The 72089-nt window shown below is 38.0% G+C and overlaps 4 protein-coding genes across 5 annotated transcripts; 2 read left to right on the forward strand and 2 right to left on the reverse strand.

Moving 5' to 3' along the window:
- Window positions 1–218: 218 nt before the first annotated feature.
- On the reverse strand, window positions 219–5439 carry LOC118820571 (olfactory receptor 13H1-like). The gene is made up of 2 exons (XM_036588930.1): window positions 4505–5439; window positions 219–450 (listed from the first exon to the last, which is right to left on the reverse strand). The coding sequence occupies exons 1-2, from the start codon at window positions 5437–5439 to the stop codon at window positions 219–221; spliced, it is 1167 nt and encodes a 388-aa protein (XP_036444823.1).
- A 5789-nt stretch (window positions 5440–11228) lies between these two features.
- On the reverse strand, window positions 11229–12191 carry LOC118820099 (olfactory receptor 52D1-like). The gene has a single exon (XM_036588231.1). The coding sequence runs from the start codon at window positions 12165–12167 to the stop codon at window positions 11229–11231; it is 939 nt and encodes a 312-aa protein (XP_036444124.1). The 5' UTR covers window positions 12168–12191.
- Window positions 12192–18989: 6798 nt separating this feature from the next.
- On the forward strand, window positions 18990–23999 carry LOC118820572 (olfactory receptor 51E1-like). The gene is made up of 3 exons (XM_036588931.1): window positions 18990–19769; window positions 23016–23129; window positions 23871–23999. The coding sequence occupies exons 1-3, from the start codon at window positions 18990–18992 to the stop codon at window positions 23997–23999; spliced, it is 1023 nt and encodes a 340-aa protein (XP_036444824.1).
- Window positions 24000–31822: 7823 nt separating this feature from the next.
- slco2b1 (solute carrier organic anion transporter family, member 2B1) lies at window positions 31823–59625 on the forward strand. 2 transcript variants are annotated; one of them, XM_036587694.1, is made up of 16 exons: window positions 31823–31841; window positions 32105–32175; window positions 35078–35180; window positions 37156–37293; window positions 39054–39216; window positions 39385–39603; window positions 39688–39783; window positions 41287–41414; window positions 42884–42989; window positions 44073–44237; window positions 45464–45653; window positions 48540–48684; window positions 50713–50882; window positions 55431–55495; window positions 56353–56473; window positions 58266–59625. In XM_036587694.1, the coding sequence occupies exons 3-16, from the start codon at window positions 35112–35114 to the stop codon at window positions 58465–58467; spliced, it is 1977 nt and encodes a 658-aa protein (XP_036443587.1). In that variant the 5' UTR covers window positions 31823–31841; window positions 32105–32175; window positions 35078–35111; the 3' UTR covers window positions 58468–59625. The 2 variants fall into 2 exon arrangements, with proteins under 2 accessions (XP_036443587.1, XP_036443588.1); XM_036587695.1 differs by lacking the exon at window positions 31823–31841 and having other exon boundaries at window positions 32088–32175; window positions 35064–35180.
- The last annotated feature ends 12464 nt before the right edge of the window (window positions 59626–72089 follow it).

The raw sequence follows: 72089 nt of genomic DNA on the forward strand, positions 1-72089 counted from the left end.
TGATTAGTCTGTGAAACAGTAAAATGAAGCTATTTCTTGTTTTTCGACTGACAATAACAGAATCAAAAACGAGAATTTACCCATTTGCCGTTTTTCAATACTGGATTTTGAAATGAGAATCTAGTGAACAGAAGGTACACGGACTCAGCTTGGGAAACAGAGACTTCGCAAGGCTGTAGGCCGAACAGATGGGTATATATAGGAGAAGAAATCAATCCTTAAAACACAGGCAGAACCACCAACAGGGGCAGGAGTGACAGGAACCCAGTCAGGGTGAGTTTCAGTGATGGAGTTGGGTTAAGGAAAGGGCCAGTGATGCAGCCCAAGGGTGCTGGGTCAGCAACGGAGACCAGGAGCACTGGCTCAGCAGTGGGGACAGGCCAGGCGTGCACTGAGAAGCTGGCTGTGGAGTCTTCCATTGGACTGACACTGGTTGAGCAGCTTAGAGACCTAGCACAGGAGGAACATTCCATAAAACCGGCACTGGAGCAGCTCTAGGAGCAAACAGTGGAAGAACAGCTCTGGAAGCCAACACCAGAGCTGCACAGGAAGTTAGCACTGGAGGAGCAAATGCTCCAGCTAACTGTTTTTCCCAGTGAAAGCTCTGTTATTCAATAAAAATCACACTCCAACACTGCAACACTCAACTTGACAACGTCCTCTTGGTTGGCTGGAAAAAAAATGGCAGGAAATGGGTGCCTTGCGAGGGCCACGTTTTATTGGTGCAGAAGGGGGTGGCAGAGGGTCAGGGGATTTCACATAGTTGTAGTTTTTTATGCTGTGGGGGACCAGGGACATATGATCTGAGGCAATTGCAGTGAGGGACTTAAGGCCTACTCAGTGGACGGGGCATGTCATGAACATGATCCACCAAAGTCACAACATTTATAAGGGCTGTAGCTGAGATGCTGATCATAGCACTTTCACTGGTGTATTAAAAAAACCTTAGCTGATTCTTAGGCTTTCCTAAGCCATGCGTGAAGAGAAGTGGCATAAGAAGCCATAGAGGTAGCTTTCCCTGAGGAGACAGAATCCGTAGAATGTCCAATGTGAGGCTAAGCAGAAAGAAATAAATCCTATACTGACATGGATTGTTGTGTTGTAAGCCAGTACGACTTGTGAGTGATGATCATCCTGGTCACTGTGTGACAACTATTCCACCATCACAACACCTTGTTTGATGTCTGAGGTGATCGGCAGCAGTCTGAGTTGCAGTTGCAGCCACCGGTGGTACAGAGGTATGAAAGGGGAAACTACATCAAACAAGGTGTTGTGATGGTGGCACAACATGGCCCTAAATACCTCAGTGCCGTTGCTATCACAATGTATTATGGCCCAGTTGTGGAAGTCTCCAATGTTTGCATCTGCCAGTGGGATCCTGATCCACTTGAAGCTTTTAGATTACCCATCAATGGCTTGTGATCTGTGATGATGAGTAAACTTGGGCAAGTGTCAATAGCCAAGATGTTTCAAAAAATGACAAACATACCAAACATACTAAAGAATGAGCCAGGTGACACTTCAGTGGCTTTCATTTGAGGCCACATACACAATGATGTTGCTGAGATTAATTAAACATTCCTGTGAAGTTCCATTAAGTACTAGAAATCTGGAGGGGCATTAATGCTTGTGGTTCTACAATGCTTACATAAAACTTAATACAAGCCACACTTGTACTGCCACTGTCAATGGAAACAGGAATCACTATTTCAGACCGAGGGGGGGCAGTGACAAGGGATAGAGTGATAGCCGTACACAGCATTGGAACATGGTGTTGTGAGGTGAGAAATGCACAGTAATGTCCTACTGTTGGAAATGTGCATGAGTTACAAAGAAGTTTTTGTTGTATTATATGAGAAAGTCTTGTCCCAAAATCACAGGGTGACTGGAGGTGCACATATGAAAACCATGGGACTAGGTAATGTCACCAATATGTTGCATTCACCAGGGCCATAATAAAACTTATCATGTCTAATAAATGTCCAGTCACTGAGGAAATCAGTTTACTAATGGGTTAAGAGGCCAGGCAAGGAATAGTTTTACAGCACCCAACAAGTAATCAGTTAGAGACCAGAACTAGTGTCTGATGGTTAGAGTCTGAGAGAGTAATATGGAACTTAAGGCTGGAGGGATGGATCCAAACCAGTCACAAAACATTGATACATTGCATAGGTCTGTGACTCTGGGCCATATTGGTGAAAACTATCAGCCACTAACTCTAGAGTTACTCTGGAATACGCCTATGAGGGCAGGCATACAAGTGTGTTTAAAAGTAATTGAAAAGGGGGTTTCTCCTATATATATATATATATATATATATATATATATATATATATATATATGGGTATGGTAATATTCACTTGCTGAGGTAAAATTTGTCAGTATGCAAATTAAGGGTCTAGCTACTAGTAGCTTTGCTTTTTCAAACTGTGTGGATTAAATATCAAGATCAACATCACAACACAGAATCCTTAAACTAAATGGGTCTACTCCCTCGCAAACAAAGGGAGCAGTAAGTTCACTTTAAAATGGAATTGGTGAGTGCATTGTCGCTGTGTACGGTGCAAACAAAGGCACATCAAATTTAAATCCTTCATTATTTAACAGCAGCTTTAGAAATGAAAAACAATCCCAGCATACCACTTTGACAGTTACTAGTTATTGCCCTTCATCACTTATGCCTCAAATTTTGTAGACATCTGCTTATCTAACGTTTCCCTCTGGAATCAATTTTTTGAGTTTGGTGATTGTTATTTTTCTATCAAAGTTGTTTCTCCTAAGAGGTGATACTTGGGTTGCAACAACTGTTTGACATTAATATTGTCCGTAATAATGAAAAACTCTGGCATTGAATCTTTTTACTGATTACTTTGTTTGATGGCATCTGCATTCCCTATTTACATCACTTGATTGAAAAGAAAACACATATGACATAGACTACAGTACAGGGTTATGCATGACCCAAAAAGTTAAAAAAAAATATGAGAACATCAGCATCTGTAGAAAACACATACAAGCAGACAAGCTCAGCTTGGTGAATAAGTGCTAAAACCATACGAAACTGTGGAATGTAATGTAAAAGTATGCTATTTTTACTGTGTGTTTGGCCTCCTGCCCACATGGAAACAACACTTTAGGTCACTGATAATTTAGTTTTTGAAAAATTCCCTGCAGAGTGGAGCGTTAAAAAACATCATCTAGTGGACAGATGTTTTTAAAAATGCTGACATCATGGCTATTGTTGCTCCTCATGTGGTGACCATTCTTTAAGACACTGCATGTCTGACAGGGCTGTTTCTTTTTGCTCAGTAATCACCGATTTAACTGAAAGATGTTACCAACCACTCAAACTAATTCATTTATTTTCACTTAAGCATTACAGGGAAATTATTTGAATAGCAAACCAAAGTTCTTTTAGAATCAAACTACCTCCAGCCCTTTCTGCTTCACTTTTACTCCCATTTAGTTGGGGTAGTCCATAGTGGTTTCTTTTATTTTTTTCTTTCATTTTCTCATGTTACTAGTTTTTATATAGTTTCACCCCTTAAAACCCTATACTTATTGCATACTAATGCTTGTTATTCAGTAACTACAGGGACATCAGTGGTTATAGAAGTGTAATAAAACCTTTGGCCTACTGATGGGCCCTGGCCAGTTAACAAGTTAATAGTCCATCATGAGGCTGTACTCTTGGCATGCTTAACTGTTTTGGGATGTCCTTGTGAGTGTTTAGAGAGTAATTGGGAGTCCAGTGGTGTAGTTGGATTTGCAGATTTTATGATTTTTTTCAAAATATGCACTGTCAGAAGGAGTCGCCGGCCTCCTGTGTGAATATGCAAGGTGTGTTGACCGTCCATATTCATCATGGCTACATTATTTCCATAGTAGTCTATGAAGAGCACACATCAACTCATTTTTGTCTTTCAGTTTACTTATTTTTGGCAACAAGTGAGTTGATGTAGTATGTTTTATTTAAGCAGAAATTATGTACACATTTGAGTCAAGTAAATTCAATGCACTTTTTTCCGTGTACCTGTCAGTAAAGGCCTGGTCAGAAGCAAGACAGAATAATGGAGACTGGCATGATTCCAAATAAGATACACTACATATAGTACTGGTTTGTGTTTTTATATTTATTGGTTTGAGAAACTTGAAATGAATGAAAAATTTTTAATAACAGTATTACGAGTAAAGCAGTAGTGCTCCATACGCACATTCAGAATTGTTCAGAATTTACTTACATGATGACATATGCAAAGCAAAGGCTATGAATGTCAAATATCAACATTCACATGCAATGAGTTTAATTTATATCACAGTAGATAAATAGTACATCAGTGTTCTAGAGCACTGCTAGAAAAACCAAAGAATTGAATATGTAAAACAGAAATGCCTTCATCAAAACATGCTTCCAATTCAAAGCAATGATTATTATTTTGCTTCTGAATGTTACTCTTATTTGTTTTTTTGAGTTTATTTTCTTTCAGAAAAAAAAAACAATTACTTAACCCCTTTATTTCCTCTGAAAAGTTTAACTATCTTGTTTCTTATTTCTTTAGTTTGTACACCATATATAATAGGATTCAAAAATGGAGGCACAACATAAAACAGGATACTTGCCATTTTCCTGTTTTCTGACAAGTTAGGTAAGCGATGGAGAACAATTATAGAGAGTCCAGAGACCAACAAGATAGCATACACAGCCATATGAGTGCTGCAGGTTTTCAAGGCTTTGGTGTTGAGTTGTTTGTTTTTGCTTGTCACACACATTGTGGCTATCCGAATATATGTTATTAATATTGTTCCAATAGAGGAGGAAAGCAGTACTGCAGTGAAAAAAAGTCCATATATGTTATTGATTGATGTGTCCTCACAGGACAATTTGAACAGTGCTGCATTGTCACAGTAGGGATTAAAAATGGTGGAAGTACAGTGAGACAGACGTGCAGTGAGGCCTATCAGTATTCCCACCAGAACTACTGGCACTCCCCAGGCTGATGCAGTCAGTTTAATCACCATTTTGTTGGTCATGATGGTGGCGTATCGCAAAGGATTGCAAATGGCTACATACCTGTCATAAGCCATAATCATTAGTATAGTGTGCGAAGTTGTAGAAAAGAAATGACAAACATATGCTTGAGTGATGCACTCCAGATAACTGATATAGTGGTCTGAGGGTTCTTTGAAAATGTATCTCAGTAGTGTTGGCACAACAACAGTGGGACCTATTGTATCGTTCAGTGGCAGGTTACAAAAAATGATGTGCATGGGACTATGTAGGCTCTTTTCAAATAAGATCAAGATGACAATGGCAACATTAGACACCATTATCAAGACGTACATCATGAGCAACAAGATGAAAACAGGATAAGATGACTGAGGGGCCAGTTTCAGCCCCTCGATTGATAGAGTGTGGTATCTGAATGTTAGATTCTCCATTGCTGTTCTCTGATTTCTCAAAACCTGTAATAGACAGTTTTCATTAACAGTTATGGAAAATCCACAGTAATGGTCTTTCAGCACAATAAATTATTTGTGTCTGTGTATTATACAGTAGGAACATCTGATGTGTGAATATGTTTCAATATTACTGCAATAGGAAAGGCCATAGTAAAGTGTGAATTATTATTTATGTGGAAAGTATATGAAAAATTCATGAGAATATGGTTTGTTTGACTAATTTAGTCTCAACTTATATTGACATTCAAAAAATGCATATGAATAAAACTTAGTGTTGTGCTCACCCTTCCAACTGAGCTTTAAGTTCAAGATCCTGCTACTGAATTAACACAAGTAATTAGTGTCATTAATATCAGTGTCCACTTCAGCTTTGTCCTTCCAGCTTTCCTACTTAGATCTCTCTTTTTGCTTTCGCTTCAAAGTCTGAAATGCAGTGTGAGTGACGTTCTCTTCAAAACAAATATGAGACAACAAGAATGACTGTCATAGCCCAATGTCTAAAATGACTGTCATAGCACAGTGTCTAAAATGACTTACATGCTGATGAGTATACAAAGATGCACTTTCCAAGCTGCTTGGTCACTAATCATGTCTCATGACAGAGCTGAATGTAAACGCATGAAGTCTTGTACCACTGTACCTCATACCCTCCCCACTGTGATCGTCAGGACTGCCAACATGACTTTCCCTCCTCTAACAAAAAGTGCGTATCCCTTATCTTTTATCTAGTGGGTTTCAGTACTGCTGTCGAGTGAAAGCTGGCTCATAGCAACAGTCTCCATGTATGACAAGTGGCCCCTTGAGTGTGTTTCTTTTTTTAAACCTGCTTAGAATAAAACAATGTAAATGTGTCAAATATTCTAGAACGCTAATATACACCATTCAGAGTTCTTGTGTAACATGGATAAACCACTGTGCACCAACTCCTGATGCTCTTGTTCAGGTCACCTTCTCTAAGGTCCCCTGGTCATTTTCTTGTCACAGCAGTGGTGTGTTTTTTGCCTCTCTTTCAGCAGTGCAAACCAGCCATGGCCTAGACCACTGGACAAGCTCAACCCAGCACACCACTGTCTTACTCATGTTCCTGTTAACTTCCTAAGCACAGCAGACCTCCAGCCATTACCCCCTTTCTTCTGTATCAACTTCACAGTACCCTGGCTAGACCACTGGGGCTGGAACTTGGTCAAAGCACTGTCAAAGAGCTTCTTTTAACACTGTTAGCTGCAAGAGTGATGGGTTTTCAGTGATGCTGTTAAGTGAAAGCTGGCTTATGGAAACAAACTCCATTAATGGCAAATGACCCCTTGAGTCTGTGAGTGTTTTAACAATTCTGATGTATCAGATGTTCTATACTTTAAGCTAGTATACACTATTCAGAGTCCTTGTTTGTAACATGGATATGATTGGCTTTTCATGTTTAAAACTTCAATACATTACCGTACTTTCATTCATTTTCCAGGAAGATCTGTCAGCATAATAAAATCATTTCACTTGATAGAAATGTCTTAGAACAAGTATAAAATGTCTGAAAGTAAGTAAAATAATCTTATAATATTCTTATCTTCACAATAGTGGGGAATGGGGAATATCACATGTATTGACTAGATTTAAGGTAATTTCACTTGTCAAGATATATTTTTTGAAGTGCAAACAGGGTCATTAATATGGATTACATTGTTAATTTAATATTGACTGGCTGTTGTCTAGAACACACTTTTAAAAAAGGTATGTTGCGTAGTAGTAGTTACTACCAAGGCTTTTGCACCAGTTGTAAGAGCCTGTCTGTGTGTTATTTGTAAACGTTATGGGCCATGTGCATAGAAAAATGCAAATGCACTTATCTTGTTTGTGCATATGCAACTAGGCAAAGGCACAAGCCACTAACACATTAACAAAATGTTTCTCATCAGAAAAACACTGTTTAAATTCTCAGGACCAGATGTATGTATATAAGAAAAAAACAATGCAGCTGCAACATAATGTGCTACTGTTTTATTATTGTACCCTACAATAGACTGGTGACCTGTGGATTTCTTGGATTTATTCAAAATTTGAAATATATAACATAATGTTATCAGCAGAGAGAGATATTGCATGTTTATGTGTTTGATTGTAATGTATCAGATTTTATTCTGTCTAACATTCTGTGCCAGAGGTTCTAGCGAAAGGGCAAACTATATTGGTGACCCTTGTGTACTTCCTCTAGAGATGTCAAACGGTTGAGAGTGTAGGCCATTGGTTACTACAGCTACTGAAGGATTTGAAAAGATTACACCTATCATGTTAATGAAGTTTCCACCAAGCCCAAATTTCTCCAGCACCTTCTACAGATAACTCCAGTCTAATCAATCATAAGCTTCTGCATCTGTATCATTCTGTATCTAAGGACGGTATTGCACTGGTCTTCCTGATGTTTGGTCTCGTTTATAATGTGGAATAAACAGAGCATATTATCTGCAGACTCTTGCATATACTTTTCGATCTATAATTTGAGCATCATGTGTGATCTTTCCTTTTTTTTGCTCCTAGGATGATTAGGGCAATGTTCAAGTTTTTCAAAATATCCCTTATCAGCTGTTGACTTTATGGCTTCATGTAGCACTGGCCCAAGAACATCCCAAAAACAGAGAAGTAATTCTGGTGGAATGCCATCAATCTCTTTTTTCTTTTTTGAGGTCTTTAGTGCTACATGGAATTCGTCATGTGTCAGTTGACCAAGTTGTTCTGATTTACTAGCTGTTAACTATGGAAGATGCAGCTCTTGAAGAAACACTTGACAAGCATCTGTACCTAAATTATCTAAAGAAGTATCACATGATTGATGATACTCATACTGTTATTTGTATGGTGGGTTTGTAAGTGAAAATATACACAATTTCCCCACAGCTTTTTAACAGTATGTTGTGTATGTTTTTGGTTGTCAAATGTGGCCAATAAATATATTCAGTATATATTCAGTCCTGGCCAGAAATACTGGCACCCTTGCAGTTTTATTTTTCCAAAGAACTCACAAGTTGACATTAAATAATTTGATTCACCCTAAAATCTCAAAAAAGTGGTATGGGCAAAATTATTGGCACCCTCCACTTAATATTTGGTACCAAACCCTTTGGAAAGAATAACTAAAATCAAGTGCTTACCTAAGCCATGAATGAGTTTCTACAGCTCTTTTCAGACCACTCTTCTTTTGCAGTCAGCTCCAGGTCTCCCAGATTTGAAGGGTGCCTTCTCCCAACTCATCTCATTACTGGTGTTCTATGGGGTTGAGATCTCACTCATGGCCACTTCAGAACAGTCCAGTGCTTTGTCTTAAAACTATTTCTGGATGTTTTTTGCTGCGTTCTTTGGGTCTATCATGCTGACAGGCCCGTGACCATGACAGAGTTAGCTGACAGTAAACTGACATTGGGTACTATGTTGCTTTGGTAGAGTTTAGATGTCATGCACGCATTCAAGGAACCCAGTGCAAAATGAAGTAACCCCAACACATCTGTGAACCTCCTCCATGTTTGATCATAGGAACTGTGTTCTTTTCTATGTTCAGAGAATTCTTTCCTCTTCTTTGGCTTCTCTATGCTCAGTGTGGTACACACAGCACCAAGGTTGACTCACAATTTTCCTATTTAAACTGATTAAAACTGTGATTTCTATACGGCCTACAACTGTTACTTGTCAAAGTTTGTGGATTGCCGTATCATTTGGAAAAACTGCAGGGGTGCCAATATTTCCAGCCATGAGTTAATTACTTACTTACTTACTTACTCACTTACCTACTTACTTATTTACTTTACTTATTATTTATTTATTGTATCAGGCCAAGATTTAGCTATGGTTCAGACAAAAAAATTCCAAAAGCGATTCACCATCGGCACATTAGAGCCTTAAAAACTAGGAGCAGAATTTTAAAATCAATCATGAAAGAAAGAGGTAGCCAGTGCAGTTCTTTCAAAGAATAAGTGGTATGATCTCTTTTTTGTTTCTGTTAGGATCTGTTTTGCTGCATTTTGTATGAGTTGTAGAGGATGGATTGTTTTCTTAGGGAGCCCAGTAAGAAGAGCAATAATCACCTCTGCTTGTAAAAAATTCAAGTTTCTCTGTGTCACTCTGAGATAGAAAAGGCCAAACTTTAGCAATATTTCTCAAATGATAAAAAGCTACTTTAGTGACTCTGTTTACATGTGGGTTAAAGAGACCTTGGAATCTAAGATCACAGCCAGGTTTCGTACTTCATGTTTGATATATGAAGCTAAAGGGCTGAGCTTCTCACAGAATACAGAGAGTTCTCAGTATTTTAGTTTTTTCATTAAAAATATCTGATGCACAGCTAGTTAGCCTGTCAAGAGGGTCTTGATCATCAAACAGAATTGAAATACATAATTGAATGTCACTAGCTATGAAAATTCATATTTATTTACAGTAATTTCTGAAATCTCCAAACGGTTTGCTGCTCTTTTTGACCTGCTAGCTGATCAGTGGTTTATGATGGTGATGTAGAAACAAGCCTGATAGTTCATTACATTAAGCAATCACACAAATAGCGATATGATGTCTGCTATCTTTGTGGTTGTCCACACCACCAATGACCAGCACTTATTTCAGTAATTTCTGCCAAAACAAGTGTTTTGATTATCTTTATGCTAATAACCTTTGTGTCTTACTAACATCACCAATGACCAGGACATAATTCACTTATTGCTGCCAAGAACTGGGCCATGGTACTGATATATAGTCAGAGAGTGGATAATGGGCCTTAGGAGACATTTATATTCTTCCTGTCTGTTCCTTTCTTTTTCAGACACAAACACACACAAATGTGTATCTGTGTGTGTGTATATATATGTGTTTGTGTGTGTTTGTGTGTGTGTGTGTGTGTGTGTGTGTCATTTTTTTTAAATTTGACCCTAAAAAGTATTCCAAAGTAGTTTTTCCAAAGGTTCCTCCAACCTTTGCCATAAATCATCAGATGGGTTTGTCTAGTCTTTGAACTGAAAAAAATGAAAACTTTAGTAAATATAAATTTAAATGTCAACTTTCACCATCGCATTCACAGTCGCATTCACAAATCCTCTTTCTCTTTATTCTGGAATATTGACAGCTTTTATAAGCAGTGGTTACATTTCTGACGAGAGAGAGTACAGTTTAAAATTCAATAACACATTTTTATATTAACTAAAATTGCTTGCCTTGTACACTGTAAAAAATTGGGGTTTTTAAAAAAAAAAAGTGGAGTTATTTGAACTTCAACAATAAGTTGACAGAACATTAAACATATTCTTTTTCGGTTAATTTACAATTCAAAATTCAATTAACTTAAAATTTAAAGCAGAGCAAACTTTTTGAAGTTATATTTTTTAAACAACTTTTTTCTTTTTTTACAGTGTGAGCATGAACCACGACTTTGCATTATTTGTCAGCATGGGGTGCAAAACTATATATGACTCTATAAGTGAGGACTTAACCAAAGTCTAGGTTGAAGACAAAAACTAAAGAAAAAGGAAAAAGGAAATTGCATTTTGCATAGGAAATATCTTATATGAACTTAGTATTTTAATTTTGCTGTATGGTGCTCCAAGGCCATTCATGAAGCAATATTGAACCATTTTTCAGTTATATTACAATATCAGAAAATATTGCTATATGTGAGCAGCATAGACAACATAGAAACAAGCAAATACCACAGTTTAAAGACAAGAACTAGTGTGATTGTCATCATAACAATGTCAAGTCAAACTGGAAAAAGATTCTTCAGTGATGCATGAAAGTCTGTCTCATGGCATCACCTTCTTTGTGTGCAGTATTTTGATCATAACATGTCTGATCTCAGTAGACTGCACTGCATATATGACTGGATTCAGAAGGCCTGGGATGATGTGGAAGAGCAGAGCAGACAGTTTCCTGTAATCTGCATAACCAGGGAAACGGTGCAGTATGATGATGAGAAGCCCAGACAGCAACATGATCAAATAGACCGCCAAGTGTGTGCTGCAGGTTTTCAAAGCCTTGCTGTTCAGAGTTTTGTTTTTACTGGTTAGACACACAGCTGTTATTTTTAGATAAGTAAGCGCTATGCTTGCCATGGACGAGACAAGTAGAAAGACTGTGAACGCCAGACCATATATATTATTAATATAAGGATTCTCACATGACAGTTTGAACAGTGATGCATTATCACAGAACGGATTTGCAATCAGTGTTCCACAGCGATTCAGCCTTATTGTGAGACCTAACAAAATACCCACAAGGAATATTGCCACACCCCAGGCTGATGCAGTCAGTTTAACCACCATTTTAGTCGTCATAATAGTTGTATAGTGCAGTGGATTACATATGGCAATAAACCTGTCAAAGGCCATGATCATCAGTACAGTGTGAGAAGTAGTTGCGTACATGTGAGTACAGAAGGCCTGAACAACACATTCAGTGTAACTGATGGTGCGTTCAGACGCTGGTCTTAAAAGGTCCACCAGCAACCGAGGGATTGTGATAGAGTTTCCAATCACATCATTAAAAGGAAGATTACAGAAGAGAATGTACATAGGTTCATGTAAATTCCGTTCCATGGATATGATCAGGATGATTCCAATGTTGGTAACCATAATGAGCACATAGAAAATAAAGAAGAATAAAAAAGTAGGATACAGAAACTGGTCAGGGACAACAAGTCCCTCCAACTGCAGAATAAGACTGTTGAATGTCGTGTTTTCCATTGAGAAAGGAAAATAGAAAATGTTTGAAATAAGAAGAAAGCAGTTTTGTGCTAGAAAGATCCCTTGGTTTATTAGCACAAACATAAACCAGGGATCTTTGAATATTTGGTGTTTTTTTTTAAATCTCAGTTTCTTTAATTGTTACTTTTAGTGTATATCTCATCTTTTTGCTTCAAGATTTAAAACATATTTTGCTTAGCATTCCTTTGTTGCCTTAATATCTTTGCATATAATGTAATGATAACATAGGTTTATCTCTACAGAAACGGAATTATTAAGAACAAAATGAAATCCTCAAAGTTTTCTCGTGGCACACCGAGTTAGACAATAATGGCACACTGAGTTAGACAATAAAAATATTAGTTGCATCAGTGTTATCAGTGTTATTTCAGTACAACTAACTACAATAAGCAAATCTCAGTTTAATGTCCTAGGGTAAAAAACGGTGTTGTACATGTTACAAAACAGCGAAACAGTGTTATTAGACCCTTGGCCATCCATCCATTTATTAAGATCCTGTTCTGCCCCCAAAGAGCTCAAGGGAGTCTTGATGCAGTGACATAACAACAGTTTGTTGTTCGAAGTTTTACCAGACTGAATATGTAATCAGTAGACCTTTTCAAACAAACACTGTGGCTAAAGTCATGTAAGATCTTCTGTTTCAGTTCCTTGGACCAAATATTCTATATTGTCAATATCACATTGTACATTACATGTATGTATCATCTTAAACATTTTACTTAATACAGACTACTTTTTTTCTACTTTTTTTTTTTTACATGTACAATAGTACATGTAAAAATTTCTAATAAAGTAATGAGTCATTTTATACTGAGCTCAACTTGTTTAGTGGCTCATGATGGGGATGACCTTAGTTCTGAGTTGACATCCTAAAAGTTGATGCAAAGCTCAGTGCATAATGGTGGGCACTATTGTACAGTGGATATAGTTCACTCTCTCACACATTTTGAACAAGCACATGACTGATGGTCATCATAATTTTATTGGTTTGTTTCCCTGTTATTCTTGTGCATGGTGGTTTTGAGTGTTTTTACTTGAGAAAATGTACATGATTCCAGCTTTTTAACAGTGTGTTGTAAATGCGTCTGGTTGTTAAATTTGGCCAATAACTGCATTTGCTCAATCCAAGTTTTAAACAACTATACTAAATGTATTTTCAGTCACATCTTTATGTCTTTGTGCAAGAAAACACAGTTGAGCCAGTACTGTAACAATTTTCATGTGCCTTTACTCCTGCACTTTTTGAATGCTCGAGAATGACAAGGATATTTGAAAGCAAGGTAAACTGTGCAGGCCAGCTCATCAGCTACTGCAAGCTGTAGTTCTTTCCTGGATTTAAAAAGTACTGCAGCGCAACACTATATAGTCTTGCTGTCAACTAATCACTTGAAACTACAAATGGTGTAGCTGAACATTAATATTGAAATGGAGCTGAACATTACCGTTTGTGAGAAGATGACTGACAACTAGGCCATTCAAGAGTAAAGGTCTGTGTGAGTGTTCTTGATGGTTGTAGTGAGCTTCATTTTTATTTTTTTTCATGATACTCACTGAAACTGCTATTTATCAGAAGTAGCTCATATTTTGTCAATATGAAATAAAGTGATGTTGTAGTATCCAAGCTCTAGGTGTAATCTGACGTTGCAGGATTGGAATGTTTAAGTGAGGGGGCCCCTCGTCCAAAGGTCCCTTTCCACTTTAGTTCCAGATGAATGAGACTATTCTAAGAAGGACTATATGTTCCGTCTCCTTTTTCCGTAACAACCACCCTATATAAGCAGTAGGTCATACTGCTCGGGAGGGGACACTTCAGAATTGGCACGGATCCCCTCTCAGGTACTTTATAGTGCTTGATATGATACTGTTTTACTTTGTAATAAACATCTTATACAAGCAAGGCGGTGTCAGCGGAGACTTCTTCATCATCTTCGCATCATCGCTATTTAATAAACAACAATGTTAAGGAAAGTTTCGGCAGTTCATACACGTCAGCATCACTGGGGACATACATTACAGAGTCTTATTTGCAATTGTTCCAGTTAAGTAGTTGTATTCATTTCTAAACTCTCAATACAAGTGGCTGTTCTTTGTGACCTGCAAGCAAATCAGTGGCTTGTGACTACAAGGCCAAAGCCCTGATAAATACATGTAAATAGTGCTGTGATTAACAGCAATTAACAGTCAGTTAGAGAAGCCAGCAGTGGCTCGTCTGTTACCTTTGTGGCTGCTCACGCCACCAATGACCAGCACTTATTTCATTAATTGCTGCCAACAGCAGGTGTTTTGGGACCAATGTTTAGTGTCACAGAGTAGATCCAAGGTGACACAACACATTTTGTCTGTTGATTATCTTTTTTGCTAATGACCTCTGTGAACTACTCACATCACCAATGACCCAAACATAATTCACTTATCGCTGCCAAGGACTGGGCTATGGGACTGATGTATAGTTGCAGACTGGATCATGTCTTATTATTAGTATTATTTGTAGTTATCATCCAGCACCTGGTTTGGCTGATCAGTACTTCATTATGTCAAATTAGGAGTGCTTGTGATGAAATGAAACAAAGCTATTTAACAGCTGAGGGTGTCCTAAAATCTAGAACCAAACTTTGTTCTTCAAACCACTTCCCATGATATCAACGAGAGTGCCATGGATTTCACTTTTTTCTCAGGTTTTTGAACCCCTGGTTTATTTCACTAATTGTGTTTTTAATGATTTATGGCCAGTTTCCCAGACCAAGATTTAGCCTAGGCCTAGACTAAACAGAATTTCCAATTTCCAAACTTGTTTGACCCAGACTACAGCTTGAATGTATTTATATAAACTCTTTAAATCTTTATGGATGTCAAATCTTTTAAGTAAAATGGCTCTTGGTTTGGGTATGGATCTAGGAAAAAAATGCCAAGAATGCAAATAATCTTGAGCTTATGTAGAAAGAGTTTTTGTGGTGGAAAATAGTTTATTTTTAATGGTTTTAAAAACACTTATTTATGTCACAAAGGTAGGTCACAAAGGTCATTAGCAAACAGGAAAATTAACAGATGTGTCTCCTAAGACCCCTGATCTCTCTGTCTGTGTGTGTGTGTCTGTGTGTTTATTTCAGCAGGTAATAAAGTCCACTCATCTCAGAGCCACCAAAAGAGAGACACAAAGGGTCTAAAATATCTTGGGACTTCATTATCAGCTTCCCTCATTAGTTAAAGGTTAAGTATATGATAAACACCAATTAAGTTGTGAATTAGCTCCAGGGGGATTAATTATTATTTGACATGTTAATGCAACACCTCATCTTAGAGCTCATTAACTGCAGTGCTACACTTACTCTTACTCTGTGGAAACAAATTGGCACAAGTGGCTCATTAGGAACTTATTATTGCTCTTTATGTTATTTGCTTGATCAGTATGGTTGGTTAATGAAAGCATTGGGACAAATGTGATGTAAGGATGTTCCTGAGAGTGCTCAGGCTGTGCCTTTGGTGTAGTAAACGTCCTTAATGTCCATGTGTCAGTATTCAATTGACCACATACATATCAACAGACAGAGAGATAGCAAAGGACTGTGCAATATGTTGCATATGTTCAAAAACATCAGAATTTACAAGTCTTTATCAAGACACTACTGATCAGTGTCTGCTGTTTAGAGAACTAACAGAGACAACGTCTCAAGGCCTAGTCCAATAAACTTTAAAATATCTCACTTAGTTTTCAAGCAAAGATGATGGCTTTATGTTATCAGGCTAACAGTTCTACTTATGATACTGTTGGTTTGGCTTTGGCTACTGCTTGCCCTTAATATTAGGTCTTTGGCTTAACAGGTTCTGGTTCCCACAAAAGCCTCTTGATCTATTAAATGACACTATATAGAGCACTGCATAGGGCTCTAGTACCAAGTCGCAAGTACCTTTAGTGATGCACTTTAGTTGCAAGGTGTAACCCTGAAACAGTGTATTTTAATTGATGTTTTGATTCCAATTTTTGGATAAGAATAAGAGAAAAACGTATTAAATACTTTCAGGCACGAGTTGAGCTATTTGTCGTTGCTGTTTGGAAAATTGTGCTTCAAAAGAATGTTCATTGAAATCTGGGATAAACCGTGCCACTTCTAAAGTGTTGAACTGAACCCCATTGAACTTTATTCTTCAGATAATATTAGAGTCATTGTTAATAAAAAATGTTTTTACTGTAGAATACAGCTTGACTGTATTTATGCACAATCATAAAAATAACAGTTTCTGAATGACTCGTGTCTTGGGTGCATGGTTTTTTGAAAAACCCTTTAATTGGTGTTAAATTATGAGATTATGCAGAAGGACCTTTGTCATGGAAAAGAGGTTTTTAATACTTTCAATATGTTTTTTATATTCACATATCTCATTTACATCATGTACAGCTCTTCTAAACATCTGTGAAGTGCAGTAAGATCAAATAGCACTTGATCTCTAGGCACAAGGCCTAGTTCAATAATCTTTCTCTCCTTGTAAGGCAGCAGGATAATGATAATTATGTGAGTAACCTATATTTTGGAATAGGTCCAATATGCATAACCAAACCATTTTAAAACAGCTTTCTTATTTTTTTTAAATTATTAATCACTTCATATGATGATGTCATTAAATCAGACATTGTATGTCTATCAATTTGTTTTACTTGCATTACTGTGAATTCAGAGCTTAAAAGAAACATACATTGTTGGAGCTGGATGGTGCTGTAGGGATTTAGATAAGGTGTATACTGAGCAATACCTGTCTGTTGTGGTCTTGATTGTGCGTGTAATACCTGGCTGTCCAGAGCCTGCCTTGGAATGAGCCCAGGTCATCAGATGATCCATCAGCTCTGTAGGCACACAGCTTTTGTGTGCAGGACAAAAGGAGGGAGTCACTTAATTTTCTTCAGTTCAGCTTATATTTTCATCCATTTTTCTGAGGGAATTAATAGGGTCCAGTTCCCCAGGACAAGTTTCCATCATATACATGTGAGAGAGTATCTGCTTTGATATTTGTGATTCTGAGATCCTGAGATTATAAGTAATCTTGAAATCAAAGCACATAAATAGGGTCGTCCTTGCTTGCTTGGAGTTCACTTTCTTGGTGGTTCTCATATAGTTCACAATGTGATGGTCAGTTAAGACCAAAAATTTTCCTTGAGCACCCTCCAGCCAGTGTCTCCACTCTTCACTGCTTAAAGTTTTCAGTTCCCCACGTTGTAGTTCTGCTCTGCTTGTGGAAGTTGGAGAAGTAGCACTTGAATAAGGTTTATGTCAATTTTCTTAATTTTGGGATAACACCTCAGAAGCATTCATCTCCCCTTCAGACTATGGACTCGGATCAGGATGCTTGGGGGTGGGGTGAAATGCTCCTTGTGTGAGATGGAAGATGGCAGCAGCAAACTTTGAACAGTTCAGTTTGTGAGGTTCACCTTTCAGGAGTGAGCTGAGGGAGGCTGTAATGAAGCTAAATCCACAAATTAATCCACAGTAAAAGTTGAGTAAAAAATCCAATAAAACATAAGAGGGCTTTCATTGTTTTGAGAATCAACAGAGATTTTTCTCATTCATGCTTTCCACTTTGGAGCAGTTATGTACCTGGGGTTAGGAGATGGCTGTTTGAAAGAACTGACTTTTGTTAGCTAATATAGTGGACATGCCTAACATGTTCTGGAAGATGGATTTTTTAAGCCATATGACATCACCAGGTACTCATAATAGCTGTTGGTGGTACTGAAGGCCATCTTCCACATATCTCCTTCTGGGATATGGATGTGATTTTACATACTACAGTGATTCACACCTCTAGTAGTGCTCACCCCTGAGCTGCCTGATGACCACTGACCCAGGGAGGAGGGGGTTGAAATACAAAAAGAAAAACACTACAGAGGCAGGATTGGTCTTCGAGCCTCTTCTATGTATTCCTTACAGTTTTGATCTAATAAAAATTCAAAATCATTACACATGTCAGACATCTTTTAAAACTCATGCAAAAACTGTGTCGATCACTGGTGTAAAGCTCTATCATGGGTCACTGGTTATGATCTTGGAGGGCCAGGGTCCAGCACAGTTTGAAGATTTCCCTTTTCTAATACACCTGTTTCATCCTGGCAATTAACTGATGAGTTGAAACAGATGTGTTAAAACAGGAAAAGCATCAAGCCTCTGGACTCTGGGCCTCAAGACCCAGAAAGACTCTAAATGAGCCCACAGTCAAGATTGGATAAGGTGATAATCAGTTATTTGCCAAAGAAAACAGTTTTGAGACATAATTCACAAGAGACAAAACAACTCTGCATATTTGCCAGAATGCATTTCTTTTAAGAGTTAATTGTGTAAATGCACTCTTTATGTATGTTGCATGAAAATTCTATGAATCTGTTTTGTGAAGTCAGTGGATTATTCTGTTTGCAGGAAACATTTTGCCTTTTAAAGGCATTATCTTGTCATTTTGTAAGAAGGAGAAAATTGATTGATTGGCATGTATGCTGAGATGATGATATTTTTGCTGTTGTGCCCAGAGGATTTGTCCACAAGGGCTTGAATGAAAACAGACTCTCAGGGACTATGTCTTACTTGCAAGACAGAAATAAAAGCCAGTGTAGTGTGGAGGTGGGACAGAGAGTACTCAAGACTACTTGTGACACATATTATTTAGTTAGTGTACTTTTTTACCCTCATTTATTCACAAGGATGGCATTGAAATAGCATCCTTTAGGTTCAGCTCTTGAAACTTCACAATTTTTGTCTAATTCAAACTAGTTAATCATATCTCATGCACGCTAACTACTCTAGCATTTCATTGCTTTTGCGCATGGAGTCTCTCGACATCCCTCAGACTGGCATCTTGCCCACCTTCATCATGGGGGTTATTGCCTACTGCTTCATCCTCACCTGCAACCTCACCATTTTACTGACCATTGCTCTGGACCACAAACTCCACAAGCCCATGTATATTCTCCTTTTCAATCTTCCAGTCAATGATCTGATGGGAGCTACAGCTCTTTTTCCACAGCTTATTGCCAGCATTCACCTGCAGAACCGCAACATCTCCTTCCCAGCCTGTGTGTTCCAGGCACTGATGGTCCACCTCTACTGTGGCGGAGCTCTTATCATCCTTACTGTTATGGCTTATGACCGCTATGTGGCCATCTGCCAGCCACTACATTATCACACTGTCATGACCCCCCGCAACCTGAGGAGGATGACTGTAGGCATATGGGTTACTGATGTGGTCTTGATAGGGGTTTTGTTCATCATGCTGACCCCTTTTAGCTTCTGTCAGAATCTTATTGCTGATATGTACTGTAACAATCCCTCCATTATGAAACTGACTTGTGAGATCGCCGCTGTCAATAATGCCTATGGACTGTTCCTGTCTGTCTTTCTACAGGGAGTATCTACCATTGTGGTTATATTCACCTACATTCAGATTCTAAAGACCTGTCTGCTCAATAAGCAGGCCGACACTAAAAGCAAGGCTATTCGGACCTGTGCAACACACTTGGTAGTGTTTATTGTGTTTCAGGTCACCACAATCTTCTCCGTTCTGTCTCACAGATTCAGTCAAGTGTCCCCCTATCTGCGGAGATCTGTGGGCATGTCCATTTTAGTTTTTCCTCCAATCCTAAATCCACTTATATATGGCCTCAACACTAAAGAAATAAGAGAGAAAATAATGTTTCTTTTTATCAGAAACAAAATAACCTTCACCAAATGAATTGAAGAGAAGATGCATATATTTTTTTCCATCCTTTGTTTGAAATGTTAATGTTTATTATGTAATTCTAGTGTAGATCAATAATAGAACATTTATCAAAATAATAATGATGACTTTTAGTAAATGTTTGTATGCAAATATGCTATTCTGCTTAATGATATGCTAATTATTATTTCATATGTTGGAAGAAATAGAGACTTTAAATGTGACGCTCAGTTCATAAGAAGTTCAAGTTCACAAAATAGTAACTTTGAAGCACACAGTTACTTGACAAAGCTGAATGGGAGGCATGATATTGGCCTTCACTCAAATGTACAACCTTTTGGGCTTGTAAATTTTAATTAGAGATAAATTGTTGCATACTTCTAAAGTGTGGATTTGAATGTTATTTTTCAGCTGAGATAATCCTGCTTTTTTGCATCCACTGTTCATAACAATTCAGTAAAAAAAGTTCTTCCCACAAGTCCAGAATCACTGTTTTTAATAATATAAAACCATTTTGTTGAAGATACATATATAAAATTGTTCTCCTATAATACTAACACTCTATAAATCTAAAGGCTTCAGTTACATTAAAGGAAGCTGTGAAAAATAAAGAAGTGTTAGATGTTTGCAGAATGATGAACAGAACCGTGGATGTTTCTGTAAGGGCAATTACACCCTTTGTACATCTTTAAACAGTAGTATATGTGGGTATGCATTTATTTTAAGTTAACTTAAACTGTCATAAAGCAGCTGGTACAGAAACATTCAAGGAGGCTCTAAGTAAGCCCATTTGCAAGGATGGTTAAACTGATGCTCCTAAATGCGATGACTAAATTCTAATTGTTTTAATGAATGTATAAGATGTAGACAAAGAAATAGCTTCTGTGCATTTAAATCCAAATAAAAATAAATCCTATGGCATGCTCTTGCTTGTTTCAGGCATGCATTTTGCATTGGTTCTATTGTGACTATCAGTCTTTGCCTCAGCCACTCTATCCACACCAGTGTTAGGGGAAGCACGGAGCAAACTAACATTACAGTATTACAGTAATGTGATTATATTTCTCTAAAACACAGTAGTACACAATACAGTATGAATTATAAAATCACACTATAGTTATTGACTTAATAGGAATTGCATTACTAGCGTTACTCTTATGTCTCAGAGCAATCTCAGTTACACACAATGAATTTCATTTGTACAGTCACTTTATATTTGTTATCCGTGCTTGTTCCTGTATGTGCTTTGCAGACGCATGTTTACCATGCAACAGCTGACTGCAAAACTCTATTTGAGAACATGAGCAATACAAGTGTGGGAAGCACTGTAAACACAGCAAGCAATCTGTCGAAGCATCTAACCATACTAATATGAAACTGATAGATAAAAATCCCCATGCTGCAGAAAATAGAGACTCATCCTCAGCTACACAGGCCAGCCTTGATTTTCTTTCAAAAAAAAAGTTCTGTAAGCTTTATAAAGAATTTATTTTGTGTTATCTGGTGAGTAGATTCTGTTTTTATTGTTTATCTAGTATGACTGACTTTGTTTAGATTAAAGTACTTTCCTATTGGTCCAGATGTGTAGGGCTTTTAGAGAGTAATGTAGAAGTAACATAATGAGTAATTAGATTACATTTCCTGTTTTAATAATTAAAGTTATTACATTTTGAGAGAAGTAATTAGTAATTTATAATGGATTACTCTTTTGAGTAACTGCCCCAATGCTGGTCCAAACACAGGAACACAGTTTATCTGAAGTATGTATAAAATATGCTGCAATGGCTATAGCTTACAGGATTTTGTCAGTTACACTCTCACTAGGTATTCGCAATGAGGTGTATATACACACACACAGGTATGGGTAGCAAACTTTTATCAAGCAAAACGCTATCTAGGGACTATTCACCAGTCGCAAACAGTTGCCTACTCTACATACAATCACAATAATGAGCTTTTTTGTGTAGTTGCTGTTGGACTAAAAGAAAGTTTGTGAAGTTCATGACCACATTTTCAAAAGTTATTCAGTTTTTTTAAGCATTTAGTGGCAAGTTAACAAGATTTCACTGCATGTTTGCTGACAGGCATGCTACTGTCCTTCACATGAGTCTGTTTTTGTTACTGCACCATTCTAATATTTGCCTGCGCTGACATTTCACACAAGTTTTGCATGTCAGTCAAAAAAGCCCTTCCTTTCAAAGTAGATCATTCTAGGCCACATTGACTCATGAAACATAACAGACTTTCTGGCAATTGTCCAAATGCCTTGCAGTTTCAAGTATTCCCTCCATCCATGATCAAGCAAATCCTTCTGGGCAGGGTGGGTTGAGGCAAGCGATAGCTGAAATTGCACATGGTGGTGCAGGGGTTGGCAACCCAAATGTTAAGAAGAGCCATTTTGTCCTTTCAACAAAAATCAAACCAGCTTGGAAGTCACAACAGTTTATGTTCGTTTCACCATCATGGCTGTATGTATGTCTCAGCATGTGCTAGTGTCCTAGTATAGTCCTAGTATAAGACCATAGTATAAATGAAAATACAGACTTGCTCTGCTCTGCTTTAAGCTTTAGCTCAGCTGTAGCTGCTTTTCTCACATTTTTGGCAGAAACATTTTACGGAAAAGTGGAATAGTTTCTTGTAAAATGTCTCTTCACGTTCGTTTTTTTACGAGGCTGAAGTCAGCTTCTCATTTGCCAGCTTCTTGTTTGGTGTTTCCTGCACACCAATCTGTCCACAAAGCCATGGATGGAAATACTCTCTCAGGGTCAATGTCCTACCTGGATAACAACAATAAAAGCCTGTGTAGTATGGATGTGACATTGGATGGTGTAAACTGTCTGGGTACAATACTCATGCTAGATTTTATTTAGGATTAGTTAATGTACTTTTGGCAAGAAACTCTAATTTTGTAATGTGAAGACAGAATTTTTCTGAGACTCAAATGGCAAGAAAAATGGCACATGGGTTACTGATGTGGTCTTGATAGGGGTTTTGTTCCTCATGCTGACCCCTTTTAGCTTCTGTCAAGATCTTATTGCTGGTATGTACTGTAACAGTCCCTCCATTATGAAACTGACTTGTGAGATCGCCACTGTCAATAATGCCTATGGACTGTTCCTGTCTGTCTTTCTACAGGGAGTATCTACCATTGTGGTTATATTCACCTACATTCAGATTCTAAAGACCTGTCTGCTCAATAAGCAGGCCGACACTAAAAGCAAGGCTATTCGGACCTGTGCAACGCATTTGGTAGTGTTTATTGTGTTTCAGGTCACCACAATCTTCTCCGTTCTGTCTCACAGATTCAGTCAAGTGTCCCCCTATCTGCGGAGATCTGTGGGCATGTCCATTTTAGTTTTTCCTCCAATCCTAAATCCACTTATATATGGCCTCAACACTAAAGAAATAAGAGAGAAAATAATGTTTCTCTTTACCAGAAACAAAATTAGTTTCACAAAATGAAACATGCAAATATATTATTCTGTATATTCCCATGCAAAAGTACTAACCTTTATTTCACATGATACTGAATGAAAGTGTGCTTTGAGGACAATTGATGTTCTCTGAAGCAATGAAAGATTGGTCACCTTAAGCTATTTAAAAAAGCTACAGTCTCTTTCAAAGGTATTAGAATGGCAAGGTCAATTCTTTTGGTTTTGCAATACACTGAAAACACAGAATTTCAATATTCTTTTTCTGATATTTACGTGTTAAACAATTTAGAATATGGTACCTTTGGTGGCAGACCATGCAGTTTTGATGATGAAAGTAATGGAACAGATAGTCTCGAAGTGAATTAAATAACACTAAATTAAAGTAAAGAACACTAATATTTGGTTGCATATTTCATATTTGGTTGCATCAAGCCAGCGACCCACTGACATCACCAAACTGTTGCATTCTTCTGTGATGCTATTCCAGGCTTTTAATACATGACATGGGGCCCTGCATGTGGCCCCAGTTTCTTGACTGACTGGGGTCCCCCTTCAGGAAACCCACACTAAGCCCTCATATGAGGCCCCGCATGTGCCCCCAGTTTCATTACTGACTGGGGCCCCCCTTCGGGAAACCCAAACTAAGCCCTCATATGAGGTTGCCACCACAGGAGCCCTGACATGAGGCCCCGCATGTGCCCCCGGTTTCATGACTGACTGGGGCCCCACTTCAGGAAGCCCACACAAAGCCCTCTAATGGCATGTGCGGGTACCCAGGTTAGGGTCCTATGCTGGCGGCCTACACTAAGCTCTCATATCAGGGCTTATGGTGGGCTGCTAACATGGGGGCCCTAACATTGGGGCCTGCATGTGGCCCGGTTTTATGACTTGGTGGGCCAAATGTTTAGTCCACATGTGCCCATCATTTCACATTATATGTAGGTAACCCACTCTTAGTGCCCTGTATAATGGCTAAGTGTGGGTTTGGCTGCAGTGGGGCCATTACCATTGTCAATATATGTAAACATTACCTCAACGTTATGATGTAACTTAATATCTGTTCCAAACGTTGAATGTTAAATTTGCTCAAATATAAACATGACTACAAATAATTTTGTTTATTAAAAATCTTTATTCTGACAGCATCCTAATAACCAACTTAAAAATTCAGCAGTTACGTGTAAACTACAATCAGGATCCAAAGCTTCCATGTGAGTGTGAGGTACACAACTTCATGCTGCAGACGAATGCCCAGTGTCCAGAAACTTCTATCCTCAGACACTTTCTATCCACACAAACCTCAATCAAACACACACTCATAAACACTGTGGAGGACAGGGCCTGCTAATATGAAAAATAAATAAAATAATGAAAAAACATAAAAATAATCATACAAATAAGTGTAAAAACAAGTGCACATATAAATAAACAAATAATTAAAATTTGACATTAACGCCTTAATCATTATTTTCAGTATTTATTACTCAATTTGTTTATTTATGTTTTTCATTGTCATTATGATGATGAGGGGCTTTGCACACACTAATAATTTATTTATTATTTTATTTGCTTTCCATATTGGAGTCACATTTTGTCTCATTTTGGAGTCACATCTGGCAAATAAATTTCATATTAAAGTGACTTACAACAGTCGCTACTGTTTTTTTTCCACTAGACTATGACAAAGTGATGTGGTGGCATGCAGACTTGAGCGCAGGGAGGTATATGAAAATACAATTTTAGACAGATTTATTCTAATATTGTTGTATTTTTTACGCAGACCTGATTTTAACTATACAAATATAATGTATATTTAAGCCCATTTCTCTTGTTGCACGAACCAAGAATAGACTGAATCTAAAAATGTTCTACTAAATAATTACAGTGCGATGTAATGCAACTCTCAAACTGAAGACAATTATTTTTTAGCTAATCCATAAAATGTGTCATTATTATCATTGTTATTATTACTGTTATTATCCAGAAACGGACAACTATGCAGGCTACCTTCATCTTTTCCTTCTGGTTTTTGCAGCCAGCTTGTTAAAAGGGCAACTCGACTGTAACCATCAAAACTATCTCAATATCAAAACATCTCAATAATCCTAAAGATATATGACTTGGTCATCATTAATCAAATAAAATATTCAAATGGTGCCAAAAACTATGTAACAATAGTTTCTTTTCATTCTATTTTTTGTGGCAAAGGTCGCAATTTGAATCGATGTAAGAGATTGGATTGCTGAAGAAATTTGTTCAACCGGGAGTGACTTTAACCTCCCCATTCCACCTTAAATGATATAGCAATTACATTCTGTTTCCTATACATGTACCAGTATGAAACTGCTGCACTATTTAAGGTGTAAAACAAAATTCAAATAAGTAACATGGCAAATACAGCAAGCAGTAGGTGGTAAAAACAGGGAGTAAAATATAAACATAGCTAAAGTCATACTTTTCATTTTTACGACTACAAACTACATTTATCTTTTTCAGTTAAAGAACCAAGTTCATAAATTGTCAGTTAGCTTACTAACTAGCTAGCTAATTTAACCTAACGAGGCTATCCAAGGAATAAATTTAAACTTACCAAACTGTCTTTGTTAAAGTCTTCTCTAAATGCCATTTGCCTCTTTAAATCATCACAAGGAAAACACTTGTTTATAATAAAAATTCTATTTGGCTGTCTGAGTGTTTTTACACTTGCTCTCTTTTTCCCTCAGCTTCTATTTCCACAGTTTAGTGGTTACATCGCTATGCAGCTGCAACCTTCATTTAATCATTTATTTTGGCCACACAAGGTTCTTAAAGGAACAGGCTTTTAAAGGCTAACTGTTATCATGAGATTATTATCTTTCAGGTTTTTTTTATTATTTTTAATACAGAACACACAGGCAGAATGGGGCACATACAGCACACCAAACTCAAACAAATTATGTTTATATGTTGGATTATCTGTGCACTAGCTGCTGTGTACTGACCATTCAAATCCTGTAAGGGCACACCAGGGGCTAAATGATGTGGACTCAGTATGGAGTAACCCCCAGTGGGCCTATATTAGGTTATCTCTGGTGTACTGCGGTGCACCGCCCACTCAAATCCATTGAGGGCCCACATTAGGCAAAATAATGTTGCCCCAGTGTGGAGAGGCCCAAAGCGGGCCTGTGTCAGATTATCTGTGGAATAGCCCAGTGGTGTACTGCCCAAACAGAAACGCTTTAGGGCCCACTGTGGGTTCAGTCATACAGGGTTATCTGTTGGCTAGCCCTAGCCCACGTAACCCACAGATAGCCCTCAATGGGCCCACATGGGTATGTTTCCATGATTATCATACACCAATCAGGCATAATATTATGACCACCTCCTTCTTTCTAGGCTCTGTACTGGTCTGAGTGGATCAGACACAGCAGTGCTGCTGGAGTTTTTAAACAGTGTCCACTCTATTAGACACTCCTACCTTGTCAGTCCACCTTGTAGATGTAAAGTCAGAGACGATAGCTCATCTGCTGCTGCACAGTTTGTGTTGGTCATCCTCCAGTAAGTCATCCATCAGTGGTCACAGGACGCTGCTCACAGGACTCTGTTGGCTGGATATATTTGGTTGGTGGTCTATTCTCAGTCCAGCAGTGACACTGTGGTGTTTAAAAACTCCAGCAGCACTGCTGTGTCTGATCCACTCAGACCAGCGCAACACACACTAACACACCACCACCACATCAGTGTTACTGCAGTGCTGAAAATGATCCACCACCCAAATAGTACCTGCTCAGTGAGGGTCCATGGGGGTCCTGACCACTGAAGAACAGGGTAAAAGGGGGCTAACAAAGTATGCAGAGAAACAGATGGACCACAGTCTGTAATTGTAGAACTACAAAGTGCACCTATATAGTAAGTGGAGCTGATAAAATGGACAATGAGCATAGAAACAAGGACGTGGTCATAATGCTATGCCTGATTGGTGTTTAGCTGACTAAGAATAATGTGGTGATATGGGTGGAAAACACTACATGAATTAAAGCTGTACTGTTGCATAGGCTCAGCTACAACTTAAGTGTTAATTTGAACATCAATCTTTGGCTACGATTTTGCTTTTTTACATTGTTCATTGTAAAGAATTGTTTGTTTTACGTTACATTTCATATAAAGACTTACAACATCATTACAAACCTATGGAAGAGCATTAAACTTTCCACCAGAGGGCAGTGTCGTAAAACAAATTACCTCATATGCTCAGCCCACACAGAGCTACACTGACCATCTGATGTGCAAATGTATATAACACATTTCTGAATTTAGCAAAGGTGATCAAAGCACTTGTTGAGACCACAAGTGTGTGGATATGGTTTGTATCTTTGTAGGGTGGTTAGTCATTAATGTGCTCAAATCTTTTTTAATTTTCCCAGTATTTCTGAAACACTGTGTTACAACGTCACCAATGCATGAACTGTAGGATATGCACTTAGCTTAGTACTGTCCCCATGCAGTACAAAACTGCAAGTGTGAACTTTGGAACAGGATATATATTCCCTACCCAATCCATACCCCCTGCCCCCAGTTTGATCTGCATGTGCACCACTGGGGCATCACAGTCATTTTAAAAGTGAGGGTGACACAGTTTTCAGTATGGAGCCAATCACACACTCAATTAAAGGGATGTGCAATGTGCAAAAAAAAGTGGAGGACAGTATCAATTGTGCGTGAAAGTGCATGAGTCATGTTTCCCGCGTCCTTCTACAGGTCTGCTATACCCTTGCCACCATCACAAAGGCATACCATACCGTACACATGCCTATCTTTTTAAGTCATTGCATTGTATTAATTGATTTGATCAGGTAAACATACACATGTCCAAAAGTATGCGGACACCTGAACATCACATCCAAATGTCCTTGCTGAACATCTCACTCCAAAACTATCAACATTAATATGGTGTTTCTCCCCTTCTGCTTAATGTTGGAACCTAGCTGCCGGAATTTGCTTCCATTCAGCCACAAAGCATTAGTGAAATTAGGCACTGATGTTGGCAGTTCCAATTTATCCCAGATGTTCGTAGGGTTGAGGTCAGAGCTTTGTGCAGGCCAGTCAAGTTCTTCTAGGATGTTGGATTGGAAGGAAGAGGGGCGTCAGGCATGCTCCCCCATAATTCCATTTTGCAACTTCAGACGATGGCTTCACCCTGGTAATATGAGAAGAGACTGTATGACTGAAAGAGGGAAGAGAACTCTGAGAACTCTGAGGAGTTCTGGGCAGCTTCTGCATTGAGCTAGAAAGCTGGATCCCCAAGAACTCTGATTTAAATTCAGAACTGTTAATAGATTTGGATAATATTCAGCTGTATGAGGAGCAGAAGTCCCTGGCCTGCAAGAGGTAATTCTGATGGATTGTCATGAGAACTGTAACAGTTTAGTTAGATAACTTAGTATGATTATATGAGTCAGTGGAATATGGAGGAGCTACATTCAGAATGAAGGGTTGGTCAGATGAAGAGATGGACTGCTTGAGTTGGCCCTTCTTATGGTGCTTGGTAGTGAAAGCAGCAGAGGTGGTGAATTCAGGTCTAGAAAGTAAAAATCCTCTTTAGGACTTTGTTCCAACTGCCTGGACACCTCTGCTGGTGGTTTGATCTAACTAGAGAAGCCAGGCAGTTGGAACAAAATCCTGGGAAGGATTATTACTTTCTGGACCTGAAGTGGTATGTTGCTCTTGAGGGGTTCAAGATCAGAGAAGATGACAGGAAGAGTAGAACATTCTGTGAAATAACTTGTTTAGAAGATTCAGGACATCTAGTTCTAAACTCTAAATGTGCAGGCCAAGGGTGACAGTGGCAAGAAAAAACTCCCTGGGGCATGAAGAAGGAACCTAAACTTAACAGGGGAACCTATACACCTCTGATTGACAACAGATTAAGCAAGACTGTGTTAGATGAACACAAGACATTAGATATGGGAACATGGCAGGTAAAGTGTTAAATGAGTGTAAGGTAGATTATAACTTCTTGAAACTGGATGAACGTCATGTAGGAATTAGCTATTAAAAGGTAATGGCTGAGTATGAAAGTTGGTGATGGGTGTGGTGATTGCTCCGTTATCACAGTGGATGAGTTGCTTGTAATTCAAGAAAGCCAGAGATGACGAGGATGAGGCATCGAAGTCAGCAGTTTGAGGGGAGGCAAGTCAGCGATGGCAGAAGCACAGGCAAAATTACTAGTAGATCAGCAGGTTCGCATGGGCACAGATAGCCTCTTCACAAAACATACCAATGCCGGTCCAGTCAAAGGGGGAAAGAGTAAGACCAAAGGCCCACAACGCAGGCGTCACCAGCGGAGCAGATGGAGCAAAACTGAAAGATGTTCTGAAGGGGTGTTTCTGCAGTAATATTCAATTAGTGGTTGTGCTGGGGAAGTTTGACCGCAGATTTTTTTAACCAGCATGAGAGTAAGTGGGACAAACAGGGTCAACCCATCTGTTTCAGCTGTGGAGAGGCAGGCCATGTCTCCAGCTTAGAAAAATATCAGGTTTTTAGAACCCAGACAGACAGTGCCCTCAGTCCCACTACAACAAGCAGCTCTGATTGAAGAAACTGGTCCACAGGCAGTGAAAGCAGCAAATGAGCTGTGTATTCCAAAACTCTGCATGCCCTGGTTGACTTAACACCTAAAATGACATACTAAGGCTTATTATTCAGTAACTGCCCTGACTTGCAAACTGGCTAAGGCATTCTTAGGTTATAGAAGTGTGTAAAAAACATAGGGCCAATTAAGGGGGTTTAAAGGTGGGAGGAGTTCCATTTCAACACAAAGGCTTTATTATTGTAGCTCTTTTTATGCACCCAGGTTGTGCTATAACAGGCATGAATGTGATTTCACAATGCTGCAAACAGACTGCACAGGGAGTACATCAAGGGGACGCTGGTTTTAGGGTGCTAGCGTCTTCTTCAGTAGGCCCAGACCATTTGGTGGGTTTTATGGGCACTTGCCCAGGGGTCCAAAACCACTAGGCGGCCCAGGCCACTAAGGGGCAATTGTAAGAAAATCTACACGGCTGTTTTGACTCACGGTGGGAACTTTATTAGTGGCACAGCAGAAAAAAGAACTAATTTGTCATTATGTTATGGCCGATTATAATCCTGAGGCTCTCCACATCTTTCCTAAATGTCCACTTTGTTACACGGTCTGCCATTACCTGGGTCATGTTTTCAGTGTTCTGCTTGCAAACTTCATTCTGCTGAGGGGTGTCCTGCTTCTGACTGTATAGCATCTACAGCAACTTCCACAACTGCAGAGCCTCCTGTGTTAAGAAGCAATTCCTTGTGCATCTGCACGCCTTCATTCGACTTCAGCCAACACTCTGTTCACATGATGAAAACAGTGAATTATTGACTGAAGCCTATATTGTCTGCTCATACCCATGTATATTCTCCTCTTCAACCTACAGGTCAAAGATCTGGCTTGCATCTGCCAGCTATTACGTTACTACACCTATCATGACCCCCACCAACCGGATGAGGGTTTTTGTGGGCATGTGGTAACTGATGAAGTCCTCATGCTGACTCCTTTCAATTGTAGGAAACATCAGTGTTATTAATACCTGTGGGCTGTGACTTACTTCATTCCTACATGGGGTACAATTCATTTACCTACAGCCATATGGAAATGTTTTGTCTTCCCTGGTCAAACTGGATGTTTGTTGTTTTTCTAAGTGAAAACATGTTAACACATCCTCTACAGAGAACACACGTGCACATCCTAACACACAATTACTCTTTATTTATTGAATTTAACACATTGGAAAAGAATAAAATAAAATGTGGACAAATTTTACAACATGTTTTATGTTTTATGTTTTATTTTTTCCAACATGTTAAAGTCAGCAAATAAATAGGAATTATGCATTAAAATTTGCATCTTTAAGTTCCCTGCAGAGGACATGTTTTTACTTAGAAAATCAACAAAATGTAATTTGACCAAGCAGTGCTGCTGTCCAACATAAACAAAATTAGTTGCTGAAAATGAATTCAGGAAATCACTGAGAAAACTATAAATCTTTTAAACATTGTTTGAACACACGTGATGTTTTTCTTTCTTCATTTGAAATATTGATTTGTTGTTACATGAATTGATGAACAGCTTTATAGAAATAATACTATAGTATAATCACATGCAGTTATACTTCTGTTTATTTGATATGATATTGAATAAAAGAGTTCTGAGTAAGAAATCTTATGCTCTATAGGACAAACTAATGCAGTTCATTGGAGGCACAAAAAAAGAAAAACAAATACATTAATAACATTAATAAAATAATATTTTGTGTTTTTCTGCCTTTTAATATACATGACAATAAGAAAGCAACTATGAGGAGGTAAGATTAAGAGTAGCTGTCTGGAAATCTGCAACAAAGTACTTTGTCTCTATCTTGTGGTCACAGTGCTTACAGCAGCCTTCACTTTAAATCTCAGCAACATGTACATTGGTTTCTTAATCTTCAGAAAGCTGAAGTACCCCGTGAAACCTAAACCATCTTACTCCGTAAGGCATGATGTGAATAGTTAATCATGTTTCTTTGAAATCTGGAGGGACGTGTCATATATCTATTAATTATAACTGTAGTGTTTATTTTGACATCAACAAACTTTTAATTTCAAGGTGAAAGGAGTGCAAGAGTGAAAGTACAAGATGTTTTAAACCCATTTTCACTCAAGGAGGACATTCCAGCAGTTGATTGTGAAAGAAACGTCTGATCCTGAACTAAAAAGCCCGCCCTTTTTTTTTTTTTCTTTTTTTTCTTCAAGGAGATTAGAGTCTGCTAAAGTTGTGGAAAACAAAGTGAAAGCAGGATAGACTACATTTCAGCACCTCCACAGTAAGTGCACTCCTGTTAATACACATGTGCTTGATCTCATTTTGTTATGTTTGTAGTCTGCATATGTTTCTGAGCTGCATATGTTAATGAGTAATGTTGCTAAGTAATGACTTTCTTCGTTGATCACCTTAAGGTTGGACAGGAAATTTAGCTTTCAAAGTGTCTCTTACTACACTATTGCACACATCTTTGGTTACTGATTTACAGTTTTTTTCAGTATAAGATATACTCTCTAAAAAAAGACCATTTAAATGGTCCACAGTGTAAACCAGTGCATGTAATTTGGCTTCCCAGTGGAACATAAAACAGAGGAAAGCATTATTCAGCAACACTGACTACAGTATGTGAACTAACTTTAGTGAAATGACTATGTAGGTTTATGTGTGCATGCACATGTTTTTGCTTTGTCAATTCTTAGAGAAGTCAACTAAAAAAAATCTTTTCATGGCTGAATATATGTTTCATGTTTTGTTTTTTGGCTTTGGGACAGGTTTGTCTTCCAATGAAATATTACTAACATTGTGCAATCCACTTACCTCATGACATTAGCACTAGTTTAGGGAGCAAAGGTCATTCCATAACTTCTGAAGTCTGAAGTCACGCCTCTTTTTTTTGAACATTTAACCCTTTGTTGTATTGACAGTCATGACAAAGCAGGTGTAATTTTTAAAAATGTGATATTAATTATTTCTCTTAACTCATTGAAACAAAGTGGTATTTTTTTTTCAATGTGCACATTTTAAGTAAATGAGGAAATTTTTTTTGAAAACAAAAACAAAAGTGCAGATTGGAACCTGTTGATACAGACTGTAAACTAAATGTAATACAATTCTTCGAGTATCGAACTATGTAATGTTGTGTTATTACATTTAAATAGTGTAGCAAAACAACAGTAATAACTTCTAAGGGTTAACTGCTTTGTAGAGCTCAGCTTGCTTGCAGGAGACCAGTAAGTGACTTTTTACAACACATGATTCTGTGGAGAAAGAATCTGAGTCATAGTAGGGAGTTAAATTCTTTGTAGATGAATAAAGACAGATAGATGAATAGATAGACTGATTCACATTTACGTTCAGTCATGTGTGGAATATAAAGTATTGCGACGAAAAATTCTGTGTGTACAGTTTGGGGTGTGTTGAATTGAGATAAACATGAAGTGCCAAGAATAACTTCCTGTTGTTCCTAAAATGCTTGAAATATGGAAAAAAACATCTGCTTACTGGTATTTGGTTTACGTAACATCTCCAGGATTGTTAAAAGAGAGCACTGATGCAACTTATTGTGACATGTTATCTACAGCATGTTGTGCAACAGTTAAGAAACCCAGAAGCCTTCATTGTGAAGATTGCTGGCTCTGGCCTTTGGGGACACTAAGCAGGATTTTTTTGGGGTGCTCCCATCTTGCTAGCTGATGTATAATACATTTTTAACTGGCTAACTGAGTGTTGCTGTTGATTTGATACTCATTTTGGGTTCTAAGAAGCCACAGCTGTGTTTCTTGGTCAGAAAGCCTGGTCAGAAAGCCTGTTTAAGTTGCTTCATTAGACAGACCCTAACTGGACTACTTCTTGTTGTCCAACTACAAACCATAACATTAAAACCACAAAAACAAAACATGCCTTTATCTTTAAGCTGTTTCTCCTTTTTTTCTTCTCCATTTCGGCTCATGGTGCATACATTTTTTTTCTAAGACATGTTGCTTTTTACCCACTCACTTGAGCATCTTAGACAACATGGTGCAGTAATAATCCAGAAGTTCTTAGGTGGCTGCAGGGCCCTGAGAAGCTGCTTATGTCGTTTATTAGATAGAGCCAGCGCTGGTTGTACTTGAAGTGTAATGTTCCAAACATGTTAAATGTTTTGAGTATCCATCATTAAAGCTTTAATCAAAGGTTGTCAACACAAAATGTAGCACAGTATCACCTACATGTACTGCACTGTTGAGTTAGCATCAGCCTTTAGAAGGGAAGAATACTTTGAATTCAACAATTGGACACATGAATACAAATCACAAAATAGTGAAAAGCAAACAGAGTGGCTTCTTCATAATCTGTGTTGCCAGAATATAGCCTCTCCACTCTAAACATTTTCTGAGAGCAGTTAGAAGGGAATGCATGAAGGGTGAGTGTGCAACAAATCTGACTCAACGCAGCCACTGTTAGTCAGGCATTTTTACCATTGCTGACTGGAACAGATCGAAATTTATTGTAATCAGTTCCAAAGAGAAACCTGTTGCAGATACAGACGTCTTTTGTGAAACCCCTTATGGGATGAATCGAGCAATGAAAGTCAAAAGGAAAGTCATAGACAATTATTATTCTCTGTTTATCTGGTCTTGGAAGTATTTAGAAATTAGAGTGTTGTAATAATTTGGTCAGTAAACAGAAAACAGATGCTGCTTTCACTCAGTGGGTGAATCACAGCCCACACACATTTTGAGGTTGAAAAAATGTGTTTGAGTCATAGATATATTAGTAATCTGTCATATCAAGATATTTGGTGAGAGAGATGAAGATATGATGCTGCAGACAGGTAGAGTACTGTGTGTAAAGCTTGCCTACAGCCCTAACAGTACCAACATTCATCTGTACTCATATTAAAGGTATGACATCACTATCATGCTTTAATAAATTTCCATGAGCCTTGTTAAACCCGTGTGAATGTGTGGTGGAGAAGTATGGTAAAGGTAATTACTGTATTAAAGGTATATGCAAGATTACCACAAGATTTCCACTGTAAATTTGCACAGAATTTCCAAAATACATCAGTGCAGCTCTGTTCTGCCAAGCACAAGTGTATAACCCTAAGCCTTTGAAAATCAAAGGTCTTTGAGTTCAAAGGTCCAAAAGGATTGTTTCAGATAGGCATCACAGCTGACATTAATATAGTTTGTATTTCACAGATTGTGCTTGACTGTGACTTGATAAGGAGAAGTGATGACAGCTACAAAGCCACAGGGAGCCATACAGAGGGTAAAACCTTGCAACCTCTTCAACAATATCAAGGTGAGATTTACAAACACCTGTTTCACATTAAATTTATGGTGGATTTATAAGAAATAACTACTCTGGACTGTGTCTTGGTGGACTGTACCAAAGGTTGGTAGAGTAACCTAAACCCACTCTCCAGTAGTACTGTTACTTGTAAATGAATGGCTCAAGTAGAAGTAAAAGTACAATAACTTTGCAAAAAACAACTTGAGTAGAAGTATAAAAGTGTACTACTTAGCGGTAGTACTGAGAAACTTATACATATACATACTGCAATGAAACATAACCTTGTACATGTATAAGCATAAGAATTAAAGTTTTCGATTCTTCTCTTTTTGTGATCCTTTCGGTCTAAAATAAATGCTAAATCTCAAAAATGACAGGTGTAACCAACAGCAAAGCAGTCTAGATGCCATTGTCAATGTAATATGATGACAATAAATACACAAAAAAAGGGAGTAACCAAATTGTAGTGGCAAAAATGTAACTAAGTAAAAAGTAGATTCCTTGGTGCGTGAGTACAACGCTGTTGTTAGAAGAAAACCTTGTATCCATAAAATGCTAACTTCACAGGAAAAGTAATACTTTTAGTGTAAGTCAATGGAACCAGACTTTTTTCCACATCATTTTGGGCCGTTTATTTTGGTCCATTCTTCATGAAATTTACACACAGTGTAAAGGTCAGCAGGCATTTTGAAATTATGTCAAAAACTGAAAAACGACAAAAATGGAGATATGAGGTTTTCTTACGACAGCGGCGATATGTAACTATGTAACTAGTCTGGTAGCCATTATATCCAATAAAACCTAGAAGAGTGTTCAATTATAAACTCCGTAGTGTATTGTACTGTTTTTGAAGCACAACTGGAAAGCTTCTGTGGTATCACACCATTCCAGCAAAGCTTAACCTACATACATTTCCTGACTTGTGTGATGAGCGCCTGGGGGATTACTGTTTCCTGACTTTCATTGCACATCCTCACATTGTTCCTAGTCGTTATTACATGCAATACCCCATTACATGTTTTGTTGATTTTGTAGGTGAAAATGAGTAAAAACGTCTTCTGCAAAGAACAAACTTAAATATGAGATTTTTCTGTACATTTAGTGCACAATTTCTGTTTACTTGCTGAGGAAAAAAATGGTGACGCTTTATTTTGAGTGGTCCTGTTTAGATGAAATAAACAACCAACAGACTTTCAGTAATAAATCAACAACATATCAATGATGTAGCAGCAGTAAATACATCAGTAGATTATCAAGAAACTTTTGATTAACTGCGCGAGTAAAACCTGTTTATAGTTTGCTAAATTAAGTTGTTTTTCACTTTATTTGGAGTGTACAAATTCATATCTGTAGGATTAGGATTAGGACCAGGGTGAGGGTTAGAATAAGGTTTTGGATCAAGGTTAAGGTTAGGATTAGGGCCAGCGTGAGGATTAAGATTAGGTTTTGGATTGAAGTTGATGTTAAGGTTAGGATTAGGGTCAGGATGAGGATTAAGATTAGGTTTTGGATTGAGGCTAAAGTTAGGGTTAGGATTAGGGCTAGGGTGAGGGTTAGGATTTGGTTTTGGGTTGAGGTTAAGGTTAGGATTAGGATTAGGTCCAGGGTGAGGGTTAGGATTAGGTTTTGGATTGAGGTTAAGGTTAAGATTGGATTAGATCAGGGTGAGGGTTAAGATTAGGTTTTGAATTGAGGTTAAGGTTAGGATTAGGGCCAGGATAAGGGTTAGGATTAGGTTTTGGGGTCTTCTTTTTGAGGCCCTTTAGGAAGTACAGACGTTGTTGTTCTTTCTTAACAGGTTCACTGGTGTTGGTAACCCAGCTCAGATTTCTTGAGAATTGTAGTCCTTGGAACGTTACACTTTTGGCCTGGTTTTTCTGTACTATTGATGTTAATTGGAATAGGAGGGCTTGTGTTTCTCCTGAAATCCAGGATAAGATCTTTTTTTGGAGACATTGGCAGCATACACACATTTGTGTTTCAGTTCTTCTTGCTGTGCCATGGAATGCTGCAACTTGCCCAGCTGTTGGTGTCTGGCTATCTGAAGGGCTCCATATCCACCATAGAGAAAAGATATGGCCTCTCTAGTCAAAAGTCTGGACTGCTTGCATCTTTCAATGAGGTAAGCAAGGAATGTCAAACGAAGGTTCCCTTATTCCCTTTTCGCTCATCAGCCTCTTTTTATAGCAATTAACTATTGGCACCCTTGGTAAAGAGACAAAAATGCCATTTTATGTTTAATTACCAGAGTCTAAGACTGAAATTATGAGAGGAGTCTAACTCAAATTTAACGAAAAATTATGTAAGAAAATGACTTACTTAGAACGAGGTGTCATAATTACTGGCAACCCTGCAGTTAGTACTCTGTGCAGTCTCACTCTGCCAACATGGCAGCAGTGAGTCCTGTCCTTCAATGCATGATGAAATTGGAGAATGCAGCACAAAGAATTTGAGACCATGATGCCATGTATCCCAACCAGGTTTCTAACAAGGTTCCCAGGGTCTTTGGAGGAAAAACCCAAAACATAATAGATTGTCCACCACACTTAGATCTCAGCATGAGGTTCTTTTCTGTATTACCATCCTTTCTTTTATGTCAAGCCCAGTTTGAGTGTTTGTTGCCCAGATGCTCACTTTTGGTGGCATAGAGTCAGTCTCATTTTGTACTTTTGGAGACTTAGTGACCCCAAAATGCTACTATCTTCTGCAAATCTCCAACTTCTGTTTTTTCCCTCTAACCGTCCTCCTCTCTGTGCATGGAGACAAAATACTCACTTCTCTTCTAGGCAGGTTCACTACAGTCCCAGCTGCAACAGTGCATTTGGGTATTTTCTGGGTATTTTTATATTCATTATCTGATTTATGAAGGTAGACACACTTTTAATTTCATTTGTTTGTTGTCTTATCGTCCTCATGTTGATGAACGGTTGAGGGAATTTTTGATCACCTCATATTTAACAGGAAGTCATGGATGACAGCTTAGAAGTTCCTGAAAACTTTTTTTTAAAAAGTTACATGTAAATGGGAACATGCTACTTTTTGTATGTATGAATGTGAAAGGGGTGCCATTCATTTTGACATTTTTTAATATAATTACTCCTTTTTTCTAAGAATATATTTATTTCAATTAAAAGACTGATTATTCATATAGGTTTAGAGTGTCACTGAGGTATTTACCACAAAGACATTTTTATATGACTTTTTATCCATCTTTACCAAAGATGCCAGAAGTAATGAAGCTGACTGTTTAACTCTAGTGATTACATTTACTGAAATTAATAAATTATTAATAAATTGTTGAGCACTTGAGTGCTAATGTAGGGTTAAACCAGAAATGACTCCCTCTTTTCTGAGGTCCAGTGAAATTCTCAGCATGTATTCTCAGTAATGTCTCTCAGTAAGTCAACTGTGAAAGCTGTTGGTTGTTGCGCAGCCAGGATTACTTCATATGCTTTGGAATGAAAACTGACACGATTTTTGAAAATTACCAAATGTAATACAAACAATGGGCCTTATTCACCCACTGTTCTTAGGAAGAAATTTCTTCCCACAAATACAGATTTGTGAAGATTCTGACATTCACCAATGTCTTCTTATTTGGGGTTTATTCTCAGGTAAGAACAGAATCTACACTCACTCAAGATGCCAACAATTCTGCAGTTTCAAGAACAAACTTGAGAAAAAAACTATTGGTGAAAGATATTGGTGAATGAGGCCCCCAGTGATACAGTCACTTCCGAGCACTTAGTCTCAACTAACAGCCAAGCATAGAACTTGTTCCAGATCAAATTTATCTGTGTGGTGTAGCACACTTAACCTTACCAAACCCCAGCCCAGTCTGGTAAACTATCATTATACACGTGGCTGTTTCTGTGCCTGCAGGTGGGAAACACACTGTTCATTGTGTTTGTGAGCTTTTTTGGAAGCCGTGTACACAGACCCAGGTGCATTGGGATTGGAGCAATGATAGCAAGTATGGCTGCGTTTCTCATAGCGCTGCCTCACTTCATCAGTGGAAAGTATGATTATACAAAAGATGTAAACAGTGAGTGGCTAACGCATGTTTTCAATAATACTTTATTGTCTGATTTACTTATTAAAATGGCTCGTTATCTCATTCTTATAGTGAATACATTTCTGTTCTGTTAGTATGTGTAACCAAAAGCCTTGATATTTTTACTTATTGTTCCAACTACATTCCTTTGATTGACAGGCACAGCTGAAAATACTTCTGGTCTTTGCCAGACAGGAAGCTTTCCCCAGACATCCAATCAGACATGCTCAAAAAACGAGGAAGAGGCCAACAATGCAGTGTTTCCCATACTCCTCCTGGGCCAACTGCTGTTGGGCATCGGTGGTGTTCCTATACAACCCTTTGGGATTTCCTACATAGATGACTATGCAAATAAAAAGAATTCACCAGTCTATCTTGGTAAGAGTACTTAACTATCCCTGCATCAGTCTTGGTTACAACGGCATTCCTTTCATAAACAGCACTGTTGTCCATTCCCCACAGGAATACTGTTTGCATTAACTGTGATTGGACCAGCACTTGGTTACTTGATGGGGTCGTTTCTGCTCCGTTACTATGTTGACTTCAACTTACCCCTTAGTAAGTGGCAGATCTTCATTTCATGCTAACCCTTGTAATGTGTCCACATTTGTAAGAAATACCTGACATAATTAAATCCCACAACGCAACACACTACATCCTATAATTCCTGCAAGCTGGAATCATTGTGGTGTAATTAAATTAGCTTAGTTCGGTAACATTCATACATTCATGCATACATACATACATACATGCATACATGCAGCCTATACTATTCCACACAGTTTTATTACCAGAACATACTAGCACTTCACACCCGGTCCTTGTTCCTTCTTATTTATATTATTTAGCACACCTTCACATTACTGCCTTAAGACAAGTCTAAACATTATGCCTGGATAAGTGAAAGTATCACTTTATAGGGAGAACAAGTTTGTCAGCTGTTTGCTGACAAACCAGAAGCATTGGAGGGTGAAGCAGAACAACCAAGATTCAACATGTTTTGTGGAATAGTGCATTGACACATTCATTGTTAGAGATCTAGGGAAAATAATCATAGAGGGACCAGTCTGGGCCTGTCTATGTAAGTGCGCATACGTAAACATGCACCGCACACCCCCAAAGATGGTCTGAGAGACAGTAGGAGAATTATCATTTTTAAATAACACCTACACTTTTTAAAAGTAAAGGCAGTAAAAAGGCCTCTTCGGGGTGAAGCCACAAAGAATCTTTCAACTGATGGATTTTTGAAGAACAATTTTTGTAAATACATTCTTTAAAGAACCATCCAGACACCTGGAAGAGTCTTAAGCAAACATCTGGGTGACCCTCTTCAAATGACATGTTCCTCTTAGCTGAATTTAACATATTGGAAAAAAAATACATAAATGTGGCCTGTGGCAAAGTTTTGTCATGTTTAATATTTTGTTTTATTTCTTGCCCTGGAGTGGCAACCTGTCAAAGGTGTTTTCTGCCTTCCGCCCAATGACTGCTGTGCGTGTGTATGTGTGTGTGTGTGTGTTTTATTTCTTTTACAATATGTAAAACTCAGCAAGTAAATAGAAATAGTTCACTAAAATCTGCAGAAAAATGTCATTGGTAAGAGTGTTTTCTGTAGAGATTGTGTTAACTTATTTTGCCTACAACTAAATAAGAACCTTCACATTATATGATGCTTTTTTAAAGTAAATATAAAGGTTCTGCTCCAGTTGATGTTTTTTCCTTGAATCATAAATCCAAGCAAAGAACCACTGAAAAAACTTTTTCTACTACGTTGATTGAAAATCTGTTTCAGCCCGCCCCCCCGCCAAAAAAAGACAAGATTTTATTGTAAGCAGTTTTGGACAATTTCTGTTGGTTCATTCATCACAAAATGACATTTTTCCACAGTATAAACAGCAGCTGGCATTTTCAGTTTTCAAAAAATGTAGGAAAAAATAAAGATATGGAGATACAAGGTTTTGTTCCCACAGTGATATGCAATGACAACAAAACTGATGAAGTAGTTACTCATCACAGTGTATATGCAGGTCAATAAGCTAATGATGTCCTGTCTGCACTTAGATGAACCGCCAAAGAGAGATGACCCCAGGTGGGTTGGAGCTTGGTGGCTGGGCTTTCTTATAGCTGGAACCTTCCTCTTCCTTACATCCCTGCCGTACCTGTTTTTCCCTAGGAGCATGACTACAGAGGTATGTTTGAGATGTCACCCATTGGTTCTTTTCAGCTCTTTCTGTTTTGTTCTCATTGTTGCACTGGTTATGTCTATAATAGCAGATCTAAATCTTACTCAACATTATGCAAGTGGTATCATTATTAATTCCAAGACGTGGATGTCTGTGTTTGACATCACTGCACTAGACACCAGGCTTCTCTAAGAGAAACTAGAAGCTAGCTAGCTGGTTTTATGCCAGACAGATGTTTGTACAAGAAGACGCAGCTTTGTTATATAAACACTTGCTGGTCCTGCTTCACATGAGAAGTGAAAGTAACGCAGGAAATACGAGACACTTGAGGATACCATTAGCGAGAATGCTTGCTTGCCAACTGTTGCTCAACAGAATGGAGGATTGAATATCATGCTAACCTCCCATGGAAAGACAAGAAATGTCTATGCATGCAGGCATGATACTGACGCAAATCCTAGAGGGGAACAGATCCACCACCACCCCCAAACCCACAATTACCATACTTTTTGAATAGAGGCTTTTACCTCACTACAACTATTGTTAGTTTTTTTTTGACACAGTTATTTTGACTGACTATTGTTAGTTACTTTGCACAGATTTTTTTGTTGTCCATTGGAAACCATGAAACACAAGTAAATAGAATTTTAAAAATACTTTCTGTCTTTTTGTCTGTCTAATGATGTATTTGACTGTCTGTCTGTCTGTCTCTCTTGTACTTAAGCTAAACTGAAATCAAGGTTGACTTTTCCTATGATTTTTTTATAATTATTTGTAACCTTTGTTCAAGCTTACCTTTTGCATTTTTCTTAGCTATTCATGCAGCATATGTGGTCTCTCAAAACCCACAGCCAACTATAATCATACTTTCGCAAACCCACCATGCAATAAACCATCTTTCATGAAACTTGCTTAATGAATCTCACATAAATAAGTCACAGAGTGCCAAATTTTTACGAGTAACTGCAGAATAATCCATTGTTTATACGGCAATATTCATTATTTTTTTGGCTCTTAGTGTTGGAGTTATTTCTCAACTGTTTGAGCCTTTTACTAGTAATGTTTTCCTTTATTATAACCTTAAGGCTATAATACAAGGAAAGACTTCAGAGATTAAAAAACAGGATGAAGCTGCTGAAAGAAGAAAGAAAGCATACTTGGCAAATGTGAATTGTTAAGAAAAGATAAAGTTGATCTAATGCCTGCTGACACAAGATGAGTGTCATTTAAAGTTGGAGTAAATAAAAAATATGTAAGTATAAGCTTAGTGTGACACTAAGACTATATGCAACAGTGAAAATGACCGCAGTGACAGTAACTTCACTGCAGACAACTCATAAGACGACCAAAAACCCCACAGAGAGTAGTCCTGAATCATAATGAATGTTACTAAAAGTACTTCCCCCTAATTCTCTTCTATGCTCTATGACCTACAATATGATTTCGTTACAATAATTTATTTTTTGTCTCTGCAGGAAACCACAGAGACCCCTGTGGAGCCCACACCAGAGAAACTAATACAAGAGAAGGAAGCTAAGCCAGATACGACACATGAACTTTCTCTGATCCAGTTCCTCAAAAGTAGGTTTAGTCACCATGTTTGTGTTGGGCTGACCAAAGTCTGCAGCAGCAGACCTGAGCATTAAAGTTTCATTTAAGTTGACTGAGTAGATTTAAATGCCTACTAAAGACTGAAAGCACAAAAGGTCCATCTGACCTACATTAACTGATAGTTGGCTGAAAAACACACCGTGTATTACATACATGTTTATTTTAGGAATGACATTGTTCAAATGTCAACAAATAGTCTGTCCTTTAAGCAAGTGAGTAAAGGAACAAACACAGATTAGGACTGCTTACTTCACTGATACTACAGTAATTATGACAGGAGAAAAACATGCCTCTCCCTTTTTCAGTAAAAACAATGACAACAGCTAACCGTACTAAAAGGAACGACTCATCAAGGTACAAACAATGTAAATGTACCCTCAAAGGTACAACAGTGGTTTTAAGGTCCAGTTGTGTACCTTAAATAAGTTTTTCCATTGGAAAAGTATGTATTTTTATCTTTTCATGACCTAATGCTTTGAAACAGAACAATAAAATAAAAAGGCTGGAGTTGAGACGGGGTGTGTGGAGTCAATATAAAAATATAATTTCAGTGGTTTATGGTACTTTTTGAAAGATTACAGCAAGTATCAGTGAGCGTTGTTCAAAATTCAGGATCATTCCAAGAGTTGTTGTACCCTGTTTTTTTCAGTTTTGAAACATGCCTCCTATCCTACAACTAAATCAAAACAGTCTTATTTCCTTGATGTTTGTCACACAGTGTCACGTAGGGTCATGTTGATAACCGCGGTTATAGAGTTCATAACAAAGATTATGTCTTCCCAGAGCGCCGAGTGCCACAGCTGAATGAGTCCATTCAGTCACTTGAAAGTGTTTGAAAATTTTGAAAAAAAAAGTCTTTAAAATTTGCATCATTTCTGAATAGACTATGTTAAAACAGAAACCTTATAATGGCAAACTACCCTAAAACATGAGCTGAAAATCAGAAGGCACATGTTATCCTCAATTATCTGCCTCACACAGTGAAATTAATGTTGGTAATTTCTTACAAAGCTGCTCTTTGGATGCTAACATTTTGTTGCTCTTCTTTCACAGATTCTCCACAAATCACGGTGAGAAATCTGAGGAACCCCATCTACCTTCTGGTGGTGCTGGCCCAGGTGAATCTAGCAGCCATGGTTGCTGGTTTGGCTACCTTCATGCCCAAATTCATTGAGAGACAGTTCACACAAACAGCCTCCTTCTCCAACATCATGATTGGTAAGCTCACAAAGTTACAAAGGCTCAATGCTACGTTTATTCTCAGTACTTGAAACAAAGGATGTGCACTTCCCTCTATTCTTCATAAGCAAACAGTGGCAGGAAATTTGGAGCTCGTCCTACCATTCATCTTAGTTCAGAGTTCATAAGACATGTATAGGACTACTTTTTCTTTCCTGAGTATCTTTCTTATCAGACATAAAATGCCCACGTTTCATCTTATCTCTGAAGTAGTTCCTTAGTGAGATAGGAAAGTGGGAAAAAGTAAAATCACCTCACATCTTCTGTGCAATCAGTGTTTTTTAGAATTTCTGAAGTACTGAAGATTTAGCTTAAAAACGTTTAAAAAATAAAGGTTGCCAAAAGGGTTCTTTGGAGAGATACCATAGTTACCATAGTTACCATAATTATTATTATTATTATTATCATCAGTAGTAGTAGTAGTAGTTAGTATAAATGTATAGAGTAGCATAAATACATACAAAAAGAATGTTTAATTCATATTTTAGTCTTAAATCAACTTCCAACTTCATTAACTTACATTTAACAGAAGAATTACAAGGGGTTTTTATTGTGATTGCATTGGCATTCCTGCTGAATGTGAGTAAAGTTATTGCAAAGTAATATAACTGCAATCTAATTCTACATTCCCAGTGAATTCATTTGATAACTATTGGTCTATATTAGAATAATAGTTATGGTAGTTACAGCTAAATTACAACTATCCCTTTTCAGTGTATAGCATTCATGCTGCGTCAGGTTTTCAGCAAAAAATTAATGTGAAAAATTTTGGGATTGCTGATTAGCTGATACAGCTTGTACTGTGGTTTCGGTCTCGGTTTAAGAATTGTTACACACGTTATTTACGGTGGTCACACTGCGATAAAATATTTCAGGAGAAAAAAAGTTTTTGTTTTTTTTTTTAGTAGGCATTTAAATCTACTCCATTAAATTTCAGCACAAAATAGTCATTAACCATTGGCCAGTTCTTTGTTGATTAACATAAGGACTATATCTGTAAGGCACATATCAGCTCACGCCAAAACAATGATCCTGCAAAGTAGAACCAAATGTTTAAACATTAACAGATGTTCACTGGGGAAATGAAGACTTTGTGAGAAGAAGAGTGATTTGAATTACACAACGTGGGTGCTCTTTCGCCTACATTGCATGTGCAGGTCATAAGGAACAGTTTTCATGAGTAACATGAGTGTTTGTGTCCTCAGGTGGTTTCAGTATTCCCTCGGCAATGCTGGGCATCATGGCAGGATGCATGATCCTGCGCAGATTCAATCTGTCTGTTAGGGCCTCTGCAGCCATGTGCAGCACTGCTGTACTGATAGCTGTCATTTTCGCTCTGCCACTCCTCTTCCTTGGTTGTTCCACACATAAGGTTGCTGGGATCTACCCTGCCAAGTGAGTATCCCTCAGTCTTGATGTTCCAAGCAAGATTCAGTCCATTATGTTCTTAAACCACTTGCATTGCCATAGAGAAACACTGTCAAAATCTGTCATTTTCTCAGAAAAATAGTGATGAAGCAATAGAAACCAAGATCAAAACTCACCAGCCTGTCTCCAATTTGTTGACACCATCAGTACCTGGAAATTGCACAAAAGCTGGCAAGCATTGATAAAACAGGATTTAGCTTGTCACAGATCAGAGGCTAGCATCTCAGACAAAGGAATGTTTCTGGCCTCAAATATTTGGACTTTTTAAAGTTCCTATAAACATGAGAGCACAGTGTTAGAGGACTGGAGAGAGAATGATTAGATTAGTTTTAAGTGGGGCAAAGTCAGAAAATGAAAGTTCACTCTTTAACTAGGTCAGCTAGCTCTTCCTCTCAGAATGTTGTCAGTTCTATTTCTGTTTGACCCAATTTTCTCTTTGTCTGGCTCTGTATCTCTTGCACTAAATGTTTTTATGGTTATGTCATGCCTGCACTCTTACACAGAAAAGGATGAACAGAATTTTACTTTGGTAAAACCAAAGGCGAGCGCTTAGGGCAGGGATGGGGGACTATCTTTTTTGTAGCTAATAGCTGTAGCTGCTACAGTTTTATGAAATGTAGCTAATAGCTGTAGCTGCTACAGTTTTATGAAATGTAGCTAATAGCTGTAGCACGTACAAATTTTTGTGTAGCTATAGCGATAATTTTCGCTACAATTTCGCTACAGGCTTCAGGCAATCTGCGCGAAATCTGAATCACAGAACGTGGTCGTTAACTGGAATAGTGGCGATTGTGCAATCCTGACTGGGCCGCGGACAGTTCGAGCAAACGGGCACGCGCTGATCACCCCTTACTAGTAGGCTTAGCTCAGGGGTCACAACCGAAATGTTAAGAAGAGCCAGTTTGTCCTTTCAACAAAGGTCAAACCACCTTGGGAGCCATAACATTTTATGTCCGTTTTAAAATCATGGCTGTAAATAAGTCTCAGTATGTACTGATGTACTAGTTCAGGCTAAAAATATGATATAAATGAAAATGCAGACTTACTTGGCTCTGCTTTAACCTTCAGATCAGCTATATCCGATTTTCTCATACCTCAGTCAGGAAACTTTTTTTGTGAAGTAGAGTTTCTTGTAAAATGTCTCTCAACGTTTGACCTTTTACGAGGCTGAAGTCAGCATCTCATTCGGTGGCTTCATGTTCGAATTGTCCCGTTCCACCTTAAATGGTGCCTGAGGTGCCAGAATGTACTGCTGTGCCATTTAAGGTGGGACAGACGACAGACGACTTAGAGTCTGACAGTTTCTGGTTGCAGATTAAACAAATAAGGAAACCAGTGGAGTGTAACTAAGTCTTAAGACATCTCAAAATCATCAACGTTCGTCTTAAATCTTTCGTTAGCCACTAGCTAGGCCAGACATTTCTGCATTGCTGTGTGACCAGCAGTCTGCGTGCTTTGTTTTACTGCAAAGGAGGATTATGTTGTTTTACCTAAAAATCTAGTGCAGCTGTGGACCTGCAACAGGGCAGTGAAAGAGCCACGTGTTGCCGATCCCTGGTTTAACTAAAAGTAGCTAAAAAGTAGTGCACTACTTTTCAAAAAGTAGCTAAAAAGTAACAACTACTTTCTCTGGAAAGTAGCTACAATTTTGGGAAAGTAGCTACAAAGTAGCTAGCTACTAATTTTTCAGTAGCTATCCCAGCTCTGCCTTAGGGCATTCTATGGGCATAGAATATAAGATGATTTGTTGTATTTACATGAGTGCAGGTATTGCAAGTGGTGAGAGGTAGTTATAACACAATGAGTTAAACATAACATATAAGAAGGTCTTTTGCTTTTCACAAAACAGGCAAACTGTGACATGTGAAATGGTTTCTCCACCTCATTTTAGGAGCTAAAACTTTACAAACTCTTTCACTCATGACTCGGATCTTTGTAACTCTGTTTGAGCTGATTTTGGTCCACACAAGACGAAGCACAAATGAGCCGATTTTCAAGTGCAAACAAGATCTCCTTTGCTTCTCACAGAACAAGCAGTGACACAGAGCTACTGTCTGTTTTGGAAAAGTTAAAGTAGTTTAAAAAGCTTCATCGCTTCATTCAGAAGCTGAAACTTTGAGTGCTTCCACACAGGTTTTAACTTGCATGTTTGTAGCCCAGAATGTGCCCTGTTTAAGCTTCTTTTGGAGATTCCGATCCTTTTGACATCTAATAAAAAGGTCTGTTTGCTGGAATGCAGCTGCTCTGTCATCGTTTGTGTTCCCACGCATGCCGTGATGGTCAGAGTTCGTGTCGTTGCTGAAAGTTTGCAAAAATCGGAGAGAGGGTGAATAAATTAATGTTGCGTTTTCAGTGTACCAAAAATCATGTTTGGTGTGCAAGATATCGTCAGTTATACGCATTTGAATAAATGTATTGTTGTCTAAATAAATTACACAAATAAATCATGCTCAGTGTGTAAATACCTTTATTGGTGTGAGTGGTCTTACTGTGTTTTAGCTGGAACAGGGAGTGAAACTCTGCTTTCCCATTTGCAGGACAATGGTGCTATCCATTCTGCTATCCAACCACGTCTACCAATGATAGAAGCCTTGGTCTTGCTAGAAAGAAAAAAAAAACTGACTAACAAATTAGACATTATATATATAGTAAATTTCAACAATTTGAGTACCAGTACTATTTTTTCAACCCAAGTATCGTGATGCAGTTTTGCATCAATTATTATACCACCCTGACTTGTTAGTACTTCTTGGAGAATGTGGTGCAGTTTAAGGGCTTAATATTCTTGTACTTCCTTATTTTTGTCAAAATGCTAAAACAATGGTGTAAATATCATTCATTCCTGTTTTTCAGTCAAGATGGCTTCCAGCAGTGCAGTCTGGATTGTTCCTGCTCTAATGAAGCCTTCAATCCCGTTTGTGGTTCTAACAACGTGGAGTTCCTATCTCCCTGTCATGCAGGCTGCAGCGGGATAATCCAAGGAACCGAAACCATTTCGGTAAATTATGTTCAAAATCCTTCCACTCTGAAGTGTCATGTTAACACTTAGGCTATGAATAGTTAGCTGGTATTGAGAAAAATGAAGCCTGATTTACGGTTCACTAAATGAATACAAAAATGCTTCTCTCGAGAAATAAATCCAATATATGCCCTACTCAGTAAAATGTTCATTGGTAACAGTAAGGGGTGAGATCTTTCCTGGAAGAAAACCTTATAGAGATCATAGGTTACTGCCATAACGGGCATTAAGGCCTGTTTCCTCCGTGCACAGTTTGAAGTCTCATCATAAATACTGGAAATGTGCTCAGAGTGCTCCAGCCACAGTCAGACAGTTGTGAGTGTGACCACATTGTAAGCTCACCAACCCCACAGACAAATGTGATGTAGTAATTCTAATTGTACACATCTGTTGAACTGCTCGTTTGCAGTCTAATATAACTTAGAGCTGTTTAAAACGTTTAAGAGGGCATCATCATGACCACATGCACTTTTAGGTTCATCCAAATCACGATTTGCATGATTTGTTGTTCTCTACCATAAGCTGCCAACACAACGATTTAACTTAATCATATCATACTAAACTATATTACATGCCTCTCTGATGTTCAACTTTCAATTAAAGCTTCTACATAATTCAATCTCTGTGATGTAGACAAAGTCATTCAGAACAGTTTAGTTGTAAAATGTATCTTTCTAGAGAAACTTACTGACTCAGAACTGTTCACAACTGTGGTGATTTGAACGGTAACACTACTTGAAGGATGTATACGTTACACATTCATAACATTTTACATAAACCTTTCATAACGTTCATGAATGTTTAAATCAACATTTATAAAGTATACCTGTTTTACATGATATTAACATGGACTACTCATTTTACTGAGATACATTTTCAAAATAAAGGTCCTCATTTTTTATTTTCAAAAAGTATAATATTTTCAATGTCATAAAAAAATGACCTCGCTTTATCCTTTTGGTTGTTAAGTGCTTTGACACTCAGGCATGTTTCACCTATACTTTCACTTTCTTTTTAATTGTCTGTTTTTTCTTAAGCATTTGTTGCTTTGCATGTCACTTTGCTATATGGACAGTAAATTCCTCATATATATGCTTAGGAACAGTCATTCGACTGAATTTTAGTGTGATGGTGTGCCTAAGTGTCCCAGCACTTAATGACCAAATGGGTAAAGCAAGGTCATTTTTATTTTGGCTGCCCAGAAATGAGGCCTTGTATTGAAAATAATAAACTGTTTCAAAATAAAAAATGAGAACTTTTATTTTTAAAAATGTTTCTCAGTAAAATGACATACTAGTCCATATTAATATCATGTAAAACTTGTATGCATTATAAATGTTGATTTACATGTTCATGAACATGTTATGAAGCATGTATGTAAGGTGTTATGAATGTGTTATGTAGATACCCTTCAAGTAAAGTATTACCGTTGGAACTAGACGTCTGAAGAGTTTAACACCTCTAAAAGCTGTTTTACCATTATCAACATTGTATATAAAGACTCAAAAGACCTTTGTAGGTTCAGTGGCCATTTTGGATTGCAAATTAAATGGCTACACTTGTATTGTAGACATAATAACTCCTGGTTCCTATCACCACCACTGGAAAGGAAATCCAAATCAGTACATTTTTCTGCGATGAATCATCTCACATCGAACATCTTTAACTTCACTGTGATCCCCATCACTCGCTACCTCAGGACATAGTGCAGGAATAAAACAACGTATCATATCTCTATCTCCATTTTTGCCGCTAAACCAAACAACCTGCTGGGATTGAGCAGAAAATGAGATAGCAACCTTCCACACATTCCAAGCAATGGGGGGGTGGATTTTGCTTATGTATGTTAAAATATTTTTAGTTTTCTTCCTGGGCAGAGTCAAAGCTATTCAGGCTTGGGCATGTTGTGGATAGGTTGTGTTTTCCTCCCCTGTATGAACCTGTTAAAGCATGTCTGTCTTAATGTTTGTGATTGACCTAGTAAAAATCCTCTTCCTGCTTCTCTAGAACTACACTGACTGCAGCTGTGTAGGGTCAGACATTTCTCCAGGCCATGCTGTACCAGGGCCATGTGAGAACGGCTGCTCTAATCTCCTAATCCCTTTCATGGTGCTGTCCTCCTTCACGTGCTTCTTAGCCTCCCTCTCCCAGATTCCATCCTTCATGATGATTCTCAGGTTTGTGTTCTGCACCATGCCTTTCATACATTTCATTTGATTTCAGATTGTTTATTAGCAAACATCAAGGCCACATAGTGTGAGAGATATGACACCTAACTCTTCAGTAGCTGCCCTGGTTCTCTGCCAGACCAGCCTAGAAACTGACAGCACATTTTAAAATCAGTTCGCCTAGTTTAAATGTTAGTTACATATCCTTACCAAATGCTTAAAGGGAAATTCCACCTTTTTTATTTATTTATTGTTACATTTCTGTATTATTCAATCGTTGAGCTGTATACACAATAACTCAGAGTGGTTTGATGTGAAATGGTGAATTGTAGAGAAACATACTGACTCAGATTTCTTCACATTGGTGGTGACAGAAACCAAGCATCTCAATGTCTACAATGCACCTATAGCCATTTTATTTACTTTCCAAAACAGCCAGTGAACCTCCATGTGTCTTCTCAGTTTTATAAGTAATGTTATTAATGGTAAAATAGTGGTAAATCTTTCTGGTTCCTATCACCACCACTGTGAACAATTGTGACTCTGTGAAATTTTCTAGATCAGAGCATTTCACATCAAACCACTCTGCATGACTTTGTTTACATCTTAACCAATTCATTATGCATACATTTTAAAAAATCAGTGGAATTCCCCTTTAACATTGACACTATAAATTACATTTATGTCATATAGGTTGCCCATAATTTGCTTTACCATTGTCTACAGAGCATATGTTAGCCGTCTTGCAAGCTAGAAGCTTAGCTTTTAGTCAGCAATAACTCTTGTTACTAGGCCTGGAAGAGCTGCTGGTGTGCTGCCTGTGTTTATTTGTACTACTTTAATAAGAATTTGGGAAAAAAAGAGTTGAGCCTACAACTCAGCTTACAAAGTCCAGCTATTACATACTGCTTAGCCATCAATTGGATCATGTTTTAGCAAACCAACAAAAAGACAGAAAAGCAAGCTGAGATGTCAGAGACACTTAAAACAAACATCAATATCAATAGATGATGTGTAGCATTACAGTGCTACAGCAAAGTAACCTGAATATGTATAATAGCTGACTCAGTGATAACTCCAGTCCACTTTAGTTGTATAGTCTCCTATAGATAAAGGTTCAAATTCAGCAAGCATAAGGGTTAGGATTAGCAGGGTTAGGTAAGAGTTAGGTTTAGGTTTTAGATTTTAGGTCAAGGTCAGGGTTAAATGCAAAATGAGCATGTACAAAACATCAAAATTGGGCTTTCCTACTTCCAGTGAAACCACACAGACAAAGCAACAGTGCAATCCACCATACATTAAAATACACAATACAGTGTAATATACCGTACAGTAGAAGGTACCATCTAAGCCAGAGAGAGTAAGTTACAAGTCAGTGTCATGAGTTTCTGAGATGCTTTGCCTTTTAAAAAGCTCCAAGCAATAAACAAACAAGAAAAAATGAAGGAAGCAAAACGATCTGATAAGATTAGATCAGAATGCTCAGAAGATCCCTCCAAAACTGGATATTTTGATGCAATTAAAAATGTTTTGCAACTGTCCACGTATTTACATGGTACAAAGCGTTTAATGGCGTCATTAGAGATGTTGAAAGAAGTAATGCTGACTGTGGTTGTTGTGTGTGCCCGTAATGCCTTGCGTGTTATCTTAGAATACAAGCAAACTCACAGGCAGGTTCTGGCATGACATGAAGAATCACTTGATATATGATCTCACCTCGGGCATCTCAGTCACCGCTTCATTACTTTTACGTGTCACTCTCTGTCAAACCTTTGGCAGCGGTAGCTTTCACCTTTTTCAGGACAATCCACAGCGCTTTAACTGAGCTTAAGAGTGAATTTATAAAATACATTTTGTTCCTTAGAAACCTGTGAATACAAAGTGAACTGTGACCCAAATCTATTGAGCAGGGGTGCCCACATTCTTTGATTGTGGGGGTTGAAGTCGAACATTTTTGGTGGGCTGGGTGGCAAAAAGACAAAATAATATACAAATGAATAAGGGAGGTAGATTTCAAATCAAGTTTAAAAAAGTATTTTATAACAAAATCCTGTTATTAAAATACTGTTCAAAATCTAATTTTAAAGGAAAATAAGAATTTCACAAGTTATATATAGTAAAACAATATGGAAGTTCTCATTGGATGAGGGGTTGGGGTTTCCTTCTAGTTGGCCAAACCAAACATCCAAACTTTGACCCATGGGCCTGCTATAGTCCTGGTAAAGAGATAAGCTCTACTGAGATAAAACAGTAATATTCATAATGTTATTCAGAGTGGAGGCACTTTTAACTTTATCTCAAAGGGAATTTATTTTAGAATTGGACTTCACGAAGAAAATATATTCAGTATAGCTTATGACCCATAGTGCATCACAGCCAGAAATTTACATTAAACATGAAGATTGTGGAGCTTTTGGAAAGCTAGGCTTCATGATGACAGCAAGTGGTTTAGTATAATAATTACATGTGCTGTTGTAAGTAAGAGAAGAAAAGACTCAAATATTCTTAGCAAGTTTGTTACACACAGTTACCTGGCAATTTAAGATCATAAATAAATAAGTAGTTACATGTTTCATTAAATGTTTAGGAAGTGTTCCCATGTGAAATGTTGTTAAAGCCCTCAAGAGCAAAAATATCTGACTCACTAGTGCTCGACATGCCCATGCAGGCCTGTGATGAGAAAAAACGAGCTAAAGTGAAGATAACACACTCCAGAACAGTTATGAAATAACTGAAGTTAGAAAGAAACTCCTCACCCCTCCTCCATCCTAGCTGACTTCCTGTGTTCCCATTTTGTCCTGTCACACCACTGTTTCTCCTGAATTCTAGCTCTCAGACTTTCAGTGAAAGCAGAAACTCCAGCCCAACTCTCCAGATTACAATGACTCCTCATACTACAGCTTTAGAATAAAAGCATGCACTGAAAACTAATTCTCGTAAGTTGTATTATTTCAATATAAATATTGCAAAAAAGGAAGTAAGCTGAAAGGCATATTTTGTATTTTACAATATATATATATATTACTCCTGAGTAAAAAAAATCAAAAACATGATACCTTTGCTTTTAACACATTGTAGCTCATGCAGAATATGGCTTGGTGTTGTCATAGTAAAATAAGCATGGATGTTTCTAAAAAAGACGTCACCTAGAAGGCAGCAACATACGTGGATCGAAAATATGTTTATATCTTTCAACAATAATAGTACCTTCACATATGTGCAATGCCATGAGCACAAATACATCCACATATCATGACAGCCTGGCTTTTGAAATTTATGCCGGTAACAGTCCTTTTCTTCTTTGTTCTGGAGAACACATTACTTCCATAAACAATCTGAACAGTTGACTCATCAAGCCACAGTGCATGATTCCACTGTGCAAGAGTTCATTTCAGATGACCTTGGAATGAGTTTCTGGACATTGTTGACATTCTTAGCCTTGCTCTTTATGTTCAGAGATTTTTCCAGATTTCCTGAATCTGTTGATGATATTATGAACCATAGAGGGTGAAATGCTCCAAAATCCTTGCAAATGCTCATTGAGGAACATTGTTCTTAAACTGGTGGATTGTTTGTTAATGTATTTTTTGGCAAAGTGGCTAGCCTCCACCCATCCTCGTAAAGCACTAGGCCTTTCTGGTCCTTTTTTACCAAAGCATGATTTAAGTCTTTTGAACATATTGTACTAGTCCTCAATTGCTCATGAAGCCCAACTTTTGAAACATATTTTAGGCATCAATTTAAGAATTAATGTATATATACAAAACACAATGGAGCTAAAAAGAAGTTCAGCATTAAATATCTTGTCTTTGTAGTGTTTTCATTTAAGTATTTTAGGTCAAAGTATATTTACAATTGCTTTCTGTTTTTTGTTTTGTTTTTTTGTTTTTGTTTGCATTTTACATTCTGTCAGAACATTTTTGGAACTGAGAAATTTGGCATCTGAGAAAATGATATGTAAAGCGACTTATTTGGGAAGGAACCATTTATAATAAACCAATAAATAATACGTTGTGATTTGATGCATGTCAGTGTGTTATTTCAAGAAAGTCCAATATTTACCGTTCAATTAAATTATATAAAATCAGATGCTGCTGATGGAATTGAATAAATCTATGCAATGGCTGCAGAGTACCAAGACATCAGGAACCAAACTTGTGTCCTTCTAACTGTATTCCTCTTCTAGCTTTTAATACAAAACAGTCTTACTACACTGTATTAGCTCTAAATATTAAAATAAAAAAACATTTCCTTGGCTGCTTAAATATTTTGAACAGTACAGGAAATATTATGTGCACATACAAACACTTATTCAGCTTTCACTTCAAAGACAAAAGCTTTGGCAAACAAGAACATCTTGAAGTATATTGTATAATGTGTAGGTAAAATATATTATTAATAGTATAAAACATAATCGTTTTACTTATGGTGTAACAAGAAATAAAAATTAGACATCAGGAAGTATTTTTCTAAACGTGACATTTGTGCTTTTGTCTTCTATCTACAAAACTATTATTTGTTTGTTTTCTCACTGATTTTGTCGTGACTGTCCTCCAGGACTGTGACACCAGAAGACAAATCCTTTGCTGTGGGAATCCAGTTCATGCTCTTCAGAGTGCTCGGTGAGTGCCAAACAAAACAGAGATACTATAGACTTAAGTTATGAGGAAGCTGCCTTAAACTATAGTAGCAGTTACAGTGATCAGACAGTCATCCCATAAAATGGCAACAAGATGAATGCATGACTGACGGAAAGTGATTATGTTTTGTTACTGATCTAACTTGCCCTCTTTCTATTCACATACCTGTTCTGTGTTGTTCTGCTTTCTTGGCATGAGCAATTTTTTTTTTACGGTAATCATAAACAAGCTTGACTTGACATCTGTCAACATCCATTGAACCATTCAAGAGTATGTAGAATGAGAAACAACAGCTATGAGAATGTAGGTATTATGGGATGAGCAGTAGGTCAGACAGGTGCAGTAAGTTTACTTTCATTTGTGTGCAGCACTTTATTGTCTTTAAGATATTAAGCATTAAGATATTAATTTAAGATATTAAGTATTATTTGTTAATGAAGCATTTTATCTCTCTGCTATTTCTGATGTCAACAATGCTATCTGTCTTTTACATCATATGAACATGTCATGGTGTGGATCAATAGAAATAAAGCTGAATTAATTGGGATAAAATCTTCTTACATTAACTTACAGTGCAATTAAAAATATTGTGCCTCTGTGAATCTACATACACTCAGGAGCACAAAGGTGTGAACAATTCTGTGGTTTAAGAACACGTCACGACACGTGAATCTGACTTTTTCTTAGGACCTTTCTCAAGAACAAATTAAAGAAAAAACTATTGGTGAATGAGGGCCATTTATTTCCCTTCCTGTTATTGTTTACAAGACAGTGACAGTGCTCTAAAGCTGAATATTTCTCTAATCAGTAGAATTTGCTGATATTTGTTCCATTGACAGCATTTCTTCCTGCTCCTGTCCTGTATGGAAGTGCCATTGATTCTACCTGCATTCTATGGGGGGAAAAGTGCAAGAAGAGGACCTCATGCCACTACTACAACTTAGATCTCTTCAGACAACGGTAAGACCACCACCTTCTCCACTTTTACACTGCAACACTTTGGCGTTGAAGAAAGAGCTGTGGCACTGTGAATTTATGATTCATTTTAATGTAGATTAAAGAAAAGAAACAGTTCATGTATTTTATGTTCACAGTGATTCTATGACACATTTTAAGATACATTCTTATATATAACAGTTCCAGAAAGGAGTACTGTGACAAATAAAACTCAAGACTACTTGAAATTTTACGTTAACCTTCTGTATAACTTGTTAGATTTTATCCACTCACTTGAATTAAAAGTGCTGTTAAAAAATCACCGGTTTTAGTACTGCATCTCAGTTAACTCAATACAAGCAAAAAAAAAGTTTTTGCTTTTTTCAAGTTTATAATACTCAGTTCTCCAGAATTATTCATTGCACATTTCCACCCACAGACTATAACTCCCCCTATTACTGTTGATGATCAGGAAGTTAGACAATTGTGACACACAATTGTGACACTCACAAAGTTACATTTTTTGTGTCCAAAAAGGAACACAAAAACACAGATGATCTGTGTTGAATTAATTCCTCATGATCAGACAGATGCTTAGATCATTTAGTCATTTCACAGCTTTAGAGTGGCATCACTTAAGACAGGAGTTTGCCTCCCAGTGATGCCTCAGCCCTCTGCGGTCAGAAGTCAGAGTAGGGGAGGTGCTCACTCCCCCAAGCTCTGTGTAATAGGGGGAATTTTAAGCCTGTGGTGGGGGGGAGTGAAAATCTTTCAGCATATAAGGAGCAAATTCTGACTGTATTTTGTGACATAATTTGGATGCAGTACTAACAATGTAAGACAGTACACTGTTAGAAATAAAGGTTCTGTGCAGGTACATTTATCATTCATCAACTTACAAACAGTGTAAATGTGCCCTCTTAGGTACAACAGTGGATTTAAGGTCCAACTGTGTACCTTAAATAAGGTACATATTTGTACCTTTTCATAACTTCATATTTTAAAACAGAACAATAAAATAAAAAGCCTGGAGATGAGACGGGGTGTGTGGAGTCAATACAACTTAGAAAACATAATTTCAATGGTTATGGTACAATTATGTTCCCGGATTAAAGGTACTGAGATGTACCCTTGTGCGTACCACCACAGTGACAAGACAGTTTTTGTTTTCTGAGAGGGTAGAACTTTTAACTGAAATAACTTGGGAAATTTAAAGAAAAGGCTATGCAGAAGCTTGACTTTCCAGTTGACCTGACTTGTAATTTTCTGCAAAAATAATAATTCACTGAAGCAGTGTTTCCCAAACTGGTCCTCAAAGCCCCCCAGACAGTCCCATTTTTTCCTTCATCTCTATGTGTTCTGAGTTGGGTTGAAGCAAAAATGTGACTGAGTTGGGAAACGTTACTCTGAATAACTTTCTTTAAAGCAGTACTTCTCACACTGGCCCTCAAAGCCCCCAATTCCTCCAATCCAACTCACAACACATAAGGATAAAGGAAAAATGTGGACCGTCTGGGGGCTTTGAGGACCAATTTGAGAACCATAGCTGAAGAACCATATTTTTTAATGAGGTGTGTGAATGTTTTTAACCCCTTAAAATCCCAGGTTAGACGCATCCTAAGGCTTCTGGACCTACATGTACTACAATGCAAAATTATTCTTATTTTATAGTAAAAGTAGAGTGTAACAGACGTTTGGGTCTCCAGGGGGTCCTAGTGGTTAAAAGGATAAAGCTACCTTCACATAATGTAGACCATACAGAAAGCAAAGAACTTTTATTTATGAGACGAACCACTAACGTATCTCTCTTTTTCAGATTCTTGGGACTTCAGATTTTTTTCGTGGTTGGCGGCCTGGTGTTTTTCATTCTCTCCTACGTGGTTCTGAAGCGAGCCGATTCAGCCCAGCAGCAGCAAGCCGAACAAATGAACATCATGGAGAAAGGAGAGGATAAAAAGGAAACTAAACAGCTTATAAGCCAATCAAATGGAAAGTGTGAGAAACATAGCGTTGTGTGAGCTGTAGCATTAGAATTCATCTTTAGTAAGCATCAGGTCTTTAGGGGCATCTACGATGCAGCACTAACCTGACTGACAAGGCGTTTTTATGAACCAATCCAAAATGTGAGGACTGCTCTAAGACTACTGTCTAAGTAGCCAACATAGATCATATTCTACATTACATTCAAATCCCTCAAATGTGGAAGCATGTAGCCACTCCCATAACGTGCACTGCACATGCTACTATTGTGTTAATAGTACACTGTGTCTGCATCTGTGAATAATACTGAACCAGCAGCAAATTCACACTGTGAAGTCATTACAAGTGCTTATTCTGAGGTGCAGTGAAGATGAGTCTTCTTACCTATCATTATGGACAAATGTGGTTTGGAAAGCCTGTTTCAAACCTTTTTTGTATTTGCTTTTGTTTTTGAATCAGCAAAATGAAAGGATGTTTGGTTGGAGTATGCGTATAATACAGAAAGGGCATTATTAAGGCTACTGTGATGAGAGTGCTGTTAACTCCTATGGGGAAGATATATTCCATGCTAGGAATGTGACATCATTGTTGAGTGTTTTCTCTTTCTTTGCATTTCATTTGAAAAATGTAACCTTTCTTTTTTACCTTATACATTGAACTATATTTGAATGCTTCTTTGGAATTTGCATTGTATGCCAACATTTTACAACTGAACTGTTTTTTTTTATATTCTTTTTTATACATATACTTTTTTACATGTGAAATAAGCTTTTGAACATTGCCTGTTAAGCGTGACCCAAGTTTCTGAAACACATACACGCACCAGTCAACTGGAAAAAGCTAGTTGACTCTACATTAATCCAGTATAATTTGCCAGCAGAAAATCTGAAAATCTGCTGAAATAAAATCACATTTTCAAGAATATTATCAGAATACTTCATTTTCAAGGCATCCCAAGTTATGGATTGGTTGAAAGCTCAGTTTCCAACCAGAACGCGAAATGCCATATCTAGTAACCAAATCAAGTAAATACTGACGCAGCTTCTATGTGGAAATAAGGGTGCATCCAATGGCAAGATTTCATGACTGTACTTGCTGGTGGATGTTTTTTTCTGTGTCATTAACCATGTATGCTTCTGTGAAAGTGTTGTATAATCTTGAACGAAAGTCATTTATTACACAGCTTTTGATACCAATTCTAGCCAGTTCTTTGTCTCTGAATCTGAAAAAACTATAAGCTATAAACATGTGACCTAGTGAAAGGCCCATTCATGGTTTTACAGGAGTGCCTGATTTCCTTGACAGAATTCAAACAATAGAGTCATCGGTTTCAGGAGATCAATTGCTGAACAGTTGTTCAGCCTTCATGGTGTAGCAGGTGATTGAATATTATGATCTCCTGTAGAACTGTGGGGGAAGAGGGATTCATATTCTTAGTGGTTTTGTTATAGAGTGTCACTTCTGCTCTTAAAAATAAAGGTGCCAAAAAGGGTTCGATGCCAAAGAAGAACCACTTTTGCAAACATTCTATACCACTTAAATAGTTTTCCTAGAACTGAATGGCCAAGCCAAGAATCATTTATGGACTTTTATTTTTAAGAATATAATAGGTTATGTAAGAATACCGTAAACTTTTAAGGTCATAGTGCATGACGCGGGGTAGTAAGTTTCTGATGTTATGTAGAGTAGCCAGAGATAGTTTGGGGCAGAGAAAAGCAATCCTCTTCTTGGTTTGCCAGTCCGAAAGAGAGCCTACGACCTCCGTTTGTTAAAAACTCAGAAAAGTTGGTTATTAAACAAGCTCTGCTCGATTAACTGGAACTCTGTTACAAAAGCAGAAACAGTTTAGAGAAAAATCAAATTTACACAATTTCTCACTTGATGAACTCAACTAGCCAAGACATATTTGGTGTCTTTATTTTAGCTAACAAGGCTAACGTTGCTAACAATCACTAGACGTCAGTAGTCACCCAAATCTTTTCCGTAAATACATCCCCACAAATTCTCTCAAGCCACTCAAACAACATACAGGTCTTCATTAAGGACTTGTAGTTCTGGGTTAGTGTAAAAAAATTAACAAAACTTCACCTTGTAGCTAAACGCAGCAGGCAGCCACTTTGGACAACAGATGTTGTAAGTAAGTAAGTAAGTAAGTAAAGTTTATTTATATAGCGCTTTTTACAACAGGTGTTGTCACAAAGCAGCTTTACAAGGAAATGAGCATTACAAAAAGAAGTCCGGGTCCGAGCCCCCATGAGCAAGCCAGTGGCGACAGTGGCAAGGAAAAACTCCCTAAGAGAAACAGGAAGAAACCTTGAGAGGAACCAGGACTCAGAAGGGGAACCCATCCTCCTCTGGTCGACACCGGATAGTAAACATTGTTAGTATAAAGTATTATAGTACAAAAAACAGGGTAAAACGTGAAGGAAACAATTAATTTGAATAGTTCAGTTCATGCAGCAGAAGCAGCAGCATCAGTGGGGTCAGGTTGTGAGGGTGAGGTTTGCACGGTGAGCAGTGGCACCCGATCAAGGCAGCAGAGGCAGCAGCATCAGCAGCAGGATGGGCAGCTGTTCAACTCGGCAAAAGAAAGAGAGGAAAAACACAGTCAATGGGTGATTGATTAATTTGAATTAGTTTGAATGATTGATTGGTTCAAGTGAATAATTTTGAATAGTTCATGCAGCAACAGCAGTAGTATCAGTGGGGCCAGGTTGTGAGGGTGAGGTTTGCACGGCGTTGAACAGCAGGAGGCTCAATGTTGGTAACCCGGTCCAGAGGGCTGGCGAGCAGTGGCACCCGATCGAGGCAGAAAAGGCAGCAGCATCAGAACGCACAGGATGGGCAGCTGTTCAACTCGGCGAAGAAAAGAAAGGAAAACACACAGAGAGGAAAACACACAGAGTTAGTTCTGTAATGGGTGACCGATCACAAATTACAGTGTTAGCAGAGACTCTGGCAGGTATAGAACTAACAGGGAAAACTAATTACCAAAGGCTTGAATATACAAGTAGGTTTTTAGCCTAGACTTAAAGACTGAGGCTGTGTCTGAGTCCCGAACATTAACAGGAAGACTATTCCAAAGCTGGGGGGCTTTGTATGAGAAAGCTCTCCCCCCTGACGTAACTTTATTAATTCTGGGTACTAATAGTAAGCCAGCACCTTGTGATCTAAGTAGGCGGGATGGTTCATAGTGAGATAGAAGTTCACTCAGGTACAGCGGGGCGAGTCCGTTTAGTGCTTTATAAGTCAGCAAGAGAATTTTATAATCAATCCGAAATTTTACTGGCAACCAGTGTAAGGCTGATAAAACTGGGCTGATATGGTCAAACTTTCTGGTTCTAGTAAGAACTCTGGCTGCAGCGTTCTGGACTAGCTGAAGCTTGTTAATGCTTTTGCTGGGACATCCAGCCAGCAGGGCATTACAGTAATCTAGCCTTGAAGTAATAAATGCATGAACTAACTTTTCTGCATCCTGTAGAGATAATGCATTTCTCAATTTAGCAATATTGCGAAGATGCAGGAAGGCTGTTCTAGTAATATTAGTTATATGTGTGTCGAAGGACAGATCAGGGTCTATAATGACACCAAGGTTTTTTACATATGAGCTTGATGCAACTGAGAAATTGTTAAGTTTAAGTGTTAAATTAGACAGTTTGTTTCTAGCTGCTTTTGGACCAAGAAGCAGAACCTCTGTTTTATCTGAGTTTAGAAGGAGAAAGTTACTCGACATCCAGTCCTTTATGTCTTGTATACAGTCTTCAATCTTGCTAAGTTTAATTCTATCATCTGGGTCGCTTGCTAAATATAACTGAGTGTCATCGGCATAGCAGTGGAAGTTTATGCCGTGTCTACTGATAATGGTGCCCAGTGGTAGCATATATAAAGTGAATAATACAGGTCCTAAAACAGAGCCTTGTGGAACACCATATTTTACTTTTGTGAGAACAGATGATTCACCGTTTATATTAACAAACTGATACCGATCAGTGAGGTAGGACCGGAACCAGGAAAGAGCTGTTCCTGTTACCCCTACAAGGTTTTCTAGTCTGTCTAGTAAGATAGTGTGGTCTATTGTGTCAAATGCCGCACTAAGATCGAGGAGGACTAACAAGGACACATGATCTTGGTCAGAAAATAATAATAGATCATTTACAATTTTTACTAGTGCTGTTTCTGTACTATGATGTGGCCTAAAACCAGATTGGAATTTTTCATGTATTTGATTCCTATGTAAAAAGGAGCTTAACTGTTTTGATACAACTTTTTCCAAGATCTTAGATATAAAGGAGAGATTCGAGATGGGTCTATAATTTGAAAGTTCGCATGGATCGAGGTTAGCTTTCTTAATCAGCGGTCTAATTACTGCTAGTTTAAGAGATTTTGGGATGTACCCAAGGCTAAGAGAAGAGTTTATTATTGACAGAATAGGCTTGGTTATTTCTGGCAGAATTTCCTTGAGTAAACCTGTAGGAATCGGATCTAGCATACAGGTAGATGATTTCGCGGAAGAGACTATTTTAAATAGTTCATTTTCTTGGAGTAAGGTAAACGATTCCAGCCTCTCTGCAGGAATTATAATATTTTCAAGATTGAGGCTAGCATTATGGGGAAGCAGGTGCTGAATTCCAACTCCCCTGCAAAATGACCCTCCCCTTCATATTCACACACATTGTGTAAACATAATTAAATTCATAACAACAATCACGAACATATCTATAGCGTCCATATACCTGCGTGATGTGCGTGCACCCAAACTGGGTTGTAATTCAGTAGCTGTGGTTTAAAATGGCTGCCTACAGCTTTCAGATACACAGTTTTTTGTTCTGTACTGACAAATATGGAAATATTATTTTCAAATGTAGCAGCATTTTCAGAAATTTGGAAAACTGTTGGTCTTACATTTATACACATAATCTACTGTTAGAACATTTTAAACTGAAATCTTTCACTTTCTGGCAGGGCTCATGATTTGGTCTTGCTCTTTTGAATTGACCCCTTCAATATATTTCTAGTTTAGTACTTAAGTAAAAGAAATATCATACCTCTCAGTAAAATCTACACTATATAGACAGAAGTATTGGGACACACCTCTTAATTATTGGGTTCAGGTGTTTCAGCCACATCCATTGCTAACAGGTGGATAAAATTAAGCACATAGCCTTGCAGTCTTGATAGATAAACACTGGCAGTAGAGGGTCGTACTGATTAACTCTGTGACTTTAAACATGGCACTGTCATAGGATGCCACCTCTGCTACAAGTCTGTTTGTGAAATTTCTGTCCTGCTAGATCTGCTCCTGTCAGCTGTAAGTGCTCTTGTTGTAAAATGGAAGCATCTAGGAGCAACAACAGCTCAGCCATGATGCAGGAGACCATGCAAACTCACAGAGTGGGGCCAGTGAGTGCTAAAGCACACAGTGCCTATCCTCTGTTGAATCACTCACTAAAGAGTTCCAAATTGCCTCTGGAAGCAACATCAGCAGGAGAACTGTGCATTAGGAGCTTCATGAAATGGGTTTCCATGGCCGAGTAGCAACACACAAGCCTAAGGTAAAAGTGCGCAATGCCAAGCTTCGGGGGAGAGTGGTGTAAAGCCACCGCTACTGGACTCTGTAGCAATGAAAAGAAGGTCTATAGATTGATGAATCACTCTTCTCAGCCTGATGGACGAGTCTGGGTTTGGCAAATGTCAGGAGAACGTTACCTGCCTGACTGCTTTGTGCCAACTGTAAAGTTTGGTGGAGGAGGGATGATGCTATGGGGTTGTTTTTCAGGGTGGCCTAGGCCTTCTTAGCTCCAGTGAAAGGAAATCATAATGTTTCAGCAGACCAAGACATTTTAGACAATTGTGTGCTTCCAGCTTCGTGGGAACAGTTTGGGGAAGACCTTTTCTGTTCCAGCATGACTGAGCCCCAGTGCACAAAGCAAGGCCCATAAAGTCATAACTGGGTGGGTTTGGTGTGGAAGAACTTGACTGGCCCGCACAGAGCCCTGACCTCAACCCCATCAAACATCTTTGGGATGAACTAGAACAGAGACAGCAGTGTCTGACCCAACATCAGTGTCTGACCACACAAATGCTCTTCTGGATGAATGGGCAAGAATTCCCACAGACACACCCCAAAATCTTGTAGAAAGCTTCACAGACGAGTGGAAGCTGTTATAGCTGCAGAGAAGGGGCCAACTCCATATTAATGCCTATGGATTTAGAATGGGATGTCATAAAAGCTCCTGTAGATGTAAAGTGTAGGTGTCCCAATACATTTATCCATATGGTGTATCTGAAAACAAGGTTGCATCCAGTGGCAAGGTGTTATATGTTACTTACTGGAGTAAGTAACTGTCGTTAACCATGTGTAGTTTTATAAAAGTGTTGCATAATATTTTATGTAGCTTATGTAGCTTCCCTTGATAACAGTTCTAGCTACTATAGCTTGACAAAAAGGCTGAAAGACATACTTACGACAGCTGTTAACTTTGAGAATGTGCTGACACATGGTCTAGAACACATTTCTCCCTGCTGAGCTTCCTTTAAACACAAACCAACTCACCCACACAAACCCGTACATATTTGTTTTTAGACTTTGTCAGAATGTGGGGGCATACACATCTAGTATGTGTTATATACAGTACCTTTGTGTAATCATAATAATATGTCCCTTGTGCATTATATACAGTGGGGTCCAAAACTCAGTGGGGTCAAAACCAGTGAAATTTGGCATACTTTTCTAATTTAACACAAAAACTTCATAACAAACAATGTTCTCAGCATAACAATCTGAGTGAAACATGGAATGTTTGAAATATTTACATGAATTTCAGACTTTTTTAGTATTTGCTATGCCCCCCTTTTACTTTAATGACAGTGTGCACAGACATCCAGAACAAGAGTCAGGATCACTGCCATACCATTAGTCATAATCATCGTGCTAGGATTACATTCAACGTTTTGTGCAGCATTTTGTGCTGAGTTTTATTCACCATTTGGCCAAATGAGCCCCTTCTTTGTTTCTTGTCTATAGCTAAACAGCATCAACAGCCCAATCGATTGTGCAATAGCTTCTGAGGAGTAGATCAAATCCAGCTGAGAGGCATCTGAACACGAGTTTCAACAGAAAAGAGGACTCCTTTTCGTACAAAGGACTTTACATGGTCAGTCTGCTTAAATGTGATTATTTCTTCTTTGTGAAACTATATATGGAAGAACTAATGTGTAATAAGAATTTTCTAAGTCTAAACCTAAACCTTATCCTAACTTTAACCTCAGTAAAAAGATGGTTTTACACTTACAGTTTTTGTGGAAAATAAATACACAGTCAGGACCATTTTGATTATATTGTAGGTTAGCCTTGTTTCTCTGAGGTTTTCTTACATAGTCAGGACATTTTTGCCCAGAAAATGTTCCCACCACCACGAATCCACCCCCCATACACACACAAACAGAGGGGCACATAATGACATCCTGTTATCATTCCAAGCCTACAAGCATTTTCTTTCATCGGCTCTCTTCCTCTTCTCTGCCCCCTACCTGTTGTCAGCTCCAGTCCACCCTCAGGTTCACATACACTGCGGTTTTCTCTGTACGCAATTCATATCATTTGCTAATTAGCAAGCTTAAGTCTTAAACTGAAACAGATGTATTACAGCAGGGAAATGTGCTGTGAAGACAGACTTCCCGGACTGGAGTTAAGAAACACTGCCATGAAAATGTACTGCATCATTATCATGCCAGGGTTAGGCTGACTCCAAATGTTTGCTCTAGAAAGCTTCACCAACCATTTGGCCAAATGGGCCCCTTAGCTTCTTGTCTAGAGCTAAACTACATCAACAGTACAATTGCCTAGACCAGGGAATGGAAAGGCAACCTGGTGTTGAGAAATAGAGTTAAGAAACACTGTTTCATTATATTAATTAACTACCAGTGATTACAAAATCCAGGAATGAAAATTGGATTCAAATCTGATTAGAGATCAGAAATAATAATAATAAAAAAAAGAATCAGTTTGTAGTGATGTTAAAAAGACATCGGCCATGTAATTGTACTATTTACAAGTTGTACCAAGAAATTTACCGGAGGGTGATACGATAGCAAACAGGCCTGGTTATCTGTGTAATGCATACTTTCACATAATAAGGCTTATATTAAGGGAAACGTTAACGTTAAAAAGGCGCTTCAGTCACTTACAACACAGTTCTCGAAACACTGCTCAGCACGCATAAAATGATGCAATAAACGAAAGCATACTGTTGATTAGCAGTGATTAGAGGGCTAAGATTGCAATGACTGTTATGATTTGTTGGCTGAAATACAGTGACAGACAACAGTCACAGACAACAGACGTCATCATCTTGAAAATGCAGCTTAAAAAATTTCCGCCAGTATGATTGAGTAGGCTTGTAATCAATCAACAGCCGTTGTGCCATGACTAAGAACCTGCATGGAACAGAAAATGATGTTATTCATCGGTAAGAGTGGCTGTGAACAAGACACATACCCACTCGTTAGTTTACTAAATAGTGGTGGAAACACATACATCAGTGAATGAATTTGGAATTTTTCTTTTCTTTCGCATCTTTATTCTGCGTCACTACTCACCGCCTAAATGTGAACATAAACCAATGTGAGCTGACTGCGAGGCTGAAGTTCTTATTCGTAGCCGTAGACATTGGAATAATGTTTTGAAAAGTGCAGGGGATGAGAAAAAAATAAAAACTTGACTAAGGTACACATTTAGTTCTTAGCTGTTTCTGTTCTGGAACAGTTAAGGATGATTACGTTCTTAGTTCTCCTTTTTATTCCTGGAAAAACATCATTTATTTCTGGTTTTTGTTTTCTTCTAAAACGTTTAGAGCCCTGGGACTGACACTGTTGCTTTTTTTAGCACTGTATAAAGTCCAATGCTAGCTTGTTTCAGCAGAGGACAGTCCTGCAATATATGCTTGACGTATTCAAGCCCTCCAGTGTTCACTCGTACCTGCAAATTTTCCATCAGTCTATGAGTTGTCGTGTTAACTGCTAAATACCAGATGAAATCTGCACTAGCAATACCCATGTTGGACTATCTGTTTGTTTACATGTGAAGTAGGCTAAGGAGGTTCATTACATGCCGTGATGCTGCCAGGAAGATTAAGAGGAATGTTGATTGCAGAAAGTCAGTTTAAAACTGAAAGTCAGCAGCTGCAAGCAGTTCTCTATTTTCTTAAACGCATTTCTTTTTCTTTAGAGAGTTTCGTTCCTTCTTCAGGATAAAACCCCGCCTTTGTGGTTCAAGTTATGTCTTTGGGAATGACGAGATTACAATCACTCTGAATAAAGCTTGATGGTGGGAATGTACAAAACACCACAGCTATTTTGAGGCAAAAACTACATAGGTTTACTGATGCTAGCAGTATATACCAAGTCAGTGGAATGATGGACCTCTCACTGAGGTCAGCATAATTAGAGGGAGTTTTTAAATCTTTCTGTGGTATTTTCCTGAGTAGAAATAAAAGAGTGTGGTTATATGTTATTTAGCACAATAGTGGGACAAGTTCTACGGAAATTAAAATGAAGTACATGGATAAAAAAAGGTGAAACTTTAGAAGGTGGATTTGGCCATCTGCTCAAAGAATCAAATAAACATTCCACATATCTAATGGGAAACAGATGCAAACATCATCCACATAGTGAATGGAAAATGAAAGTCACAGGCTAATTTCTGTGACACTTCCTGAACACATCCTAGAACACAAAACAGATTTACCTCTTCTTCAAAGCGTCTTCTTTCTTTCAAACTGGGAATTCACAGAAGAGAAGTGGATGGAGAGAAAAGAGGCTGATGATCAGAAAACATATTCAATCCCCAGGACTAATGTTGAAGTGCTAAAAGTCAAAGTGATAGTGATCTAAATGAGAATGAAATCCCACATCTCCATCTCTAGACATTCCACACTGTTTACTCTTCTTGATGTAAGCGGAACAGGAAACCTATTCAGGGATTCACATATGGTTTAGTGTGAATGAGAGACTTTCCCAAATGATTCATAATATACTTGTGAAATGACTGATCTGTGAAACTGATAAGCCAAAGTGAGACAGCATGGACGTGGCAGGTTACGAAATTATTAATTTCACTTTTCAGTACTTAATATTTGGGCTTACTTTTCACTCTTACCCTTCCAGTACCTGATCCTGAATTATGTGATACCTGTATCAAATACCGACACTAACTCTATCTAACCTGAGGTGCCTTGAAAATATGATATTTCTACAGTTACTCTTTATAAATGTTTTACTTTTGTAAAAGCAGTGTTCTGTACCAAAAATAAAATACCAAGCTTGAATCAATGGCATTTATTTGTTGGATGATTTATACACCAATGAGCCAAAACACTGTGACCAAATCACAAATGAAGCAAATAATATTGTTGATAAAACGGATACTTTTGGTCCTAAAATCTGATTGGGTGAGCTTCGTTCAGAGCTGTTGTAAAATTTATGATATATGCACACCTATGACCAACTGTATATTACTGTGCTGCAGCACAAAAAACCTTGTGCCGTAAATGGACAAGCAATTCTGCTTGTATGGATCACAGAGTACCCTGATGAAGTAAGGACTTTTTTTTCGGTTAAACTGAGGGACTGGCGACTTATGTTCTTAACTAGAACTAGGCTGCTAGGTAAGCTAGCTAACAGCCTAAACAACTCCGTCATTAACATCACAGGCTTGAATTAAAGTACTTGTGGTGCGATTAACTGTAAAACTGCAATATAAAAGTTTAAAAATGTCACTTGAATTCATTACACACTTCAAATGTTCATGTTTCAGTCAGAAGTAGCGTCAAACGCAGGCAGAATCCCAAACGGCTCCATACTCCCTAAACAGTGTGCTATATATGAAAGTCCCAAATGACTATTTCTTAGCTATATATTGCACTGTTGGGGCGCAGGATCCAGTATTTAAATTCTTATGTAGTGCACTATGTAGGGAACAAGGAGCTATTTGAGATTCAGCCCCAGCGTGAGAAGACGGGTGCCGCTGGATTGGTGCTAAATAAGAATCATGGTGGTAATTTGGTGACCAAAAAGTACTTATAAAGCAAAGGTATTTGCCTTAAACAGTGCTGTGTTATCATATGTTCATTGCTGTACAACAAAAACTTTAAAAAATCATGAAATGGCCGCAATATACAGCGATGGAAGGCCGAATGTTCTCCTCATTCGGTGGTCCATGGTTGCTTGGCAATGATATCATACTCTAAAGGACCTACATTTCTTGGTGCAATAGTTGTTTATGTTGATTATTATTAATAATAAATGATTTACTGCCAGACAACTGGGTCAGAGCATCTCCAAAACAGCAAGGCTTGTTGGCTAGTCCTGGTCAGCAGTGGTAAGTACCAACCAGCTTCGAATTGACAAAAGGGTCCTCTGCGCAAGTTATTAAGAAAATTCTTAATGAAAGTTGGGGAAATGATGTGTCACAACACACAGTGCGTCACAACCTTCTGCGTATGGGGCTGCGTTGGAAATGGCCAAAATAAAAGCTTCCTCAGCTAAAATTAAAAGCTGAAGCTGGAGGTTTCCTCTTTTTGGTGGTAGCCCTGCTGAAAAAGGACCATTAGAAACCATTAGGATTAAAACCTAATGCTTTTGCTTTCTAATGGGAAGTGGCTTAATGGTTTCCAACCACTAGTGTCCTGTAGAACACCTTTAGATCACATTAGAACACTACCAAATGCAATTAAAATCAGCCACTGGTCATCTGTTAAACCATTAGCATCCTTTACACTGTGATATCAACCCATTAAAAAAGCCAAAACACGTTACAAACTCATCAGGAACCAACAGAAACACAATGGTTTTTATGGGTTTTTCAGCAGGAAGAACTGATACACAGAGGCCAAAAAATCAGTACCACAAAAGATTAGCAGCAAGCAGAGGAGTACATTTGGAAACGTTTTATTATTAAAAAATCCATTCGTGTTGGATTAAACGGACTCTGCCTTTTTAGATGTGAGCTAAAATGACAGCTAACCGATAAAACGCTGGATTCTGACAAGGACTTGTCATCTTACACAAGGCATTTTCTCCTCAGTGGATGATGTGCCAGCAGGTTAGTTTGGTGAAATATTTTCACCAAGTGCATTTACTGCACTCAATAATCCAATCATAATTGGATTTCTGCAGTTATCTGATTATTCAAACGGTCATGTAAACACCATACTCCGATCTAAAACTGGACTTTAGTTCCATAATCAGATTTCTCAGTGCATGTACCCAGATAGCAGACAGTTCTGGGCCGATTCTGGCTCACATCCGTGAGTGTTGGTTGACTTCCAGATGGACATTAGGCATGTGGGCCAGAATTGGGCCAGATGCTGAACAGCTGTGTATGGTTTTAACTTATATCTACTTTTAAGGGCCAATTCTGGCATAAATGTTGTAGCCCAATAGTGTGGATAAAGGAAGAGGGACGCACCTTAATGCTGTGACAGACCAATGCTCGTTGATTTACGTCTCAGTACTTTTGGCCCAAGTCTGGCATATCATAGGTGGCCCATTACTGAAGTTACAGAAAACAGCCGACACTCACTGTAAGGGTTAAAATCCTCATTTAACTCATTTTTCTGCCCAAGTTTATCATTTTCAAATGGACAAGCCAGTAGCCAGGTTTGAAGAGAAGACGAATTCTCTTCAAGAAGACAAAGAACAAGAGGGTAAGTAATATACTTTAAAATCACATGTACATACATTAACATGATTTGTGGTGTGTAAGTTTATTTCAGTGAAATTAACTATTTCGAATTATTGTTCCAGTATGGAAAATGAAAAGTTATAACTATAGCTAATAATGCCGTTTTGGCATAACACTGGAAAAGCACAGGCTAGCTAGATTAATGAAATCAGTTTAAGGTTTAGTTACGTTATCCTTTGTTGCTAATTCGTCGTGAATAATGTTAACTAACATTCCTTTTAGCTAAATGTTTGGAGTAGTTAAATAGTTTGTGGTTTGCGCGTTAGCTCGGAGCTAGCGCGTTGTCTTGACAGCAGTGTTAAGTCCTCTCATCAGCACACATCACCCTTCTGTGTAAGTCAGTAGAACCAGAAGAAAACAGTAAAAACAGGTGCTGTGGTTGTTCACCTCAGGTGATATTTCCTGGCTCATATCATTGTCAGGACAGCTTTACATTAGTTCGACCTGTAAGTAGCTTATTATTGATTATGGGTTTCTTAATGTTTATTAGAACAAAACCTTTCTTGTTGATCACAGATCTTGTGGTTGTGGTCATTATTGTTTCTAAAGTAAAACCCATCTATTCCAGACAAGCTGTTATTGGGGTTCTGTGACTGCTTACAGTGGAACAACCTCCAAAGAGACAGAGCACATTCAGTCTGTAGAGGGGACTGCTGGAAATGCTGATTGTGATGTTGCTCAAGATTGTCAGGTAAAGAGATTTGTTACAGTGCAACACAAAACCTGTGTTATCTGGAAATCCGTTAAAAAAGTAAATGATACCTGAATGCTTTTCCTTTTCCTCAGGCATCAGGAGGTGGACAGGTTTTGACCAATGTAGAATTTTAGGAATGTTTATAAATGGAAAGTTTTTACTTTAGAACAAGTATTTTGAAAACTTTTATTGTTATTAATATTATTTAGGTCACTGAATAACTG

Source organism: Colossoma macropomum, unplaced genomic scaffold (assembly GCF_904425465.1).
Source record: "Colossoma macropomum unplaced genomic scaffold, Colossoma_macropomum, whole genome shotgun sequence".
Lineage (NCBI taxonomy): Eukaryota > Metazoa > Chordata > Actinopteri > Characiformes > Serrasalmidae > Colossoma > Colossoma macropomum.

Bases quoted from the DNA above. Each gene is read 5' to 3' on its own strand.
- slco2b1 (XM_036587694.1), top strand. From the start codon at position 35,112: ATGACAGCTACAAAGCCACAGGGAGCCATACAGAGGGTAAAACCTTGC. The intron at 37,294-39,053 runs GTAAGCAAGGAA...CTGTGCCTGCAG, and splicing joins TGCTTGCATCTTTCAATGAG to GTGGGAAACACACTGTTCAT. The intron at 39,217-39,384 runs GTGAGTGGCTAA...TTTGATTGACAG, and splicing joins TTATACAAAAGATGTAAACA to GCACAGCTGAAAATACTTCT.
- LOC118820099 (XM_036588231.1), bottom strand. From the start codon at position 12,167: ATGGAAAACACGACATTCAACAGTCTTATTCTGCAGTTGGAGGGACTT.
- LOC118820572 (XM_036588931.1), top strand. From the start codon at position 18,990: ATGGAGTCTCTCGACATCCCTCAGACTGGCATCTTGCCCACCTTCATC. The intron at 19,770-23,015 runs GTGGGCATGTCC...GTCTTTCTACAG, and splicing joins CCCCCTATCTGCGGAGATCT to GGAGTATCTACCATTGTGGT. The intron at 23,130-23,870 runs GTAGTGTTTATT...GTCCCCCTTCAG, and splicing joins GGACCTGTGCAACGCATTTG to GAAACCCACACTAAGCCCTC.
- LOC118820571 (XM_036588930.1), bottom strand. From the start codon at position 5,439: ATGGAGAATCTAACATTCAGATACCACACTCTATCAATCGAGGGGCTG. The intron at 451-4,504 runs GTAATTGTTTTT...CTCCTGTGCTAG, and splicing joins AGAGGAAATAAAGGGGTTAA to GTCTCTAAGCTGCTCAACCA.